This window comes from Pinus tabuliformis, chromosome 5_1 (assembly GCF_031772625.1).
Source record: "Pinus tabuliformis cultivar Carrire ecotype Pingquan chromosome 5_1, CPIR1, whole genome shotgun sequence".
Lineage (NCBI taxonomy): Eukaryota > Viridiplantae > Streptophyta > Pinopsida > Pinales > Pinaceae > Pinus > Pinus tabuliformis.
Window position 1 is genome coordinate 530311220 of NC_142305.1, and position 72089 is coordinate 530383308.

Consider the following 72089-nt stretch of genomic DNA (forward strand, 5'->3'; position numbering starts at 1 on the left):
CTGTTCATTTCAGCCGAATCAATAGGCCAGGCTAAAGAATTCACTAGAATGAAATATAATGATGAAGGGTTGACTGAGTTTAATAAACTTAGAGAACAGAGGTTGCAAACTCTGCCTCTAGATTTACTAGCAACAACCCCGGCGACATCATCAAGCGAGCCTGGTCGGCAACAGTCGAAGGAACCTCTGGTTATAACAAAGGATCAAAAGAAGGAACAGGAGGAAAGGCAGAGAAAAGAAAAAGAAGAAAGGCAGAAGAGAACACAGGAGGAAAAACAGAGGAAAGAGAAAGAGGAACAGCAGATGAAAGAGCAGGAGGAAAGACAAAAGAAGGAACAAGAGGAGCAACAGAAGAAAGAGCAGGAGCAAGTGCGGAAGGAGTCCCAAGCCGAAAAGCAAAAACAAACCACCATTGATGTCAATATAGATACTCGTATTGACCCCAAATTGCTCCAGGAATGGAAGCAATTTGACTCTATCATCAGTGGGTTGGAATGTTCCAAGGATACAGACACTTCCAAGACAAACGATACACAAGACATCACTTCACCCCAGGTTCTAAGTGGAACCAGCGGCCCACCCATTTCTAAGGATGTTGAGGTAATACCAAAATACCCCTCCGACCAAATCATTCTCCAGGTAGAAGATATTCCTCCCCTGGATGTCTTCTACAGCTCGAGGCATAAAGCAGTGGTAAAACGACAAAGGAAAAGAAGGAAGATTGATCAACCTCCCCTTTTCCCAGAACAAACTGTTACGGGCAGCGTGGTTTGGAAGGAGGAATTTGACCCCTCCGATGACCTGACAAAACTGTCACAGTATGCGAGAGCCTATTCGGCAGCAACAATCGATAAGGCATTGGAGGTAAGTCTTCTACTGAAAACCAAGGATCAAGAAATTTTCGCATTACAGGCAGAATTGGCTGAGACAAAGCAGAAGGCAGAGCAGGCAGAGCAGCAATTTTTGACACAACAGCAAATGAACAACCAACTAACTCAGCAATTGCAGGCAGAAAAGCAAAGGATCGACCAAAGCGCGATCCAGAAACAGAAGGAATTATTAGAGGCATTGGCACAATTAAGGGCAGCTAACGAGCAAATGATGAAAACAAAGGATGAGCAAATCGCTCAATTGTCATCGCAGCTCGAAATAATAAAGGGCGCTCCACAAGTGGCTGAATTCAGAGCAGAAGCATTACAAATAAACACTGCATTAATATCTCAAATTAGGCTTCCGTGTCAACAAATCGCTCAGGCAGAGCCACTCTGTGAATTAACGACATCCATAAATCAGCAGGTAGAGAAGGCCAGGAATGAATTGGATCAAGCCGAAGAAATTATAGTTGCATTTCTTGACTGGCAAGATTCTGAACAAGGGAGAGCAGCAAATTTTCCCAGAATCTTAGAAACACATAAAGATATACTCTTCACAGAATGGCAGTCTCAGATGATGAAAGCAGAGAGGGCAGCTTCGAGATGTAAATCAACTTCCAACAACCTAGTTGAACTAGTTAACAACACTCTCTACTTATCAAATATGATTTCCCAATGTACACCAGGAAGGTTGACAACAACAAACACATTGGAGCAATCATGTTATCTTGATTTAGAGGAAAAGGGGAGATTAATCGCTGGGATTAACAGTTTAACCATGGAAGCATATTGGCTCTTCCTGGTAAAGCCGCATACACAGGGAGCCACCCTTAAGTGCCTAACAGATGCGATCGGGTATATAATTCCCGATATTCAGGATGCCACCTATGCCGCCCAGCTCAGTTCGCGCCTCAACAAACCTCCTGAAGTAGAGCCAATGCTTGCGATAAGTCAGCTCAGATTTAAAGGCAAGCAGCCTACTTGATGAATCATGCCGCCAATTGCCAGATCGCTGAGGAAAATAGGATCAAGATTTATTGATACCAATTTAGTAGGATTTCAGTTTAATAGATATTTAGATTAATTTAGTATTTATAGACCCTTTCATTGTTTTGGAAAGGGTCGTAAAGTTTTGTACCAGACTTAAAGACTGAAGTTTGCACTATTGTGCTTCAGTCAATATTCTTTTATGAAACTGGACCAGTTGTTCTTAATTCAACAAGGAGGCTTTTTATGCAATTGTGCACTATTGTCTTTGTTGAGAATGTTTCTGCATTGAAGGAAGAATTACAAGTAGCGATTGATATCGGAGTGTCAAAGCAGCTCATATGGTATTTCTATCTATGTCTGAATTCATTCCTGTTATGTGAATTGTTATTTGATTATCCTTGCTATTGTTGATTATATGCATGCGCTTTAATAGCAATTCTACATTCTTTCCACTATTGGATGTTTTATGATATGCTTTCCTTTTAATCATGTATATGTCGATAATATAAATGATGAGTGTGGTAATATCGCTTTAATCGCTTTGCTTAACTATTTAGGCACAGTAACCTTGAATGAATTAATATCTATGTCTGTTAGATGGAGTCATCTATATGACTGTCTATTAGACACAGACCATCAAACGCTACACTTTAAAGCTCAATAGATTCCCGGGATAGTTCATATTTATTTTTTTTGTATTCTTGTCAATAGATTTAGTTATTCGCTCATTGCTATTTCAGTCTATATATCACCCATTCATCCCGTTTATCCACTTTTGGGAAACTGGTCCCATTATCCCCAGTTGGAGCCACTATTCCAAACGGAAAAGGAGTTGTACTAAGGTCCGGACCGGGTGGTTATCCCCGATGTTGTTGCAGCGATTTTTGAGGCATCAACAGGTTATAAATTGCCCACACCGCGGATGATAGGTTCTGGGTACTACGGCAAGCACCATCAGCGAAACCAATGTGGGGAGTCGCAGACATCTACAAAGCAAGAAAAGCATAGTAAACAGGAAAGTTGTTTGAAAACTACCACACAAAACCACACTGCACAAAAATGAATGACACACTAATGTACATAAGTAACCATGCAAGATGACCTAAGCATAGTACTTCTTGAGGTAAAGCCCGTTTTGGGGCTTATCGAGAGGATTTCCTTCATAATCAATAAGCTCATAGGCTCCTTTCTGCAAAACGCAGTTCACAATGTAGGGCCCATGCCACATGGGTTCAAACTTGCCTGCCCCCAGCTTATCATTAGCTTGGTCGTATAGTAAGACCAAATCACCCTCAGAGAATGCACGAGGGGAGACCGACTGGTCGAAATGGGATTTGACCTGTTTCTTTTGTGCTTCGATGACCAAGGCAGTGAGACAGCGAGTCTCGTCTAGTCGTTCTAAATATAAGAGGCGTTCCTCTTGAGGTGACGTTTCGGGGAGGAGTTCAACAGCTAACTTGAGTGAAGGAATCTTGCATTCGATCGGCAATGTTGCTTCCAGACCATAGACCAACTGGAATGGTGTGAAACCAGTTGCGTCTTTGGTTGAGGTTTGGTAGGCCCACAGAGCTGAAAAGAGCATGAGATGCCAATTTGACTTGTGCATCCCAATAGTACGTTGAAGCATTGTGACCAAGACTTTGTTCACGGCTTCAACTTGGTCGTTGGCCTAAGGGTAATATGGGGTCGAGCCATCGTGGTGCAAGCCCAATGCAGATGTCAGCTCAACCATCATGTAATCTCTAAAATGGGAGCCATGGTCTATGACAATGGCTTGAGGTACGCCGAACCTGGAAATAACATGGTTAAAAAGGAATTGAGTCGTCATCTTACCGTCTACAGAGTATGTAGGCATCGCTTCAGCCCATTTGGTGAAATAATCCATAGTGACGATAACATAGCCATGCCCCCCGGTCGAACGAGGGTTACATGTCATATACTTGATGCCCCATTTGAAAAAAGGACCAACGGTAATGACGGGGTGTAGGTGAGCGATTTCGAACGGAGGATCCCATCCCTATTGGTAAGGATTTTGACCCCACAGTGGAGTCGCCAATTTGTGGTGATATCACAACAGGGTCAAACAGAGGGTTTGGAGGATAAATAACCAATCCAAGCTAACCGTCAGTGGTCGACCAGTCCTCAGGAGTTTGAACGGGATTGTCCAGAGTTTCCGAGCCAAGATGAGAAGATGACCCAATATCGAAAGTAGGCGAAGGACGAGATGAGAAAGGTGAATAGTCAGAACAATTCCGAGTTCAACACCTTGGTCCTTGAGTGACTCTAGTAACTCAAGAAATGGCTCCTCAGACAATATTTCAGACGGAGGAAAGGAAGAGGAACTGGGTGAACCAGATGGTTCAGCCACAATGACCTTGTCTTAGTCGATTGAAAAATTAACTTCAAGGCTTTAAAATGTTCTTTAAGGGAAACTCATGATTTTGTCTCAAAAAAGACTAACATGGTGTTTTCAGATCGTGGGCAATCAATTATTAAGACACATAAAATACTGGTGCTCTTTCATTTTTTAAGAGTCGAGAAAGAGACAAAGATGACTCTATTTCTTTCGATTGGAAATGAGCTCGAAAGCACAAGTGCTCGAATGATCTTTTAATTTTAATGAGTCAAAAAGATCAAATGACTGCTCTGGATGATCTAGGTAAACAAGATTACTAGGCAGCCGTGAACTGCAGAATACCTCCCAACGAACCGAGAAGTACAAGGAGACAATCTCCCCGAATGTTGTGTTTGGTGTATCACGTTTTCAAGGCAGCTGACTCGGCTTCCTAAGGATAAAAGATTGCAGCCTAGAGGGGTCTCCTGTTATATACTCAATGGTACGGGGAGCACAAATCCGTACTAGTGTTTTCTAATTCTGAATCTAACGAAAGCTGCTAGGTTCAAAGACGCTGGAACACGTCTCTAGCTTAGACCTTCTAGATATGATCGTTAAATGTCAAATGCACCTTAGGTTAATTGAATTCATTTTAAATTTTATCTTGAGTTATGTTTCAGTTTTTAGGTCTTAGCGATGCGACTCGAAAAAACCTTAAATGCAACTAAATGAGACAATACCCTTTCAATTCGATGAAATGTCTACACTAGAGAGGGTAGAAACTACTCAATCAAATGCAAACAAACAAGCAACTAAAAACAAAATGATCTTTCACTACCTTACTTTTCGAAAAATAAACTAATGAAAAATGCATTCCAATTCCTAATTTCCTGACAAGCACATATCTAACAGTCCTTTCGAAAGAAAAAAGAGTTCTTTTCCTTTTCCAAATGCCAATGCAATTCTAGTCTTTCAATGATGCAAGCTATCGTAGCACAATGACACAACAAACTAGAATTTCACACTTTTTCATGAAACAATGAAATAAAATTTTTGCATACAATTCTTCGATGAAAAAGTTTTCGAGACAATAAGCTCTTCAAGCAAATGAAAACATGAAAAGAGAAGCTCATTCAGATCACTAAAACATCGACTTTACCAACCACAAGACAAGAAACGTAATCCATGCCAGAAAAGAAACGTTTAGACAAGCAAACGGAAACTTTTCAAACTTGTGTAATAGAGGTCAAAGTCATAAAAGGACTGAAAACGAAAATGCAAGGAGTAAGTACACCTACAACCTGACTTACTGAGTTCACAAACAGCTGAATGGATGACAAACTAGATTCCCTAGTGTCGCTGACCACCCAATGACTCAAGCAATCAAGCAGAAGGATGATAAGCCAACAAGCAAACAAAACCAAATGAAAAGTAGCTTTCTAGTCAGGGAGAAAATGGTCTAAAAGGCTTACGGGGTCAAAATCATAAGAGCAGAACACACTGGCCAAGATTGGGGTGAAACCCTAATCTTCACTTACAGGCATTGGCGTGACTGCCTAACTGACAACAAGCGCCAAAGGCTGGTCAGTGTGAGTGTTCCTCAGCATATCGCACTATTTGGCACGACTGTTAGCGGATTAAGTACGTTGATCGAGGAAGTTAACAAAAGTTAAAAATTAAAAGCAAGGACCAGATCTGCTACTATGAATTTCAAACTCAGGCCGGTAAGCAGGAGAAAAGAAACAGAACAAAAGGGAAAAAGTGGAACTAGAAAAGTTCTCACGAAATCATGAAATCCAAGACAAACAAAAGGATTGGGTTCCCCAGTGGAGTTTCCAATTTGTGGTGAAGTAAAATTATAAGTGCGGACACAAACAAATTCCTCTAGCCCGATGATGGGTCTAGCCACAACAGATACATTCTATGGAATATTTCCTTAGGTTAGAACCAATTAAGAGGGCCTACCTCTTAGTACGCTTATCCCGTTTGATGATGTCCTTGCTTGCTTGCTCCAGCTATCTCTCGCTTCCTTCTTCAAGCACCTGAAACAAGTAAAAAATAGAAAACAACAACCATGATAATAGAAAATTTGTAATTCAACCTACTTAACAAGTCAAGAAACATTAAGCCATGAATATGTAAGATGACAAAACATGTAGGAAATCAATCGATAGTTGCATATATATTGATATCAAAGAGAGATTACAACCATTGTCTTGACGTTGCAGTTCTCCTCTGACAAGACCAGGTTCCCACACACTTCTGCTAGCATTCCATGATGGCCTCAATCAAAAATAGTTTTAAGACTCTTACCTTTAGGCTTCAATCCAAGCCAAATCACACTTCTCCCTCACACAACTAGATAGCTACAATTATGAATAGCTTGTTGTTTACTCCAAACCAAAATAGCACTAGCACACCAACATTACCACTAGCTTGTGCTTGGGAAGAAGGGAGGTTTATATAGGATGAATGGATGGGAGATGGATCCTCTTCTCATGGGAGAAGGTCTTATCCTTTGAGGTAGTTCCATCATTATAGGGAAAAGGAGCCCAAACTGACATCCCCGACCCCATCTAGCCAAACCATTTAACAGACTTCCATTACGAAGCTTCTAGAGCTGGAAGCTTCGTCTCTTAATTTAAAAAACTTTCCAATATATTGTCATCAAATCATGTCCCATCTTTGCTCGACTCTATCTGCTGAAACATTATTGAATCTAAAGAAGAAGAATCATAAGGGGGTTTCAAGTACCACCCTCCATCCATCGAAGAGCCACTTCTACCAACCATAATAGTTGTCAAAGAGGAGCCAATGTTGTTACCCGGGAATCTCTGCCAGTAGGGAGCTAATGCTACGACTCGGGAAACATTTTCCAACAAGGAGCCAATGCTATGAACTAAAACCTCTGCCAATGGGGAGCCAATGCTATGAACTGGGAAACCAATAGATAATAGGAGGGATGCCACTTAACTTATAAGGTAAGGATCACACCTATCCTACATCCTGGTGATAATAGGAGGGATAACACTTACCATAAATGGTAAGGATTGCACCTACCTATTATCTGTTGATCTTCCCAACTTGACCCTCAAGAGTAAGTGGTAGAGTGCCTACATCTCTATCTTGAGTGAGATGTCACTTACCATAAGTGGTAAGGATCATGCCTAGCCAAAATCCATTGGCTAAATGGGTAGGAAAGATAGATGCCAATTGGGTTATACTCTGTCAAATCCAGAGGTCCCTCAACTACAAGAGCTCTAAGGCTCAATTCCTCACCTTGGGAGCTCAAATAGGGGGGAAAATCATAGCTCAGTGTCTTCAATCAGCCTGAACCCTTACTCAGGAGGCTCCATCCACCAATTTGTTCTACTCTAAGTCTACAATCTATTCATCAGTTGAAGTATGGCGGAGTCTCACAATTCATGCAGTTTCTTATCTCCAAAAGTAATGCATCATACCAAGATCCTTCATCTCGAACCCAGAGAACAACTCCCTCTCACACTTGATATTCAGAGGCTCGTTACCTATCAAGAATAGATAAAAAACATATAAATCCAAAATCAAAGGCATACCTTGGACCTCCTTGAAATAGAGGTTGGAATCAATGCTGCTTCTTGTGAATGCAAGCTTCACCAGGTAACTATCAATGTGGACATCCCAGGTTTGAGGAGCTTGTTTTAAACAATATAATTCTTTCTTCAACCACGTCATATGATCATATATTCATATCCAGAAGCCTTGCTTTATTCTACAATCATCCATTGCAAATAATGATATGTGTTGGGATATCATCAAGAGTCTCTCCCTATGAATGGGAAGCCTCTTCAATCATCATAGATCAAGATATCTACCTGTCTATCATAATAATGTTATACATCAAAAAAACTTTCAGATCATAGAGTCAAACTATATCGGTATCTTAGACATATATACATCATAGTCATGATAAGTCATCATCAATTGTTTGAATATGTCATCAAACATTCATCAGAGGTTAGTGTGAACTGAAAAGTGTATCTTCATCATAATCACAACATCATTTCTTTATCACATTAATCGACCCTTTCAGATACCTAACTTCATCAATTCAAGGCATTCATTTTTTTCATGTAGTCAAATTTACTAGCTTATCAAAACCTTATCAAGATCAACAAGAAGTTAGTTAGAAAAACTTGAGAATCAATCTTACTGCCACATTATTACTATCAGGGTTACCATGCTTATCACAAGTATTGATAATAGTATCAAGTTACAATATATCAAAATCAATGTTTCTAGACAACTTTATAAAATTAGGAAATCCACCATGTCTAATTAAAATGCAAGATACTTTCCAAACACCAAGCGCACCAATATCTCACATGTACCAGAAATAAAACTTACTTTCATATGCATGCATGATTCATTTATGAAGGTGATATTCTCATCATACTAAGGTCTTACCTTGCTATCCAATATTGTAGCTAATAATGTACCATATATACCTTGTAATATTCGAATACCTTAACAACTTGTAGTACTTATTTGACATTGGCAACGTTTTCCTCTTCCGGCACCAACTCTTCTCTTCCTACACTAGTTCTCTTTTTTCCCGCAACTTAAATGATCCTAAAAAGGGATCATCTTATCACATCTCATCTCTGAGGTTAGAAGCATTAAAATACGCAAATATTTATTTAGGAAGGATAAAAAACAGTAAATCTAAACAAGAAAAGTGCCACAAAGAAATAACATAAATCTAAAAGGTACTTATCTTTAACGAGAAGTTACCATCACCCTCTTAAGCTAGCCTTCAAGATTTACGACTTTCGATTATCCATATATCAATGTTGCCTTCAATATCATACCTAATTGAGACTAGACCATCTAGGGTTTCAAGACTACATAACTCAAGCCTTTATCATATTCCAAGGTTTCTTCCAAACCCTAACCCATGTTATCCATCAAATCTTAATAACTAGATTTCCTAGGGTTTCCTTCAAACCCTAGCATTATTTTAGATCTCCTTCATCTTCTCTTGATTCCATTAAGTTTGTCTTCACAGGGGTAATCTTCAATGACTTTTCTTCAGCCCAGCTATGATACCATGTTAATTTTTCTTAGGGCTATATTGTTCTTTGCTTTAGATAATTACACTTCATCATATTCACCCCATAAAAATTAAACATATTCGCAATTACATAAAGGAACAATATCATGAAAAATGCAGCGAAAAATAAAGGAACAATAGAAGAAAAATATTCACAAATAGAGACACTAGGATTAGTTGGAGACCAAGGAAAAACCCCACAAGGGGAAAAACCCTTTGTAATTCTTCTTCTATTAGATTTTCATAAAATGTTAAACAAAGAGTACAATGAGCAATATCCATCAACAGGGTTCAAAGTCAAAGGATTTGGCTATCAACCAAGTCAACCAACCATAAATACAATATACCAATGATGAAAAGTCAAATCTAGTCAATTGTCATAAATCTGCGATACTATCCAGGTCAATAGTAGTCAAAGTATGCCCTAACCTAGTTCCACATTCGGTTCTGTACCTCAGTTCTATACCTACTTTCGCACCCAGTTTTGTACCTTCATTATGTACCTGAGTTTTATACCTAGTTTCGTACCTTCGTTTTGTACATAGTTCCGCACCTGGTTTTGTACCTCAGTTTTGTACCTAGTTCCACACCCGATTTTGTACCTTTAGCCTGTACGAGCAAAAAAAATCAAGAGGGAGAATAATAATGAGTTTATGATGATATCCAAATGAGCTTGAGGTCACTTGTATTTATATTCAACTTTGGAGGGGTAATTTGTCCTTAGGCTGACCTTGGCAATTTGTGCAATTGTGGGCTTCACTTCAAAAATACACTTTCCCATGTCCAAATCAAGTGCTTCAAAGTTCAAAATTGGTCCTCCCGGAAAGAGGATTTTAGTCCCATGATTGGATTTTTTCACTGAGCTGCCAAATTAACAAAAACCAATGCTCTTGCTCCTATGCTCTTATAGAGCATTCCCTCCACACTAAACACCACATATGCCTAGAAAACACTACTATCATTGCAAAGGAAGATCACTACTTTATCAGAAGATTTAGAGAGGCCCTGAGATATTATACATATCTAAACAACCTCAATAAAGATGGCGATCTCGAATTTATTAAGAGTTGGCTCCCTGTGCTCTCTCAACTTTAAAGATTTTTCTCTCCCTTTCGATATTAATTAATAGTCATTACTAACATTATCACTCTCATCTAATTATTAATATTAATACTATTTATCTATTAATTTTAATATTTATCCTTCTTTCCTCATTTCTATTTAATTTAATCCTATAGTTCTTAGGCCTTTATACATATTTTACATTAATTTACAATTACTTTTATTAACTTATGCATTAATTCTATTATATTAATTAAAATAATTAAATTAAAATAAATTAATCTAATTAATTTAATAATTAATTAAATTATATGTTATATGATATTCTATTAATATTCTTACTAATGAATAAGGTGGTGTATTAATTTTATACATATTTTACATTAATTTACAATTACTTTTATTAACTTATGCATCAATTCTATTATATTAATTAAAATTAATTAATTAAATTATATGTTATATGATATTCTATTAATATTCTTACTAATGAATAAGGTGGTGTATTATTATGATTATTTCTATACATGTATGTATTATTAACTTTAATTTAATTAACATTAATATTCTAATATTAATTAATTTTTGTATTCTAGGCTTTTATTAATTTTAATATATTAATTAATTAATACTACTATAATTATCAAAGAGATCTAGAACAGTTAGTGAAGGAGCGCGCTGTTAAGGCGCTTCGTATGCAAAAGGTCACTGGTTCTAGTCTCGTTGATACCATAAATCCAGCATGGTTTCCACTGGTCCAGCTCAGGCCGGGTGCGATCCCCGGGTGACTTTGACGGTTTAGATGCCCCTGAGTCGTGGCTTCTCAGCGACAGCATAAGCGTGATTTTCAGGATTCACCCACTTATCAACCCAAAAAAAAAAAACTAATACTACTATAATTAATTAACTAATAATATTATAATCAATTGATTAATATTATTATATTGATTAATTATTTCTAACTTTCTAATTAATTATCCAAATATATTAATTAATACTTTTCCTTACACCATTATACCTTGCTAATTTATTTAATTTCTATATATTAATTAATTAAATTCCTTTCAGATTTTAGGTTTTATTTTTTCAACTCCTATCGAATTATTTCTTCCTTTTTATCTATTTATACCTTTTTTTTACTTTCATCTTTCTCTCACCAACCACTCCTAAGGATGGGTCCTGGTTTGGACTTGAAATGTCGATTAAAAATGTTCACTGTAGATAAAAATCCGGAAACAAATTCTTCAAAATATGATAACCACATAAACTTGCAAACAATCTCCTTTTAATCAGTGAAGATTTACCCATTTATGTCTTGATGAATGTATTATTTAACTTGGTTTCTATGCCTGCCCAAATTTTGGAGTCGCCCTCTCATTTTGTTTTTCCCACTTGGAGATAACATCATTTAACAATTCCAGATTCTTTCGGAATTGTGTACAGGAGGATTCACTCAACTATAGGAAGAAAGGGCACCAAACCTTTTTTAGAGATTCATGTAGAGAAGGGTTTGAACCAATGGGGGTTTAATTTTAATGGACTTGGTGGATTTGAGGGAGGGGGGGAGGGGGGGGGGGGTTTCTAATTCAAGGAGGATTAAACTATGATTAGAATCACCTCACACAAATACTCATTAACGCAAATCAAGGTTTGTATCTTGGAATGCCTCAAATATGAGGAAGTAATCAAATTATTTTTCTATTTTTTATGTCCATGTTCTACTATTGCTCCAGGTGCTAGTAGTAGTTTTGGAGGTAGAATATCAATTAACCTAGCTTCGTCGAGGTTTTCATTGGAAAAATCAGAGAGAGGATCAAGGAGATTCGAATAACCCCGTGTCTCATTTTCCCCATGGTGAAGTTTAAATCCCTTCCCAATATGGTTCTTCCAGAGTCGACAAAAGGTTGTTTGAAGGTCTCGGACCAAAAGTATTCATTGTTCAAGGAAGGTCCATATATGTTAATGCAAATAAAAGACTTGTTAAATCCTTGGAAAGTATATCTAGAGCAAGACATAATTGGATTTCCTATGCTACATTTAGCCACATACTATGTTCATGCCATCCATATATAAGCCCTCTCAATATTCCAGTTTTTTAAAGGAGTTAGTCAGTCCCCCACAAATTAAAGACATAATTTTCTTTAAAAAAATTGTCGAGTAGTTTCTCTAAGGGACCCGAGAATGGATTTATTTATCCCATTGTGAATCTCAAAGTTCACATGTCTCTATGTTATGTAGATAAAGTATTTTTGTGTTAGAAATATTGTTTTTATTGATGTCAAAGAAAGGGGGAGACTATATATGTCCAAGATAAATATTACAAGATGAATATTATTGGAAATATTGGTTGGATACCTAATTTTTTTTATGCCTAGTTTGGATACCCTATCTTTGACGGTCTATTCTACTTTAAATACCTAAATCAAATGGGATCATAAATATATGATTGAAAATATTATCCCAATATCTTTCCAATGATATATGGCACTCCCTCTACTCCATAAGAATGAGGAGATATGAAAGATTCTATCGACTAAACCTAGCCAGGATGTACAAGTTAGCCCAACCAATTTTACAAGTTTCCCCCGTAAGTGAATATAGAAACACAATAAAGAAAGGATAAATGAGTTCATTTTAAGATCATCTAAGCAATAATATATGTGATTTGTGTGACATAAGTTGAGGAATACTCTCGTGGTCTTAAAGATGGAGCAAAAATGTGATTTGTGGAGTGAATGAATCATCTTGGAATTTTCATTGTAGCTTTTCTTCTTGGATGTTTCAAACCATGAGATTTGAGGATATGGAGTCAAGATATTTATGTACATGTGGTAAAAATTTTAGGCATTGGTTCACTATAATTTTAGAGATATTCCCTGTGGAAGTTAGCTTTTCTAAGTGCTCCTGAAATTTGCTTCAAATAGGTTAGTTGGAATTTTTTTTATAACGTATTTTCTAACATGTTTTAGAATGTGAAATCTTGAGACAAAGATGATATCTCTAGGTACTTGTGGTAGAAATTTTAAACTTTGGTTTGCTATAACTTTAAATATATTCCCTATGGAAGTTAGGGTTTATGAATAGTCCTAAAATTAGTTTCAAACGATTCATTTTGGAATTTTAGTTATAAGTTATTTTTGAAATGCTTCAGATTGTGAAATATTAAAGATATAGAGGCAAGATATCTAGGTACGTATGAAAAATTTTCAGACTTTGGTTCAATATTCTTTTGGGGATATGCCTTGTGGAAGTTAGGGTCTATAAATGATCCTGAAATCAATTTCAAACATGTCATCTTGGAATTTCTGTCGTAACTTATTTTCTAGGAATTTTCATACTACGAAATTTCTAGAGATCTAAGGAGAGATATAAAATACCTCAAGCAAAAATTTTGGAGTCATATTTGCAAAATTGAATATGTGGCATGTTGTACAAGTTTTCTCTTAGGAAGAAGTAAAAAACAAAAAGTTTTAAGAGAAGCAGACCTGGTGAAAGTAGAAGCAAGAAGAAAATATGGTGAAGGTAGAAGCAATTAGAAAACTTAGTGAATTCGGAAGTAGTAAGCAGAATTAATGAAATAAGTTGGTGTCTATGAATATTTTCAATAGTGGGGATTGGTGCCTACAAATATTTGTAGTAGTGGGGATTGGTGCCTCTAGTAGGTTGATTCTACAAATATATGTAGCAGTAGGTTGGTGCTTAAAAATAATTATAAAAATATTATGACTGTAGATTAATCTGATAATGAAATATAACTAAAGCAAAATACTTTAATCTACTTCTACAATCAATTAGCGAAAGCTTAAAAGATTTGAGCAAGATCAAGCGGAACACATATAACCAGAAGAAGAATCAATGCACATGAAACACAGAAGAATACTCAGGGGAAAGCCTCAGCTAAAAACCCCACTATCTGTATTATCATACAAGTTGGAAATATCTCAGAATTACACCAAGCCTTAGCTCTCATAGCTAGCCAGCTCTCAGTACAATCCTCACAAATGCTCACAAGCAAAATAGACTTCTCTTAAGCCTTCTCCTATGCCCTCCAAGCTCCTATTTCCTTGCGTTGTTTCTCCTAGGTGATCCTCCTGTTACCAAGTGGAACACTGATCACTCACACTGATCTCACACCCTGTAAAACTGCGCAATACTCAAGGAATGAATTCCTTCTACATGCATGAGTTTTGTTTATAGGAAAACACATGCAACTGATAGTACATTGTCCCTATCTTTAATCTCAACTGGGTCTTTCTCAGAATAGACATGCATGAGTTACTGATGAGAGAATATTCAGTTATCTGGAGTACACTAGTTGAGTGCATGCATGCATCAACTGACTGATAACTCACAATTAGTTCCTCAAACAGTTTGGAACTAATTTAATTGGACTTAACTCAATAAACTGAGCTAACTAATTACAACTCAAATATAACTCAATCTTATCTCCTTAATTAAGGGATAAACTCCTTAATTTAAGGGATAACTGTTGCATGACTTCAGAAAGACTTCTAACTTGAATTTCTCCAAATAATTAACTCAAGATGAATTAATTAATTATTTTTAAAGCAGCTGGTGAGACTAAATTCGAATTTTAATTCACAATTTTAATTCAAGGACAAATTAAAATTGGAATATGCTTGTTGCCACAATTCAACAATAAAAATATTTTTTGTGGTTTTCTCTCAAAATGGTTTCCACATAAACCTTGTGTTTCATGTTTTGTAGTTGATAAATCTCATATGTTATTGTTTTCTTATGGTTCATGAATTTTGAATAAGTAAAAGTGCCTTATAATGATTCACCCCCTCCGCCCCTCGTCCCCCAAGTAAGTATGTGCTCAAAAATTGGTATCAGAGCAGGTTCGTTAGAAACAAATTTAACCGCTTGAAGGTAGATTTTGAGAGCACACATAGTGATCCATAAAATGTTGTGGATATTCCATTCGACATTTTGTCACAATAGATCTGATAAAATTATACTTAAAAATATGAAATCTACAGTGAGGCTTTATTTCTATTTATATTTATGGATCAGTAAATTACTATTTATTATTTATACATGAAAATTATAATTATGTAAAAATTGGAGAACAATAAAATAAAAAATCACGAACCATGATTGACACAAGATATAACGTGGGAAACCCTTTCGGGAGAAAACCAACTAGAAGTTGAGATCACTATGCTCTCTTTATTTGAATAAAAAATGGTTGAGTACAAAGAAGGAAGGCATGGGGCATGTGGGCTATTACATTGCACAAATACTCTTTGTGTACTCTCTCTCTATCCCTCTTAGCTACTTTGCTCATCTATGGAATGAAATTCACTTGGAAATAATGGAACCCCTTTTCCTCCTAGTGGCTCGGTTATAACATAGCCTAATAGCCCACTAGTGGTTAGGTTTGATTACTTCAACTCTTAACTAGAGTTATAATACGGACTCTTCTAGAGTATTATTTATCATGATCCATTGGATAGCCCCTTTTCCATGAGTAATGGGGGTTGACACGACATCCTCTCGAAATATGACAGTCAATTTCAATAGGTCAACTTTTGGGAGGCACAACATTCTCATACGAACTCTAATTGAGGAAATTATTGCGTCTTTGGAAAGGTATCAATGTGTATATTAGGGAATATAGGTCCACAGTAAGGTTAGGACCAAAAAGAGTGTTCACTTTAAGTCTCAAAATGGATCCTAAATTTTTTTAATTGAAATTTTCTAAATTGGGACCGTTGATAAAAATGCTCTTGTGAGCTAATTCCTCCACTTTTCCACTTTGAAACCATCAATATGGATGGAAAATAATACAATGATCCAATCAAGATGACATGTTCAGTCAAGAAGGTTTCTCCACAAATAAATACCCATTGATTGACAAAAAATTATGCATTCTCTAGTATAACGTTGTAAATTTATCCATTGTTATTAGGTTTGATATTTGGCAATCAGTCGTGACTAGTTATACAACCCCAAAAAATTCCTATAATAGACATAGCTTGAAAGAATGCTAATGAACATAATGCAAAATCCATGAATGTTATATTTTGTGGTATATCAAAATAAAAATAAAAATAAAAAATTCAAGGTAATGCGGTGTGAACTAGAAAAATAAATTTGACACAAACTTTAAAATATCTATGAAGGTGATGACAAGGTGAAGACAAGAAAGCTCCAAACTCATACAAGATAGTTCGAGAGTTTGAAAATGAAAGAAAAATAAAATTTTGCAGTCTATGACCTCCATGTAGATGAAATTGTCAACATCATTATAGTACTTAGTGATAAAAGTGAAGAATAAATAATTATACAAAAAGGTGCTAAGGTCACTCTCATTAAGATTTGATTCCAAGGTGATATGGGGGCATTCGTAATTCTCATTGATTGAGAGGTCAAAAATCACTTACTAAAGGAGTTGGTTCCTCATTGAGTGGGTTGTTAGGCTAGGATTTGTTTTAATTTTCTATGTAATTCTATAAATTAGATCATTTGTTGCAGTGGTTGTAGTTTTTTTTTATTTTCCCCAATTTGGTTCTCAAATCCTACCTTTAAGGAATTGAACTGAATCGATATAATTTTAAATATATCTTTGATTAATGAGAAAAAACAGTCAAAGTGAGTGAAAGTGGAAATTGTCTATGAAGAGCTCCGTATTCAAACACCGATCATTTTGTGATTTTTATTTTAATTTTACACAGTCCTGTGATAGCCCTGTGTTTAATAAGTGCATCTAAGATCTTCAACGCCCAATATTAGTATCAGATTAGTTGCAGAAGGGCAGAAAAGGGAGAGGAGTCACCATACAAAGGTCGAAAAACTAAGAGGAGAGGCCCAAAGAACACAGAGAGTCGGGAGGAGTCGGAGGGTTGAACCCGAGAATAAGCCTAGGAAGGCCAACACTTAGTTATTTTGTTTTTGCCTTTGGGAATATCTTGTCAGTTGACGAAGTCGAGAAAGTTTATTGATGGAATCTCATAACAAAATTTTAGCCTAGAAATCCCGGAGTCGATAACTTTATTTTAACTAGCGTCGGGACCCTGGATCATCACGAGACAATGTTAAAAACTTCATTGTGTTTCTTGGATTTGTCAAGTGCCAAAGGAGTTACCCAAAGGTGGTTTAGCCCGAAAAGCCCAGAAATCCTGGCGTCTCATAAGTTAATTTAATTAAGCATCGGGGACCAGAGACTGTCAAGTGTTAGTGACAGAAATACTTTTTATTCCCCAGATTCGTTAAGTGATGGGGTTGTGGCGTCTGTAAGGGAGTAAGCGCGATTATCAAGGTTTTCCTTTGTTAAAGGTAAGCGGTCCATACTAGAAGGTCAAAATCTCGTAAGGGATTTTAATTTCATTTTTGAATAATTATGGGGACCCAAGGTCACAGGGTTGTATGGTCAGTCTGGAGCATTTTTTCACTACTTCTTCTTTGTAATTCTCCCACTGTATTTGAGCTTCATGAGATGGATTTTAACAAGGATTTGATTAGGTGGGTTGAAGGAAGCACCGAATTAAAGGAACCAACTCCTAGAGGGACCAATTTATGAAAATATTCACTAAGATTTTCATTAAGTGGTATCAAAGTAGACCCTGTGTCTGCTTTAGGAACATGAAAAGGAATCATACCACCCAAAGTTAGCATAGGAATTGGACGAGGTGCAAGAGGACAAGGACCAAGGCTAGTTGCTAACAAAGAGGTATTGCGAGCAATACAGTGGCTGGAGGAGAGAATGGTAGAAATGGAGATTTGTCGACATAGAGAACCAAAAGCTGGATATGAGAGTTCTCAGGAGGAAGAAACTACAAAAGAAGAAGTAACAGAAGAACCAACAAAGGCTAAGGTTCTAAGGGTAGTTTTGGGTTCTATCATGAAACCAAAACTAGATCTATCTTCTTACACAGGTAGTATGAATTTGGAGGAGTTGATTGATTAGATCACAAAGATGGACAAGTTCTTTGAATATGAGGAAATGGATAAAGAGAAGAAGGTCAAGTTTGAAGTGACAATATTGAAGGGACATGCAACTCTCTAGCGAGATAGTGTGTAGACAGAGAGAAGAAGAAAGAATAAGCAAAATATCAAGAGCTAGGACAGGATGGTAGCAAAAATTAGAGGTATTTTTCTACCCAAAGATTACCAGCTGACTTTGTTTAGAAGTATACAAAACCTTAGACATAGAGGAATTCCAGTCAAGGAATACACATAGGAGTTCTAGAAAGTGAACATTAGAGTTGGATATGTGGAAGAGCCTACAGAGAAGACATCAAGGTACATTAATGGGCTCAGATTGGACATTCAAGATGAAATAAGTGTATTTTCACCAAGGATAGTAGAGGAGGCATACCAATTGGACTGAAAGCAGAAGATAAGCTTGCAAGGAAACAAGCAGGTAGAGGAAAACGTGTTGCTAGAAGCATAGGACAACAACAAAGAAAAGGGAGGTTTATTGCACCTAAAGGTGTGGCTAGTAGCTCTAATCCACAATGACAATAGGAAGGTGATTACAAAGGCCTAAGATCTTCTTCCAGAGGACAAGGAAGAGGCAAGAGAGAGCTTAATTGCTACAAGTGTGGTAAGATTTGACACATGGCATATGATTTACCAAAGAATAGAGAACCATTCCAAAGGAATGTTGTTGCAACTCTAGTAGAAGAGGTGGAGGAAGATGTGCATGAAGAAAAGAATGTTCCAGACACAGGAGAAACCCTGATGATAAAAAATGTGCTACTCAAGAAGGAGAAGGAAGATGTTGAGCCAGATTAGAGGAGAGCCTTGTTTTGGACTATTTGCAAGGTCCAAGGTAAGTGTTGTAAAGTTGTGATTGATAGTGGTAGTACAGACAACCTAGTGTCCACAGAGGTTGTAGAGAAGTTGAAATTGAAGAAACAGAAGCACCCAACACCCTACAAGGTGTCTTGGCTATAGAAGGGACATCAAATTTTGGTCAATGAACAGTGTGAGGTTTAGCTACATAATTGTAGCTACAAAGACAATATTTTGTGAGATGTGATGTTGATGGATGTGTGTCACATTCTTCTTAGAATACCATGGCATTTTGACAAAAGTGTGGTGCATGATGGTAAGAGGAACTCTAATAAGTTCCAGAATGATGGTATCAAGCATACTTTGTTGCCATTACAGGAAGAAGGGACTTATGGAAGCAGTGATTCAAAGGCAGTTTTGATGAGTAGCAAGGAATTTCTACAATAGATGAAGCCAGAAGAGGTAAAATTTTCTATTGTTTATAAGCCTAGAGTAATTCTTACTTCTAGTACTATTTTTTATTTGGATGTAGAAATTCAAGAGATGTTGGAGGAGTATCATGATATTGTGGTGGATGATTTTCCAAGTGAGTTTCCACCAATAAGGAGTATCAGCCATCACATTGACTTGATACCAGGAGCTATTTTGCCTAATAAATATGCCTATAATTTGACACCTAAAGGGAATGAGGAGATCAGAGAGAAAGTGCAGGAGATTTTGGATAAAGGACTAATTAGAGAGAGTCTTATTCCATGTGTTGTACCCATAATGTTGACTCCAAATAAGGATGGAGTATGGCGCATGTGTATAGACTCCAGATCCCTGAACAAAATTACAATCAAGTATCATTTTCCCCTGCCACAAATTGATGATTTTTTGGATTCTTTCAATGGTTCCTGTTGGTTTTCTAAAATTGATTTAAACAGTGGATACCATCAAATTAGAATCAGAGAGGGAGATGAGTGGAAGACTGCATTTAAAACTAGTGAAGGTTTATATGAATGGATGGTCATGCCATTTGGACTATCTAATGCACCCAGTACATTCATGAGGTTGATGAATGAAGTACTAAAAGAATTCATAGGGAAGTTTGTGATTGTTTACCTGGATTACATTTTAGTATATAGTAAAACAAAGGAGGAGCATTTGAGGAATTTGAGATATGCGTTAGAAAAGTTGCAGGAAGAGAAGTTGCTTATAAATTTGAAGAAATGTTCCTTTTTTAAGTCGGAGTTGGTATATATGGGATTTGTGATTTCCACAGAAGGATTGAAGAAGGATCTAGCTAAGGTGAAAGTTATAATTGAATGGCCCTCTCATAAAATTTCCTTTGAAGTTAGAAGTGTCCATGGTTTGGCGAGTTTTTACAGGAAGTCTATTAGAAATTTTAGCAAGATGAGCACACCAATTGTAGAGACAATGAAGAACAATCAAGAACTATTTAGGTGGACTGATGAATCTGAAAAAGGGTTCCAAATGTTGAAGAGGAAGATCATAGAGCAGTCAATGCTTTCTCTCCCATATTTTTTACAAGCCTTTTCAAGTGAAGGCTGATGCCAACAATTACACAATTGGAGAAGTACTTAGCTAGGAGTACAAACCCATAGCCTATTATAGTGAGAAGTTGAATGAGGCTAGGAGAAAGTACACAGCCTATGACAAAGAGTTTTGTGTAGTGGTTCGGGCTCTTAAGAAATGGAGGCATTACTTGTTATCTAGAGAATTTATTTTATACACTGATAATCATGCGAGAAAAGCGGTTTTCTCGTGCTACGTGTCGCGCAGTTAGGCTAATCGCGTGAAATTTTAAAATCCAGCTTATAGCCTTGAGGGCACACGAGAAACTACTTACCGCCTTAGAAACCCACTCCATCATTTCCACACATTCCCTTTTCACGTGATACGATCTTCGTCGTCCATCTCTTGACTTCACCTACGCGATAAGATCTCAGTCATTCATCGCTCCTATTAACCTCGTTCGTCCATCTCTTGACTTAATCTCTGCGATTAGATCTCGGCCATTCATCTCATGTTAACCTCGTTCGTCCATCCACTCACTTAATCCCTCGCAATATGATCTCCACCATTCATCTACTTTGTTACCTTGTTCATCCATCCATTCACTTAATCCCTCGCGATATGATCTTCGTCGTTCATCCTGTTCATTAACCCCATTCATCCATTTATTCGCTTAAGCCCCACGATAAGATCTCCACCATCCATCTTCTGTTCGTTGATCGATCCAACGGTCCCTATGTGCTACTGCATCCTTATGTCCTCCTTTCATTAATTTCGACCTCTTATTGCTCTTCCGCTTGAAAACCGATTTAGCTTAGTTTCCTTTACTTACACCTTAGTCTGGTTTTGATGCTCTTTGCCATTAAAACTTAGATAGTAGCATTAGATTAGTGTTAATTTAGCAATTCTGCTTAGCATAGTTGTTTGGATGGTTAGTTAGGTTATCGTATGGTTTAGCATTTCATGTTGCTTTCTTCAATACTGCAATAGAAGTAGCTCTAACTTAGGATAGATTTTCTCTTCTTCCATCAAAGAGTTAAGCTTCTTCTGACCCTATAGAAGTCTGGCTTGGAACCCCTGTGGTCTTTTACCAGATGAACAGTGACAACAGGCAATACCTTCACTTTTACTTGTGCATATAGCATTGTCACCTCCAAGTTTGTACGAACCCCAGGTTTATAAGTAAAACTAGTAGCCTTGGGAGTTGCAGCATTCTTGTTGCAATACCTAGGCTCATCAGCGAGTGTGGGTACACTTTGGGATCCCATAGTCCATTGTCTCAGATCGGAATAGAAAATTACTAAATGCATTTTGGTCAAGTCTCTGGTCGATGTTGGATACCAAACTTATTAAGTCCACGACTTTCCACCACCAAATTGATGGCCAAATAGAGGTCGTCAATAGGATGATCGTACACATTCTGCACATGTACAACTTGAATCATCCATGCACATGGGATGAAAACCTCCCCTATGTCTAGCACAGCTGCAACAAAGCTCTCCATAGCTCAATGGGCCATATCCCCTTTTAGGTATGGTTGGGATTTAAGCCATTATGTCCCATTGATGTGGCCATATGATTTGTAGCCACTTAGGCACATTCGGCTCACATCCAATCCGAAGATGACAAGGCTAATAGCTTCATTGAGCGCATTCAACACATCTGCCATTAATTCCATGATATATTGGACAGAACCAATGCTAAGTACAAGCAGTGTTGTGATCAGCATAGGGTGTTACACAAGTTCCAGGTGGGTGACAAAGTTTGGCTACATTTGCAGAAGGAGCGCCTTGCTCGACCCCATCTCTAGCTTCGCCCGCTCCAATATGGGCCAAACACCATCACTAAGGCTATAGGGGACAATGCCTTCGATCTCATCACTCCACCATTCATTAGTCTACACCCATTTTTCAATTTAGACTGCCTTCGGCCATACTTTCCACCATTGTTGGACACATCTAACATTGCAGAACAACTCACACCAACATAGCTAAACCCACACTGCATGGAACAGGCCACAATTGATCAAATCATGGACACACAGATCAAGAACACTCGCCAATAGAGGATCCAGCTATATCGAGTTTTCAAAGCAGACAAAGTCCTTCACCAAGGCAAGTGGTTCAACAGAACTTTCCTCACCTCATGGAGGTTCTGCACGTAATGGGGACCATTGCTTTCTATGGAGGGAGGACTTATCTAGGTGGATATTGGTGGCCACCTTCCTATTATAACTAGACCTCCAATCAGTTTCATATGTTTCCTTTTTTATTGCAACATTTACTATTTTTAGTATTTTTTCAAGTCCTTAACTTCCGGAGCAGTTTTAACCCCCTAAATGACGTTTTTTTTAGGTTCGCACCATGCCATTACCTACCGAAAATCCTATAGTACTCGAAGAGATATTTCCAACAAGGTATCATACGTGCCAAATGGAGATAATATGACCAATTTACGACCCTGGGAATTTGGTTCCCCAACTAATCCCAACAGGGCCCACAAACTCTTGGTGTTCCATCTCTTGGGGTTAGGTTTTTTGTTGTTTAGGTTTTTCCCTTGTTGTTCAATAATAAATAGGCCCTTTAGCCTCATTGTAACACAGTTTAGAGACATGTATCCACCAATCTCTTCCCAGATATAAGCTACCATCGCCCAAGCTAGTTTATCTCCATTCAGTTTGTAAGCATATTTCAGTATTTGATATTAATGAAATGAAGTGTTATTTCTAATACATCTTTGTATTTATGGTTATTTTTGTAATTTTTTGCATTCATGCTTTAAGTTTGGATCAGTGGTATCACAGTTGTCTTCTCTTTCTCTGTATTTCTTTACATGTTCCCAACGAGCATGGGATATAAGGAGTTACGGCTCGAACTGGTCGAACCTTTTCAAGACTAGCCTAGAAAATCTCGACAGTCTCCCATGGCCAAAGAGAAGAAAGATTAGGGGGCAGGAGATCCTTTCAAAATCTTACTCGAAGAAGCCCTCGAGTGACAGAGAAACGCGATGATGGACAACTTTTCCCAGATCTTTCAGCAACCACCCAAAGGCGGCATATCTACTTCCAGCAGCCACTTTGGAAGCGTCACACTCTTTAAGGTAAAAGTTAACTTTGACATCACGATATTTGAAGGCCAGATAGATGCAGATGTCATAGATAAATGGTTAAATATGTTATAAGGATATTTTTATGTTCATGATTTTTCTAGTTGGGAAAAGATTACTTGTGCATTTCTCAAAGTCGCCCCCTACATCAAGGACTAGTGGGAAACCTATTGTGAGAAGGAGGATGAAAATACACCCTCACTATTTTCAATTACACCCACTAGAAATTTGTTCTGGGATGCCATCAAGGAGCAGTACTATCGTGTCGAGAGCTATGAGAATAAATACATAACGTGGACCATGCTTGCGGAAGGGAAGGGACCGAGACGTGTTGGAGTTTACAAATGTTTTTCATACCCTTCGCACAAAGTTGGGTATCAAGGATTTTTGTTAGAAAATTATATATTACAGAGCAATGGAACACATAAAATATATTGTAGAAATATAAACACATAAAATGCATAAAACAAGAGAGAGACACAGATATACGTGGTTCACCCAATTTGGGCTACGTCCACGGAGAAACAGCCAGTCCTTCCTTTTATATTATCCAACAAACTGAAGAGATACAACCTATAGCAGATCTGTTGTAATTCCCTCTTTGATATCACACAATATCCTCTCTCTTTCTCACTCGGAAAATAGATCTACATAGATGCAATACAATTCCCTCATATATAGCGAGGGGTTGCCTTCTAGGGCAAAAAACCCTAAATTAAACATAACTTCTACTATCAGATCTCCGCCTAATGAACGGCCCAGATTGACTACAAAATTACAACATTTTACAAGGCAATTTTACATATATTTTTAGCTTTGGGGGCGCTGCCCCTGATCCCCCGCTGGGGGGGGCTCCAAATAATCATCGTCGCACCCCATGGACCCCCCTGGGGGCGTACATTTTACGGGCTGCGTTGCCACCACATTACAAAATGGGGTCCAATGCAGCGATACCTATGAATAAGGAAGATAATCAGGCTCCACACCCAACAATCTCCCACTTGGAGACTGATTATAGCAACTCCACCGCTGCTTCATTTGCTAGACAATGACTCCAATTTGGACCTGGTTGTTTCTCATCTTCATCATCATACTTGAAGACCAATTGAAACTTAGTAGAATCTTAGTTTCTCCCTGTTTACAACTTTTGTTAACATATCTGCAGGACTCTGGCTCGTGTGTATCTTTTCCAGCTTCAACTATCCATCTTCCAACACTTATCATATGAAATGGTACTTGAGTTGTATATGTTTTGTCTTGGAATGAAATGCAGAGTTCTTTACAAGATGTATGGCACTTTGGCTGTCACTGTATAACCTTCCCAACTCCTGCTTCTTACCCAATTAATCCATAAACCTTTGTAACCAAATCATTTCTTTACTAGCCTCTGTAGCAGCAACATACTCTGCTTCCGTTGTTGAGAGTGCAACAACACTTTGCATTTTTGAAACCCAATTGACAGTTGTTCCACCTACAGTAAACACATACCTTGTTGTGCTCCTCCTATTATCTCTATCACCCACCATATCTACATCAACATATCCCTGTAGAGCAATGTTTGAACCACCAAATCATAATGTTTGATTTGTGGTACCTCTCAAATACCTGAGAATCCACTTCATCGCCATCCAATGTTCTTTTCCTGGATTGTTCATGTACCTGCTTACAACTCCCATTGCATGTGCAATATCAGGCCTTGTGCAGACCATTGTGTCATGCGGAAAGAGTCAATTTTGCGAACAAAACCGACCTCCCTAGAAGCTAAGGCTTTCTAGTGACAAACAAGACAAGTAAACACTACCTTTCTCTAAATATGCATTTAGAATACAAGTAATCAGGTGTTCATAACATACCTTTAGTCCAACGCTTTGTAGTAGTCCAGCCTCGCCGATCCGGATGAGCTCCTCCTTCTCTTCGAAACCTGCATTCACTAACAAGCCAAAAGATTAAATAGCACCTGATAAACTTATAAAATAACACATATTCATCATACAGACCAAGGAGTATATGAAACAAATCATGAATAACAATCTGTTGAGAAAAATGAGTTTATTTGCATTAAGTGGAAACAAAAGAAACCATTACAACCTGAGCCTTGGTGTTGTGCAGGTCCCTCCTAGGGTCCAGCAAGAGTTTTCCTTTACTTTGATCAGCTCACCCACATCCAAATAAGGCTAGGAAAGGATGGGAATCTCTCCTCTCAAGCTCTATAAGGGAGTCCTAATTCCAGCAGCATCTACCCTTAGGAATATTCAGCTTTCAACCTCCCCTCCTTCTGGCCCAGTGCCTGTATTTATAGTGTTCTAGAGGAAGTTAATCAGGTCCACCATCAATGGGATAAGCCCCTCTTTGAATGGGATAGCTCCCCTCTTGATGGGATAAGTTCCTCTTTCATAGGGATACATGAACCATCTGGAGGAGCTCAATACACGTCAAACAAGCTTCTAGAATGCTCTAGAAATGACCACAAGTAACTTTTTTGGAGTGAAACTTGTGCCTTTTGACCTTTACAGGAGTACGCACCCTCCCCTTTACAGACAGAGCGTACAAGTACGCAGGTATTGTGAACTTGGGGTGCGTACACGCAGGTAAGGCTAAGAGAAACTGCGTACCCAGAGATATATAGATTTTCAAAGACTTTCTCTCTTTCTTGGAGTTTGACATGAAGAGCAGAGGTATGAGACTTGCCAAGGAGGATAGTATGACAGTTGATGGAGCCATACTAACTGCAAATAGTCATGGTGACCAATTTTAGTGTAACAGATTCCCCCCTAAAGTGCGAAGCCTGTAGTAGATTAGGGTTTCATATCATCTAGGAAGGGTGAAGTACTTTATCATTTCAAGGATTATCTTGTGGAGAGCCCAGTCAGAACCTGCAAATATTCAACACAAAATACATATATAAGATCATATCATCGCTGAGGTAGGCATTCCCATACTCAGATTGAAAACTTTAACTATGAAACTAACTACTGCTCTGATACAGGAATGATTTTGCAGTACATCATAATCATAGACTCTTGTAGACACAGTATGGATGCAGCCATCTATTTATGATTAGTCTACTGTATAATGAATACAAAACTCCTCGCAGCCTGGATGGTGGAAACTAGATCCAGGGTCTTCATTTCTACTTCCCGAACAGGTACGATTCTATCCATACGAATAAATGAGTTGATGTCGAACATGGTAGAAACCACTTGATTACCAGTCAATGATGTAAACTGTTAACAAGTGTGAGAGAGACCACCAGTGATGTCAATGGTTCTCAAAGTACCCAGTACAATCCATGAGATGTGAATGAATGAGTTGATGTCGAACATTTCACGGAATCCTTCGATCGAAAGTCAATGATGTGAACCGTCGTCAAAGGCGAGAAACCTGCCATTGATGCATGCAGATTTCAAGGTACTGACGATTTCTAGGTCATCTTTCTAGATAATGTGCTGATGTCGATAGAAAGCGACCCGTTGCAGGCAAGCCCACAACACGAAATCATAGATCAAGTTGAAGAAATGTAGTTGTAAGGACTGACTCAGGGATGGTCGAGATGGATGACGGGTATTTTGCAGATGAATGTTTATTTGCAGTGACCTCTTGAACACATAACGACACAACAGATGGCTTGGTGACATTTGACCCAAAGTTAATACCCGGCTGAAGACTTTCAATGTGGTTTGATCAACTGTGAGGCAAAGGATGTTTCCCAACCCAAGTGAATGAAAAGTGTCGTGTTCAAGAGCGGTGATAAGGCTTCTTCTGAGACAAAGGATAACAAATAGGCTCATTTTTCTCTCTTTTCCCCCACCATTTCTGGCAAGTACCTCTTTATTTTTTACAAGCTTGAGGAGGATAACATATGCTTGATTATAAGCTCATCCTTCGGATGAGTCCAACTTAGTTTTGATTCGAACCCTAAGAAGGAGTGGTCCGTCCCTGTTTGTAATCGAACAGGTCCTTTACTGTGAAATTTTAACGAGTCCAGTATAGGAGAAACTCGGTGTTTTTCAATTTTAGAGAGTCTGAAAAAACTTAAGAAGACTCCAGGGTTGAACTTTTTCGTAAAGTTGTGTCTCCCAAGCCCGAAAAAGTATAAAATAATACTTGAGAGAACCGCTTGATCTTGCGACCAAGGAGTACTTTCATGATTAGTGTCTTTGACCTGAAAAGTAAAAAGCGATCAAGGACACGTCGTTTTATTTCCAGTATCGAATTTGAAACGACAAAAATCCGGCAATCTTTTCGTGTTTTTACGGTCAGAAAAGGGCTGTAAGAGGACCGTCTTTTAATTCCGTTTTAACGAGTGTAAAAGAAACGCTCGGCAATATTTTCATGTTTTAGGAGTCAGAAAAGGGCTTAAAAGATGACTCTGATGTTTTTGTTTGTGAAAAATGACAATTTTCCCTGAAAATCCTTTTATCCTGCACAAAAACCAACACATTACTCATACCTGTTTAAAAATAGATAAAAATACTTTGAAAAATACCTTTTCACGGTGGAAAATAAACAAATTTGACATTCATTTACTCAAAAAACCTATAAAAAGGGCTTTTACCATTTCATTTTTACCATTTTACTATTGAGGAGAGAAAAAGGGCTCTTAGCAAGAAACTTCCCGTGGACATTGCGGAGAATCCGACCGTCAAAACCGAACGCCGTCTCATCAGGTATTCTACAACATCCTCCCTTGCATTTCCATCCGTTTAGAATTTGTTTTTAAGCTTTAGTTTCATTTTTTGGAGGCCTTGGGGGTTTCAAGATCCGCTTTTCGGGGTACGCAGGTGCCCCATGGGTGACCTTCGTACCCCGACATTTTCTCAGTTGGGAAAATGTCGGGCGTACGCAGCTTGTCTTAAGAGAACCTGTGTACATACGCCCTGTCTCTAAAGGCGAGCTGCGTACACCGCGGAAAGGATTTTGAAACTCTAATTTCTCCAAAATGAACCAAAAACTTTCAATTTTATGGACTCTAACAGATGTTTTATGGTGTGTAGATTGCCCACCATGCTTGATTGGCGCGAGAGAGAACACGAAGATGTTGATTTGGCCGCAATTAATCACCAACCTTCCATTGATGCTTTGAAGGCATGCGGTCTTTACAAATACTGGGCCATACCTGGCATGAGGGCCCAGGTGCGCTTTCTAGAGTGGCTGGTTGAAAGGTGGAACGTTCAGGATCAATGCTTTTACATTGGAGGGCACCAGCTCGAGATAGAGCCCTCAGATATTTACTTTCTCACTGGTTTTCCCAAGAGGGGCGAACAATTGACTCTATCCGGGACTAGGCCAGGTGGCCAGTCCATTGCTAGTCTCCGGCTAGAGTGGTGCAATAATCAAAACCAGGATAAGGGGATAGAAATCAAAAAGATATCCCGACCTGAACTTATGGTAATTGCCTTTACAGTTACCAGACTTTGCGGGGCTGCCGCTTTGCACATTGCCACTGGATCCCAGATGCGGATGGCGATTGATTGCTATCGGGGCACCATTTTCAACTGGTGCGATGCTGTGTTGGCCAACTTAAAGGGCCAACTGACTAGGACCAAAAACGGACAGCTGAAAACTTTTAGTTATGGGCCTTTAGTTGTGAGTTTTTCCCTAGAGAGGGTTCTGATGCTGATCCCACAGCAGCTCACTGTTGAGGTTAGGCCTCCCTGAGAGCCTAAGTTGATGCGATGGGTTGCGGTGATGGCCCGTCATCCTGACGAGGGCACGGAGGTTGTCCGATTTAGACCAGAGTATTTTCACTGGTTAGAGAACCAGGTCTTCTCGATACAGGATTTTCCGTATGCCGGAGTTGATTTTCGTGGAGATCCAGACATGATTCTTCCACCGGGAGAACAGTGGGATGACACAGGTACTTCATTTTTCACAAGTTTTTAAATTATCTATTTTTTTTATTTTTTATATCGTCTCAAAACTGACAGTGACAATTTTCAAAATGCAGATGTAGGCCCACAGCGTCCGGCCAATCTCCGGCCTTTCGAGAGGAGAGTACCAGTTGCACCAGCACCGGCCCCACAGGATGCGGCCGCAGAGACCTTAGCTTATTTAGAACAAGACCTAGAGCGTCTTACGGTAGACATACCAGAGACGACTATAGATGATATTCCTATCAGACTTCAGCGCTATGTCGTCGCAGTCCCAGGACCTTTTAGGAGGTTCTTGTGTAGGGTAGCCCGTGCAGTGGTGTCGTATAGAGAGCAACACCAGTGATTGGATGGTCACTTTTGTAGACACGTGTGACATTTTGGTTTTTTGTACTTATCATTTTTGCCGATCATAAGGTGTTTTTCAACCTATGATCGAAGACGATGTATTTTTTGACACACTCCTATCTATATATATCATTATTACCGGCTTATCTTGTTAAACATGTGTGATGAAATGTTTTTAAATTTACATGTATGATTATCGTAAATGTCTGTCTAACATTCGAGAAGCAATTGCATCTGCTAATTTATTTAAAGACCTTGGAATATGCTGATATTCAATGTAATCAAATTCACGTTCCAAGAGACGCACTCTCAAAAATAACCTTAATAACACTGTATTTCTAATGGCATATACTCTATTAAGCTGTAATACAACGAGTTCAGAATCTAACCTCATTATCAAACTCCGAATCCCAAATGAAATAGATTCAGACAATAACTCAATCACTGCACTGTATTCTGCAATGTTGTTTGTTGTTTGACCGAGGCTCACCCCATGCATAGAAACTAACTCGTCAGAGGGCGAATCGATAACCCAAGCTGCGGAAGAGATATTCCGTGTACTACGACAAGCACCATCAGCGAATCCAATGTACGTTTGGAGAGGCGTCGACATCTGTAATATCAAGAGTAAAACCAAGATAAGCCAGAATAACGACAAAAAACACACTCTCTAAGCTAAGCACACTGTCTATACTAACAAACACACCAGCTAGAAAGAAAAAACTAACCTAACTAAATCTCCATACCCATCATTTAAGCATAATACCTCTTTAGGTAAAGTCCATTTCTGGGTTTACCCAAAGAGTCCCCGTCAAAATCTACCAGCTCATAGGCCCCTTTTGCTAGCTTTCGCTTGACAATGTAGGGCCCATGCCACATCGGAACGAATTTTCCAGCACCTAATTTATCGTTAGCTTGATCATATAATAGCACTAGGTCTCCTTCCGAAAAATTTCGAGGGGTCACGTTGCGATCATACTGAGCTTTCATCCGTTTTGCGTGAGTCTCGATTGCCAATGCAGCGTCACGTCGAGTCTCATCTAATTGAGCTAAGTATAATAGACGCTTCTCCTCTTCGGAAGTAGCTGGAAGTAATTCGACAGCCATTTGAACTGACGGGATTTCGCATTCAATGTGCAGCACTGCTTCCAAACCATAAACTAGTTGGAAAGGAGTGAACCCTGTTGATGTTTTCACTGAGGTTCGGTACGCCCAAAGCGCGGAAAATAACATGTTGTGCCAATTCGACCGATGAATACCAATGATTCGTCGGATCATGATAACTAAAACTTTGTTGATGGACTCAACCAGACCGTTGGCTTGTGGATAATAAGGAGTTGAGCTATCATGACGCAAACCAAGCTGGCATGTAAGTTTTGTCATCATAACGTTTCGAAAATGGCGCCCATGGTCAGTGATTATCGCTTGTGGGACACCAAACCTAGCAATAATTTGATTGAATATGAAAATTGCAGCTGTCTTGCCGTCTGCCTCGAATGTAGGCATCGCCTCGGCCCACTTAGTAAAATAATCAACCGCAAGGATGATATACGCATGCCCCCGGCCGAGTGAGGGTTACATGTAATAAAATCGATACCCCATTTAGCAAAAGGACCAACGGCAATTATAGGGTGGAGAGGAGTAGGTGGTGCGCGCATCTTGCGATCAAACACTTGACAGTTGTGGCATTTCCGAACCGCAATAATACAGTCTTTAAATAAGGACGACCAGAAATAGCCAGCGCGCAATATCTTTTGGGCTATGGCATACCCAGACATATGACCGCCACATGCTCCAGAGTGACAGTCATTCAAAACCCTTTCAGCTTCCTCATGAGTTAAGCAACGATGAAAAACCAAGTCCGCCCCACGGCGATAAAGAGTATCTCCAATAATTTTGTACTGTTGGGACTGGAATCGAATTTTTCGACGTTCCGACTTTGAAACTTCAGGCCGAAAGGATTGGGTCTGGAGATAGACAATTATATCTCCATACCATGGATCTAAAGTGCTGATGAGAAACAAAGATTCGTCCGCAATGGGTTCCTCTGCCACAGTTTCTGTGTCAGCACGCGGGAAATCACACATCAACTCTGCAAAAACTAAAGATTTCTTAGACTTAGACTTTTCAAATTCCAAGTCGAACTCCTACAGGATAACGATCCATTTAGAGTACTTGCCCCCTAGCAATTGTTTAGTCAAAATGTAGATCATAGGGTTGCAATCCGAAATGACTGTAGTTTTACGGAGAAGAATGTAGTGACGAAAACGTTGGACAGCTTGAACGGCTGCCAAGGCCAATTTCTCCACATGTGAATATTTGAGCTCAGTGGGATTTAACGTCCGACTAAGGTAATAGATCACATGTTCCGTTCCGAATTCGTCTTCCTGTACTAAGACCATTCCAATGGTGGAATGAGCGGCGGCGAGGTACAAAAAGTAATCCTGGTTGTAGTTGGGAGGATGCAGCAACGGTGCATGGGTCAACGTGTGCTTGAGTGCATCAAAAGATTTCTGAGCCATCTCATCCCAAGAGAATTGAGCGTTCTGTTTCAACAACCGAGTAAAACCCTTGGTAATCTCGGCGTAGTTAGGAATGAATCGGCGTAAAAAGTTTGCTTTCCCCTGCAAACTTTGGAGTTGGTGAAGACTCGAAGGAGGAGGCAATTTGATGATAGCTTCTACCTTCGAGGGATCGACGCGGATGCCGGCTTTTGAAACTACAAATCCCAGCAATCGTCCCACTTCTATACAAAAGACACATTTGTGTGGGTTCAACCATATACGATAATGCCTACACCTCATGAAGATTGCTCGTAAATGGACAAGGTGATCAGCTCGATGTAAGGAGTGAGCGGGAAAATCATCGAGATACGGTTGCACAATGTGTTTGATGTCATGAAACGCATAAGACATCGCCCTTTGAAAAGTGGCGCCGGCATTCTTAAGCCCAAAAGGTAATTTGCAATAAGCAAATGTCCCCCATGGACAAATGAAAGCCGTTTTTGGTTGATCGGCAGGTAGAATATTGATTTGATTGTAACCGAAAAAACCGTCCATAAAGGAAAATATTTCACTGCCAGCACAATCATCAATTATTTGATCGATATAGGGTGTTGGATAGTTGTCCTTGGGACAAGCACGATTGATATCCCTATAGTCGATACATATTCTTATTGTTCCCTGTTTTTTGTTAACCGGAACAATATTCGATACCCAATCCGTTAACGGGATCGGATAAATGAAACCTGCTTTCAACAACTTCTCAACTTCTGCTTTAATTACAGCCGCTTTTCGTGGGTGAATCTCACGCAAATGTTGTCGGACGGGTTTAGCGTCCGGGTAAGTCTTGATCTCATGGACAACAATGGCAGGATCAATTCCTGGCATTTCCTCGTAAGACCAGGAAAACACGTCGCGGAATTCTTGAAATAGGGTCTTGTATGTCTGAACTTCGTTATCTGAACACGAGGCACCTATATGAATGTGCTCAACAATTCCGGGCTTGACTGAAATGTCAATGGGAATAGTGCGAGAAATGTTTACCAAATTCAGCTCTGAATCAGGATGTTTCATTGGACTCTGAGCGTCTTTGACATATTCTGCCATAAATATTGATGAGAAATCGTTTTCAAAACGATCATCCTCAGGTAAAAACGAAGATCTATGATAGAGATCTTCCCATGGTAAATCGTCTACGCACAGGACTTCACAAAGTTGTTCGTCAGATGACACAACTTCGGGAAACGTTATTAACTCCGAGGTTGACGCGAAAAGGGATTCCTCACGGACCACATTCATTTGGTCGATTTTGGTTGAAGTCGGGTCGGAAAAAGACTGCACGGCTTCATAGGCAATTTCATATGGACTCAAAGGCATTGCATCACCAAATGAGTCTATCTCAGATTCAGAAGGAACGATCCAAGGATCGTCATAAACAATGGTGTCTGAAGTAATCATATGAATAGATGCAAATGAAGACACGGCGTTGATTGGAGGAAAAGGAAAAGTTCCCAGTAAACCGACATCTTTAACCAATCCTACACCAACATCCTTATAAGGGATAGTCGTTTTACCGACATGCTGGATACTCTCTAAAGAGGCTGGGTCAGATGAAAAGTAAGCCAGCTAGTCTATGGTTACGATCTTGCCATTATGTGGAAACTTTATTACTCTGAAGACCGATGAAACGACTATTTTCATAGCGTAAGACCAACTTCGACCCAAAAGAAGGTTGTAGTCTAGAGGGGCATCAACCACCTCCACATCTAGACTAATGGTTTTTCCTCCAACCCCTATAGGAAAATCCTGTAGAATGCCAAACGGATGGAACCCACGGCCATCAAAGGCCTTAAGAATTGTCGGGGATTGATTTAGTGAAGGAGAACCAAGCGATCTCCAACACTGTATCGACATAATACACGTGGAAGCTCCCTCATCAATTACAGTCCGATGAATAGGCCTGTTTTTTACTATCACTGGGATCTGGAAAGCCATCTGATGAGGCAAACGCGGTGTACTATTTTCTAGATCAAAGATTATTAGGTTCGGGTCCTGAACATCAACAGCTCCCAGCGGAGTCGCCATTTTGTCATGCGGAAAGAGTCAATTTTGCGGACAAAACCGACCTCCCTAGAAGCTAAGGCTTTCTAGTGACAAACAAGACAAGTAAACACTACCTTTCTCTAAATATGCATTTAGAATACAAGTAATCAGGTGTTCATAACATACCTTTAGTCCAACGCTTTGTAGTAGTCCAGCCTCGCCGATCCGGATGAGCTCCTCCTTCTCTTCGAAACCTACATTCACTAACAAGCCAAAAGATTAAATAGCACCTGATAAACTTATAAAATAACACATATTCATCATACAGACCAAGGAGTATATGAAACAAATCATGAATAACAATCTGTTGAGAAAAATGAGTTTATTTGCATTAAGTGGAAACAAAAGAAACCATTACAACCTGAGCCTTGGTGTTGTGCAGGTCCCTCCTAGGGTCCAGCAAGAGTTTTACTTTACTTTGATCAGCTCACCCACTTCCAAATAAGGCTAGGAAAGGATGGGAATCTCTCCTCTCAAGCTCTATAAGGGAGTCCTAATTCCAGCAGCATTTACCCTTAGGAATATTCAGCTTTCAACCTCCCCTCCTTCTGGCCCAGTGCCTGTATTTATAGTGTTCTAGGGGAAGTTAATCAGGTCCACCATCAATGGGATAAGCCCCTCTTTGAATGGGATAGCTCCCCTCTTGATGGGATAAGTTCCTCTTTCATAGGGATACATGAACCATCTGGAGGCGCTCAATACACGTCAAACAAGCTTCTAGAATGCTCTAGAAATGACCACAAGTAACTTTTTTGGAGTGAAACTTGCGCCTTTTGACCTTTACAGGAGTACGCACCCTCCCCTTTACAGACAGAGCGTACAAGTACGCAGGTATTGTGAACTTGGGGTGCGTACACGCAGGTAAGGCTAAGAGAAACTGCGTACCCAGAGATATATAGATTTTCAAAGACTTTCTCTCTTTCTTGGAGTTTGACATGAAGAGCAGAGGTATGAGACTTGCCAAGGAGGATAGTATGACAGTTGATGGAGCCATACTAACTGCAAATAGTCATGGTGACAAATTTTAGTGTAACACATTGCATACATTAAGCTTCCAACTACTGATGCATATGGAAATTTAGACATATAAGACATTTCTTCCTGAGTCTTGGGACACACCTCCTTACTTAGTTTGAAATGGCTAACCAAAGGTATACTAATTGGTTTTGCATTCCGCATATTAAATATTTTCAACACCTTTTCTATGTACTCACTTTGAGACAATGTTAATTTTCGATTCTTCTTGTCTCTAGTTATTCTCATACCAAGGATTTGTTTTGCAACACCCAAATCCTTCATTGCAAATGAGTTCGCCAATTTTCTTTTAAGCACATTTATTTCCCGCATGTTAGAACCTCCAACAAGCATGTCATCTACATACAATAACAATATAATATAGTTGTCGTCATTTTTCCTTTTTAGATAAACACAATGATCAGAGTGACATCTAGTATAACCTTGTTCAGACATAAACCTACCAAATTTTAGATACCACTGCCTTGGAGCCTGTTTTAAGCCATACAAGCTCTTCTTCAACCTTCACACTAGTTTCTCCTTTCCTTTTACCTCATATCCTTGTGGCTGCCGCATATATATCTCTCCTCCAAATCCCCATGGAGAAAGGATGTCTTTACATCTAACTGCTCAAGATGCAAATCTTCAACAGCTACTAGACTTAAAATAGTTATGATTGAAGTCATTTTAACAACAGGAGAAAATATCTCATCAAAGTCTATACCCTTTTTCTGTGCAAACCCCTTCACCACAAATCTAGCTTTATACCTTTTTCTACCTCCATCTGCTTCCTTCAACCTGTAAAACCATTTATTCTGCAAATTTTGTTTTACCTACAGGAAACCTAACTAAGTCCCAAGTCTGGTTATGTGCTAAGGAGTCCATCTCTTCTTTCATTTCTTGCTCCCACTTCTTCCTAGTTTCTATTTGCACTTCTTCTTCATAACATTCTGGTTTACCAGAATCAATCAACAATACATAATATAACAAAGGAGAGTATCGTTTAGGGGATCTACTTATCCTGGTAGATCTTCTAACACCACTTTCAAGCATTTCAGGTGCTTTTTGCTGATCTGAAATGTTCATAAGTTAAAACTGATGTAGAATTTATTAGCCATTAATGAATAGAATGTTAACTGAAAATGTGGAAACCGAGAGAGATGCTTGACAAGAAAGACTTTACGACAGCTGATAAAACATAAGTAAGATGCATAACAGAAGTGAAAACAGCAAAAACACAATGATACCAGATAGAAAAATTGATGACGAAGTTCGTCCATGATGGACTACGTCTCCGGGTCCGCTTTCAAGATGGGCAACCGCTTTATTAGGATTGAAACAGAAGAGGTAAATTACATAGATATTTTACCAAAATGAATGTGCATGCAGGCACTTCTGATCACTATCAAAGGATAGCTCTCTGAACCAGCTTTCCAATGCCTGTCACGGTTCCCAATTCCGACTCTGGATGCTCCTGTTACACTGAAAACAAAAACGACTATGACCTCTAGAACCTGCATACAAAATCCAAAACCACTCTCTCCCACTTCAATGAACAAAACTACCTTTTAAAACCCACCAGGTGCATTCGAACTTCCTCCACCGAGTTTAGGAATGCATTTGATCTAATTTGGGTTACAAAAAGTCTCGGTCTAGTCATGATTTTCCACCTAGGGATAAGGTATATGGTGGTTGAATTAGTTTTAAATATAAAACTTAACAAAACCCACAAATAGACTTTGTATTAAATCTTAACTCCTGGTGGCTTGTTGACCAAGCGGGATTGGTTAACTGTTTTGTGTGACCAGCTGCGGTCTAACCGCAGGCTGCCACCTAGTTGTTATCCTCCGGCGGTTCTGACGTAGACATCGCTCCGACAGTTAACTCTGTCACATGTCCGCTGACTCCCTGTGCAGTTAAGGCTCTGATACGGTTAACCCCAACAATTAATCCATTTTCGCTCACATGTTGTTGTGTTACTCCGCTGCGGTGAGGAACCCGGTTAAGAGCAAACGGTTATCCGCTACGGTCAAGGCTGCGGCTTCACCAACTACCCCAATCTGACTGCTCACATGGCACGGTTCTGATGCGGCTATCTGCTGCGGTTAGGGACCTGTCATATGTTTTTTGCAATTGATTTGTATTGTTTTAATGTATTACATAGGCCGAGAGGTATAACTTAGGGTTATATGTATGTTTTAATACATAGTTTGCAATGCAATGAGGTCTGATAGGTATAGGGCTTAGGGTTTAGGTCTTTTAGCATAGGTTTAATGTATTTATACATGGTTTTGATAGGTTAGATTCTTAGGACTTAGGTAATGTTATTTAGTGTATGAATTTAGGTTTTAGGATTAGGTTTTTAGAATTTACATCAAAACCCATTTACAATCATTTGTCACATAGTGACATTCACCCACACACATGTTCTACAACAAGCTGCATTTGTGATCACATGACGACAAATCCACGTCGACGCCAATTCCTGCGAGGTGAATGGTCAACCCATATTGATGACCCAAATCCTGCGAGGTGGACGACAAACACATGTCGACAACCAAATCCTGGCGGGACTGACGACAACCACATGTCAACAGCCAGGTACAAAACCACATCAATTGAACACCATGAAATACCATAGACATCACCTGAACAACATGAACCATAAACAACACTGTCTAAATTGAATGACACCGGACTGAATTACTGACGACGACATTGAACCTGTGTAACTGATCTGATGAGATCCTCCTGGATCAATCCTCTCCACTTGAAAGCTTTTGGACCACAAAAGTTTGACTAAACAAATAGTCGATGAGGGTAGAGCTCCCTCACTTTCCACCTTGCCCTGATGATGTACCAATACATTTGATCAATCACCTGAAAGTGATGACCCTAATGATGCTAACCATGGCACATTTTGGATCGGTGACCTGTTCCATCCATCTGCAAGATGTACAACTTGCGATGATGGTCAAACAACCTGTTATGAACATGGAAATTGATTTCTTTCCACGAAATACCATGAGTTAGTGATTCATAATCATCTTTGAAAATAGTCTCTACAGGATATTGTTCAATACCATTGACATGTATTAACAATCTATTTTGCGGAATGACAGAGACAATCAAAGATACTTTTGACATCAAACCAACTACTTGACTTGACATACTTTCCTGATTCATGATTACTAAGTGAACTTGCTGCAATGAACCCATCAAACTGTTATATGGAAACTACTGCAACTTAGTTTGATTCTGAAAGTATTGAATTAGTTGTTGATTTGTTTGAATCACTTTTTCCTTATTCATTAAATGATGTTTCCATTGATTAGCACTTTCCCCTGATGCATTAGTTTCCATTAGATACTTTGACACTGCTTTAGAAAAGGCTTTGATATGAAAACAAATAGGCTTCCTCTCCACTTGAAAAGAGGCTTCCAAACTGTTCGAAACATGAAATGGTGACACAATACAAGAGAAATGTAACACTGACTTTTCCCAATACTGACCTACATCCCTGTGACTATTAACTTCCAAACTTGGACTGAATTGATTCATTCTGACATTAGGAAGAGGAGTTTTAGACACAAACTGTAATTCATGTTGTATTCCCTACTTATGAGTAAGATGTTTGGTTTTACATAGAACTGGAATAGTTTCTATCTCTTTGATCAAACTATCTTTAAGCTGAGTCTCATAACCTGAACAAACATCATGTTGTTTCTTATGTTGTTCCTTTACACACATGATTACAAATATTTTATTTGAACTTATTAATCGCTTCATCTGATTAGCAACAATATTCAAGTGATTTTTGTTTTGATGTGCCCTGACAATAAATTCAACCCCATCTTTCTTAAGGTGATATTTATGTTCTCTCCTGTAAAATACTACATCACGATCATAAATATAAGGACTTCCTAAGACAACTCCACATATGTCTACTGGAACCACATCTAATTCCACTTCATCAATGTAATTAGCTGTAATGGCAAATCTTAATCGACACTGTTTGGTGACTTTTATCTGAGTTGATTTATTTAGCCATCCTAATGGGTAAGGTCTTGGATGATTCCGTGTTTCCAAACCCAAACTCTTAACTAAATATTCAGATATTAGATTGGCCTGTGATCCACTGTCAAACATTGTATCTATCTTTGTGTGCTTAGAATTTATCCTTATGTTAAACAATTCAACTCTTTTATCCTCATTTGAAGGATTTATGTTTGATGAAGATGCAATAGTATTCGAACTTGAACCAGTGTCAGAAGTTTTACCTGTCGTAACCATAGCAGTTATCCTCCTTTCATCACCTGAATCTGAACCTAGATCTTGCTGGACTACTGCAATTTCCTTCTTTTCATCCTTCTCCTTAAGGAACTTTTTGGGCTTAAGTTCTGGATGAAGTTTCCAACACTTAGATTCATCATGACCGATTCTCTAGCAATGAGAACAAGTAGGTCTTTCCTTCTGAGCTATCGTTGATTTACTGTCATTGGAATCTTTGATTTCCAACTCTTTGGATGTTTGCAATGAAAACTTGAATGGTCTGCCACCTGATTCAATATGTATGGCCTGAACACACACTTCATCAAAATCATCAGGATTAAACATCAATAATGTATGCTGCAAATATGAATGTAAATTGTTGATGTATTTTAATAAAGTTTCACATGTATCCAATGAAATACCAAGTGCCAATGCTTTCTTTCTAAATTCCTGAGTAAACTCCTGAACACTCTGCCCTTTACCTTGCCTCAGATGCTACCAATCAATAACAGCTTGCTACATGTATCCTAAAGGATATAATTGTTTCCTAAGAGCTTTTAAAAACTTATACCATGAAGAGATGACTTTTCCTTTTTGCTTTACATCTATCTGAGTTTTACTTTCCCACCAGATTAAAGTTTTTCCCCCATTCTAAGTGTAGCTAACTAAATTTTCATTTTATCGTTAGAGATGTTTTGAATACGACAATACACTTCTAACTGCTTAATCTAGTTATCTAACTTTTCAAGATTCATTTCACCATCATAAATAGGTAACTCAAATTTTACATCAAGTTTCAAAAGAGATGTTTTCTTAGGTTTCTTTTATGTTTCAGATTCTGCACTGGAAGAAGAAGAAGAAGAGGATGATGGAGATGATGGAGGTGAAGGTGGTTTATCAGCCTTGCCTTTACCTTTTTCCTTCTTCGATGTCTTTGAAGAAGAAGCTGCATCTCTCGCCTTCTTGTCTTCGTACAATTCTCCCAACATCTGCTGCATAGTCAAGAATGCTTGCTGAAACTGTTCATCACTCATCTTAGTTTCAGTGTTTTCACCTGCATCAGATCTTGTCATGGTCGACTTATGAACGACTCGTTGCTTTCCAATCTCTGGATCAATCTGCTCAAGGATTCCTTCTCCACGTTGCGACTTTGACCTAGTTAACATTCAATGGAAAATTCTACAAACGCAACCTGCTCTGATACCAAATTATATGATCTGAAATGATCATAAGTTAAAATTGATGTAGAATTGATTAGCCATTAATGAATAGAATGTTAACTGAAAGTGCGGAAACCGAGAGAGTTGCTTGAGAAGAAAGACTTTACGACAGCTGATAAAACATAAGTAAGATGCATAACAAAAGTGAAAATAGCAAAAACACAGTGATACCAGATAGCAAATTTGATTATGCAGTCTGTCCCTGATGGACTATGCCTCCGAGTCCGCTTTCAAGATGGGCGACCGCTTTATTAGGATTGAAACAGAAGAGGTCGATTACACAGAGATTTGACCAAACTGAATGTGCATGTAGGCACTTCTGGTCACTGTCAAAGGATATCTCTCTGAACCAGCTTTCCAATGCCTGTCACAGTTCCCAATTCTGACTTCGGATGCTCCTTTTACACTAAAAACAAAAACAACTGACCTCCAGAACCTGCATACAAAATCCAAAACCACTCTCTCCCACTTCAATGAACAAAACTTCCTTTTAAAACCCACCAGGTGCATTTGAACTTCCTCCACCGAGTTTAGGAATGCAATTGATCTAATTTGGGTTACAAAAAGTCTCGGTCTAGTCATGCTTTGCCACCTAGGGATAAGGTATATGGTGGTTGAATTAGTTTTAAATATCAAACTTAACAAAACCCACAAATAGACTTTGTATTAAATCTTAACTATTGGCGGCTTGCTAACCGGGCAGGATTGGTTAACTGTTTCGTGTGACCAACCGCAGTCTAACTGCAGGCTACCACCTAGTGGTTATCCTCCGGCGGTTTCGGCGTAGACATCACTCCGACAGTTAACTCTGTCACATGTCTGCTGACTCCCCGCACGGTTAAGGATCTGATACGGTTAACCCCGACAGTTAATCCATTTCCGCTCACATGTTGTTGTGTTACTCTGCTGCGGTGAGGAACTGGGTTAAGAGCAAACGGTTATCCACTGCGGTCAAGGCTGCAGCTTCACCAACCGCCCCACTCTGACTTCTCACATGGCACGGTTCCGACGCGGCTATCTGCTGCGGTTAGGGACCTGTCATATGTTTTTTGCAATTGATTTGTATTGTTTTAATGTATTACATAGGCCAAGAGGTATAAGTTAGGGTTATATGTACGTTTTAATACATATTTTGCAATGAAATGAGGTCCGATAGGTATAGGGCTTAGGGTTTAGGTCTTTTAGCATAGGTTTAATGTATTTATACATGGTTTTGATAGGTTAGATTATTAGGACTTAGGTAATGTTATTTAGTGTATGAATTTAGGTTTTAAAATTAGGTTTTTAGACTTTACATCAAAACCCATTTACAATCATTTGTCACAAAGTGACATTCACCCACACAAATGTTCTACAACAAGCTACATTTGCGATCACATGACGACAAATCCACGTCGACACGAATTCCTGTGAGGTGAATGGTCAACCCATATTGACGACCCAAATCCTGCGAGGCAGATGACAAACACATGTCGATGACCAAATCCTAGCGAGACTAACAACAACCACATGTCGACAGCTAGGTACAAAACCACATTAACTAATCACCATGAAATACCATAGACATCACCTAAACAACCTAAACCATAAACAACACTGTCGAAACTGAACGACACCGGACTAAATTGCTGACGACGACACTGAACCTGTGTAACTGATCTAACGAGATCCTCCTAGATCAGTTGTTGTTGTGGTTTTTGTTGTTGTTCTGGTTGTTGATCATTATGATTTTCAGGCACCTTCACTTTTTTTGTGATCTCATCAAGCACTGTGTATTCTTTGTTTTCTTTTTCCTGTTTCTTTTCCTGCATTTGATCCTTATACAAAACCTTTTCATTGAATATGACATCTCTGCTCCTAATTATTTTGTGTTTTTCTTAATCATAAAAGCGATAACCAAAATCATTAACACCATATCCAATAAAGGTACATTTCTTTGATTTTTCCTCGAGCTTTGTTATATTTTCTTTATTAATGTGGACAAAGGCTTCACAACCAAAAGTCTTTAAAAATTAGTAGTTTACCTTTTTACCTGTCCATGCCTCCTCTGGAATACCACCATCCAAGGAACTTGAAGGCCCTCTATTTATTAGATAAACAATAGTATCTACAGCATCTTCCCAAAATTGTAAAGGAAATCCTGCATGTAATCTCATGCACCTTGCACGCCACATGATTGTCTTGTTCATCCTTTCTGACACACCATTTTCTTGTGGTGTTCCTGGAACTGTCTTCTCTCTGTGAATTCCATTCTCTGAACAGTACCTATCAAACTCTTTGTTGCAATATTCACCTCCATTGTCTTATCTGAGACACTTTAACCTTTTTCCTGTCTCATTTTCAACCAAAACTTTCCATTTCTTGAAAGTATCAAATACATCAGATTTATTTCGAATACAATAAATCCAGGTTTTTCTAGTTGCATCATTAATAAAAGTAACATAATAACGAGAGCCACCGAGAGATGATACCTGAACAGGTCCTTATACATCTATATGCACAAGCTCTAATTTTTCGCTCTTCTTTTCTTTCCCAACTCCGAGGAATCTGACTCTCTTATGTTTTCCATAAATACAATTCTCACAGAATTTTAAATCAACATGTTTCAAACCTGGAAACAAATTTCTGGAGTGAAGAATCTGCATCCCCTTCTCACTCATGTGCCTGAGCCTATGATGCCACAATGTCGTATCTTCCCCTGTAGAGGTTAAAGCATTAACAGAATTAGAAATACCATTGCATAAATACAATGTACCAACCTTTTCTCCTTTTGCTATTACCAGGGCTCCTTTAGTGACCTTCCAGGTTTTATCTGTAAAAGTAGTCACATAGCCTTCACCTCCCAACTGCCCTATTGAAATAAGATTTTTCTTCAGATCTGGAACATGCCTTACCTCCTTCAATAGCCATTGATTTCCATTATGTTGTTTTATGAAAACTGTACCCATTCCAATGATTTTACAGGGTTTATCATCACCCAATCGAACCTGTCCAAAATCTCCTTGAACATAATCATGAAAATGTTTCCTATCAGGTGTGGCATGGAATGAGGCCCCTGAATCTACCACCCAGGCATCAATAATATTTTCTAATGAAAGAATCAAAGCATCTTGCAACACATTTCCTGTCACATTCACTTCATGATTGTTTTCTTGCTGCGCATCTCCTTCTTTTCACTTCTGAGACTTGCAGTCTTTCTTCAGGTGTCCTTTCTTCCCACATTTCCAGCACATTATCCCCTATCTTGATCCGGATTTAAACAGGAACGCAATAAAATACAGAGATAACCATAAAGACAAATATGCAGCGGAAATAATACTTCATTTCATTAATGGAAAATACTGAAATATGCTTACAACCAGAAATGGAAATAAACCAGCTAGGGCGATGGTAGCTTATCTCTGAGAAGAGATGTGTGGCTACATGCCTCTGAACTGTTCTCCAAAAACTGTGTTGCAATGAGGCTCGAGGGCCTATTTATTGTTGAGAAACAATGGAAAACCCTTCACATTCCAAAACCTAACCCTAGAAGATGAAACGCCAAATTGTGGGCCCCGTTTTTGGGTAAGTTGGTACATCAACTTCCCGGGGTCGCGAATTGGTCATACTATCTCCGTTTACACGCATGATATCCCGTTGGAAAGATCTCTCCGAGGACTACGACGGAAAAGACGATTTTTAGATAGAAAAATCACCGCGGTGGATTTCCCAAAAAATGTCGTTTAGGGCCTCAAAACGGCTCCGAGAGTTTAGGACCCGAAAAACTGCTAAAAATAGTAAATTGTGCTATAATTAAGGAAACAGAAAAACTGAAAGAGATAGTTGTGGGGGTCCAAATGGGATAGGTGGGTGGCCACCAACATCCACCTGGATCATTCCTCCCCCCTTAGGAAGCAATGGTCCCCATTGCGGTGAGTTCCTCCCTGAGATGAGGAAGCTTCTGCTGAGCTAGGTCTCTGGTGAGCTGTTCTGCAATCTCTGATGTGTCCAAAAATGGTGGGGAGCATGGTCGGCGATGGTCCACATTGAACACTCGGTGCAAGCGAAGGAATGGAGGAATGTTTTGCTTCAAAGCATTGTTTCCCGTAGCCTTGTTACTGGTGTAAGGACCATGTCGAAGTGGTATGAGTTTCTGATGGGTTCTGGTAAGGCGCTCCCTCTGCAAATGTAACCAAACTTTGTCGCCCACCTGAAACTTGTGTGGTACCCCTCCGGGTAAGGAGAAGTTGTTCCTGTGTTCTGTCACGACTGTATCCCTCTGTTGTTGCTGTTGTGTGGAGGAACCCTTCGCGGGGGTCATGGATGTAGCAACGATCTTCCCCTTACTTTGGGAGCGAACCAGACAAAAAATAAATTTCCTAGTCTATGAGATGAGCTTGTTGCCTTTCTTAGCAGTGATCAAAGAGGTGGCGGTAGGTGGGGCTACCTCTGTATCCTGTATAATGAATTATCCAAAGAAATGATGGCAGCATGAGGCCTTGACTCATACACAGCATGTCGCCTCCACAAGTATGGCTGGCCTAATAGTACATCACAAACATTCAGAGGTGTAACATCACACAATACCTCATCTGTGAAGGGCTTGATGCTGTAGGGAAGGCGGCACTGCTAACGAACTTTGAGATCTCGTCCTTCGTGAAGCCAACCGATACTATACGGCTCTGGGTGTGGTGTAGTTGGTAGGCCCAACCGCTTCACGACCTCTGCTGAAATGAGGTTCTTTTGGCTGCCACTGTCGACAATGAATTGCAGCAGCGAACCCTTCACCCACATCTGTGAGTGGAAAAGATGTTCCCCCTCCTCTGGATCTTCGGGCTCATTTTTCTGGATCTTGGCAGTAGCAACAGTGGCGCTGGGATCCGCATCAATGATCTTCTTCCCTTTGTCATTCCCCTTGTCGGGTTCTAACTCAGAGTTGGAACATGCATCTAATTCGGAAGCCTTCAACTCGGCCACCAGCGACTGCTTGGTCTGACACTCACTTGTGTTATGAGTGGGACTCTCGTGGAACTCACACCACTTTCTTGTGTCCTTCTTCGGCTTCGTGGTGTTGTTCTTTTCTTACAGCTTCGACGAGTTGTCTTGGGTCACCCCACCTTGGCTTTGTCCTTTGGGCTTTGGATTTGCAGATCCAAAGTCTCGCTTCTTCTGTTTGAACTTTTCCTCGATTTTGACAGCGTATCGGTATGCTGTGCCGAGTGAGGAGATGTTCAAGAACTCCATCTCTTCCTGGATGTATCTGTGTAGGCAGCCGCGGTATTTGAGTACCAGATGCAGCTCAAAATCTTTGATACCCAATTGTGTGCGAAGGGTATGAAAAATGTTTGTGAACTCTGGCACATCTTGGTCTCGTCCCTGCCGCAGTGTGGTCCATTTGATGTATTTGTCCTCATAGCTTTTGACAGGGTAGTACTGCTCCTTGATGGCATCCCGGAAGTCATTCCAAGTGGGTGCGGCTAAAAACAGTGAGCCTTTACTTTCATCCTTCTGTTCGCAGTAGGTTTCCCACCAGTCCTTGACGTGGGGGGCTGCTTTGAGAAGAGCGGAAACAATCTTTTCCCGACTTGAAAATTCATGAATAGAAAAATATCCATCGAGCAGATTTAACCATTTATCTACGGCATCTGCGTCTATTTGACCCTTGAAGATGGGGATTTCAAAATTAACTTGTACCTTAAACGGTGTGGCATTTCCAGAGTAACTATTGGAAGCCGATGCGTCGCCTCTAGGTAGCCGCTGAAGGATTTGGGCAAAGTTGTCCATCATCGCGTTCCTTTGTCGCTCGAGGGCTTCTTCGAGCAAGATTTTGATAGGATCTCCTGCCCCCTCGTTTTTCTTCTCATCTGCCATGGGAGGTCGTCGAGATTTGCGAGGCTAGTCTTGCAAAGGTTCGACCAGTTCCAGACCTAACTCCTTATATCCCGACCTCGTTGGGGACATGCAAAGAAAAACAGAGAAAAAGCAGACCGCTCTGATACCACTGATCCAGATTTAAACAGGAACGCAATAAAATACAGAGATAACCATAAAGACAAATATGCAGCGGAAATAATACTTCATTTCATTAATGGAAAATACTGAAATATGCTTACAACCAGAAATGGAAATAAACCAGCTAGGGCGATGGTAGCTTATCTCTGAGAAGAGATGTGTGGCTACATGCCTCTGAACTGTTCTCCAAAAACTGTGTTGCAATGAGGCTCGAGGGCCTATTTATTGTTGAGAAACAATGGAAAACCCTTCACATTCCAAAACCTAACCCTAGAAGATGAAACGCCAAATTGTGGGCCCCATTTTTTGGTAAGTTGGTACATCAACTTCCCGGGGTCGCGAATTGGTCGTACTATCTCCGTTTGACAAGCATGATAGCCCGTTGGAAAGATATCTCCAAGGACGATGACGAAAAAGACGATTTTTAGATAGAAAAATCACTGCGGTGGATTTCCAAAAAAAACGTCGTTTAGGGCCTCAAAACGGCTCCGGAAGTTTAGGACCCAAAAAACTGCTAAAAATAGTAAATTGTGCTATAATTAAGGAAACAGAAAAACTGAAAGAGACAGTTGTGGGGGTCCAAATGGGATAGGTGGGTGGCCACCAACATCCACCTGGATCATATCTGGACTTGGATCTACCTTTCCTTGACTTACTACAATATCCTGGGCTCTTTCCTCTTTCCATTTTTCTTCCCCTAGTCTCTGCAGTCAAAGCATTAACTGATGTCTCATCGGAGCTTTTCCGTCGCATTTCCTCGCTAAGGATTGCACCGACAACATCATCAAACTTTAAAGTACTAGATCCAGAGACATCGTTACTAATGGCCATAACCAAACCATTCCAACTTTCTGGCAATGAGCACAGAAATAACAGAGCCCTAACTTCATCATCAAAAGTTACCCCTACAGAACTTAACTGACTGGTAACTGTATTAAATTCATTTAAATGATCAGCAACAGATCCACCTTCTGACATCTTCATATTAAATAAACACTTCATAAGAAATACCTTATTTGAGGACAAGGGTTTTTCATATAGTTTGGCCAATGCCGACATTAAACCCTTTGTTATCGTTTCCTTTGAAATATTAAAGGCTACCGACACTGCTAGGCACAACCGTATTGTTCCAAGTGCCTTTATGTCGAGAATATCCCATTCTATGTTTGTCATACTCATTGGCTTCTTTGTCTTTCCGCTCAATGGTAGGTATAGATCTTTCTGATACAAATAGTCTTCCATATGCATCTTCCACAGCGGGAAGTTTTGGCCGTTAAATTTTTCAACCCTAAACCTACCATCTTCCACCATTGCTCCCAATCAAACTAGGAACCCTTCTCTCCTGTGAGTTTATCAGCCAAATAGACCTTCGGCTCTGATACCAATTGTTAGAAAATTATATATTACAGAGCAATGGAACACATAGAATATATTGCAGAAATATAAACACAGAAAATGCATAAAACAAGAGAGAGACACAGATATACGTGGTTCACCCAATTTGGGCTACGTCCACGGAGAAACAACCAGTCCTTCCTTTTATATTATCCAACAAACTGAAGAGATACAACCTACAACAAATCTGTTGTAATTCCCTCTTTGCTCTCACACAATCTCCTCTCTCTTTCTCACTCAAAATACAGATCTACATAGATGCAATACAATTCCCTCATATATAGCGAGGGGTTGCCTTCTAGGGAAAAAACCCTAAATTAAACATAACTTCTACCGTAAGATCTCTGCCTAATGAATGGCCCAGATTGACTACTAAATTACAACATTTTACAAGGCAATTTTACATCTATTTTTAGCTTCCGGGGCGCTGCCCCCGATCCCCCACCATTGGGGGGCTCCAAATAATCATTGTCGCCCCCTTGGTTGCATACATTTTATGGGCGGCGTTGCCACCACATTACGAAACGGGGTCCAATGCGGCAATACCTATGAATAAGGAATATAATCAGGCTCCACACCCAACAATTTTGAGCGACATTTAGTACTCAAGTACCATATTTACCTACACAGGTACATCTAGGACAAGATGGAGTTCTTGGACATCTTCTCCCTCGGAGTGACGTACCGATACATTGTCAAGATTGAGTAGAAGTTTAAACATAAGAAGCGAGACTTTGGATCTACAAATCTGAAGAAAGGGAAATGCGCCCCCAAACCGTAGAGAAAAGGACAAATCCAAGGTGGGGCGACCCAGGACAACCCACAGAAGCCACAAGAAAATAACAACACCATGAAGATAAAGAAGGACATGGGAAATGGTGTGAGTTCCATAAGAGCTCCACTCACAACACAAGCGAGTGTCGGGCCAAGCAGCCACTGGTGGCGGAGATGAAGGCTTTCGAATTAGACGCATCTTCTGACTCTGATTCAGAACCCGACAAAGGGAATGACAAAGGGAATCATATCATTGATGCAGAGCCCAGTGACATCATAGCCAAAACAAATATCTAGAAGAATGATCCTGAATATCCACAAGAGGGGGAACGCCTCTTCCACTCACAGATGTGGGTGAAGGTTTCTCTTATGTAGTTCATTGTTGATAGCGGGAGCCAAAAGAACCTCATTTATGCAGAGTTCATGAAGCGGTTGGGCCTACCGAATAGAACACATCTGCAATCGTACACCATTGGGTGGCTTTACCAAGGATGAGAACTTCGAGTCAGCCAGCAGTTCCGCCTTCCCTAAAGCATCAAGCCCTTCACGGATGAGGTACTATGTGATGTTGTTCCTCTTGAAGTTTATGATGTATTATTAAGGAAACCATACTTGTGGACGTGACATGTGGTATATGAGTCTAGACCTCGCTCTGTGATTATTACTTTGGGAAATAAGTTGTACAGGATATCGGAGGTAGCCCCGCCTACCGCCATCTCTTTGATCTCTGCAAAGCAATGCAGTAAGATTATTTCACATACCAACAAATTTGTTTTCCTTATGATTCTCCCTCAGGGAAAGCAGAAGATTGTGGCCACAGCTTCCATTTAGGGCTCATCTGCACAGTGGCAGCAGATGGAAAAAGTTCATGGAGGAGTACAGAAACATTTTTACCTCACCTACAGGGATACATCTGCACTATCAAGTCAAGCATTCCATCAATCTTTACTCAGGTTCACTGCTACCCAATGGACTGATCTATCGACGCTCTGTTCTGGAGAATGATGAGATTAAGAGGTAAATTTAGAAGTTGTTGTAGAAAGGGCACATCAAACCCGTATCATCACCCTGTGGGAGCCCGATTGTATAGATACATAAGAAGGATGGGACCTAGAGACTCGGTATTGACTCTCGGGCGCTAAACAAGATCATTGTCCGGAATAGGTACCCAATCCCAAGGATTGATGACCTTTTGGACCAGCTCAAGGGGGCAAATTTTTTTAGTAATATTGACTTGAAGTTCGGTTCTCACGAGGTGCCTATCGAACCCTATGATGTGTGGAAGACCGCCTTCAAATCCAAGGAGGGCCTTTTTGAATGGTTGGTCATGCCTTTCAGGTTAACGAATGACCTTGCAACCTTCACGAGATTGATGGACGACATCTTGTGACCCTTCACCAATGCATTCGTGGTGGTGTATTTAGATGACATCCTTATCTTCAGCTAGAATTGGGAAGAGCACCTCCACCATATTCGACAGGTCCTCCAAACCCTGTGACAACACAAGTTGTGTGCCAATTTGAAGAAATGCACTTTTGGCATGACCCGGGTTCAATATTTGGGGTACATCATTGATGAGAAGGGTGTGCATGTGGACCCATACAAGATACAAGTCATTCGAGATTAGCCAGCCCCAACCACTCTAACAGATCTCCATCGCTTTCTGAGTCTTGCCAATTTCTACCGCAGGTTCGTATTGGGGTTCTCTCATATCATTTGGCCTTCAAGTCGAGTAACCAAGGGAGGAAAAAAAGAAAAGTTATTTTGATTTGAAACCCAACAGAAGGTGTTTGTTGAGTTGAATAATTGCCTCTAATCTTCACCAGTATTCACATTACCATACCTATAACAACCATTTGAGATTGAGATAGATGCCTCTATGTTATTGGTGCAGTTCTTACTCAGCAGGGACCTCCAGCGGCTTACCACAGTGAGACACTTTCAAAAATAGTCTGAAAGTATCCCACCTATGACAAAGAAATGTATTCCATTGTGTAGGCTTGTCATCAATGGAAGCATTACATTCTAGGGAATGAAACGATCATCCACACAGACCACCAACCCCTACAGTTCATACAAACACAAGGGAAGTTACAGAACAATCGCCATCAGAAATTGTCCACATACCTGCAACAGTTCCATTTGAACATTAAGTACAAGAAGGGAAGCACCAATAATGTTGCAGACTACCTTAGCCGACCACTAGTCATGGCATTGATCACTATGCTTATATCCTGTGGGCACGAGACTTCGGGGTGGCCGCATCTTTACAAGAGCGATCCAGAATGCAGCAAGACATACTAAACACTCCTAGAAGGTAAGCAAGTTTGAAATTTTCACCTCTAGGATGCACTTTTATGCCACCTGGGACACATTTGTGTTCCTTCAAGCGAGTGTGCCAAGATGATATGGGAGGTGCACTACGATCGGGTCACTAGACATTTCAGAGTAGAGAAAGCAGTGGCAGTACTGCAGAAGTATTTTTATTGGCCAAACCTTCTTCAGGATGTTGGGAAGTAAATTATATCCTGCACTCCTTAAATCATTTCCAAACCAACTATCAATAAGCAAGGCTTATATACTCCTGTGCCTACTCCTAGTTGACCTTGGGAATCCATCTTCATGGATTATATGTCGGGCCTCCCTTCTACTAAGCACGAAAATGACTGTTTTTTTTGGTCGTCGACAGATTCTTAAGGATGGCCATTATGGTGGCCTACAAGAAGACTATCACAACAGAGGCCAATGATAATCTCTTCTTTGAGTGAGTGTGGGTACACTTTGGGATCCCATAGTTCATTGTCTCAAATCAGGATAATAGATTCCTAAGTGCATTTTGATCAAGTCTTTGGTTGATGTTGGATACCAAATTTACTAAGTCCATGACTTTCCACCCCCGAACTAATGGCCAAATAGAGGTTGTAAACAGGATGATCGTACACATTATGTGCATGTAAAATTCAAAGCATCCACGCACATGGGATGAAAGCCTCCCTATGTCCAACACAACTACAACAAAGCTCTCCATAGCTCAAAGGGCCATAGCGCCTTTCAGGTAGGGCTGGGATTTAAGCCATTATGTCCCTTTCATGTGGTCATATCATTTGTAGCCACTCATATGGATTTAGATCACGTCCATTTCGAAGCCGACAGGGCTAACAACTTCATTGAGCACATTCAACACATCCACCAGTAGGTTCGTGATATATTGGACAAATCCAATGCTAAGTAAAAGCAACGCCATGATCAGCATTGAGTGTTGCACAAGTTCCACGTGGGCGACAAAGTTTGGCTACATTTGCAGAAGGAGCGCCTCGCTAGGCCCCATCGCTACCTTCACCCGCTCCGATATGGGACATACACCATGACCAAGGCTATAGGGGACAATGCCTTCGAGCTCAACATTCAACCATTCCTTTGTTTGCACCCAGTGTTAAATGTACATTGTGATCGGCCATACTTTTCACCATTGTTGGACACATCCGACATTGCAAAACAACTCACACCAACAGAGCTAAACCTAGACTGCATGGAATAGGCCACAACTGATCAGATCATGGAGAAATAGATCAAGAAAACTCGCCAAAAAAATATCCAACTATATCGAGTTGTCAAAGGAGGCGAATTCCTTCACTAGGGCAAGTGGTTCACCAGGAACTAGGTTCAACAGAAATTTCCTCATCTCATGGAGGTTTTATGCATAATGGATACCATTGATTACTAAGGAGGGAGGATTGATCCAGGTGGATATTAGTGGCCACCCACCTATTCGGGCCCTAAACTTTCGGGGTAGTTTTAACCCCCCTAAACGACATTTTTTTTAGGTGTGCAAGAAGGATGTGCTCAAAGCCTATCCACAAGTCATGTAGTACTCAAATATATATTTCCAACAAGATATCGTACGCACTAAACAGAGATAATATGACCAAGTTACGACCTGGGGCAGTTGGCTTCCCAACTAACCCCAACGAAGCCCACAAACTCTTGGTGTTCCATCTCTTGGGGTTATGGTTTTGGTTGTTTAGGGTTTCCCTTATTGTTTAATAATAAATAAGCCCTTAAGCCTCATTGTAACATAGTTCAGAGGCATGTATCTGCCACATCTCTTCTTAGAGATAAGCTACCATCACACGAACTAGTTTATTTCCATTATGTTTGTAAGCATATTTCAGTTTTTTTAAACCAAAATGAGTATAGATTTATATTAAAAAGTCATGCTCGTTCACAAAAAAATCAGGGATTTACAACAGTTTATCCATGCTTCAACAAGCTGGTAATGATTTCTTTGTCCATCTAGGTTGTGACAGTAGATATGGCTATCCTGCCTACAAAAGTTTCCCATTCTGGGGTATTTACAACTATAACTTCGACAAAATTGAGATAAAAGGTATATACATTTACAGTTCATCATGTTGATAAAAACATAAAAATAAGACAAAGGTGATCAGATGTCCATTGGAGCTGGGAAATTTAGATCCAGGCCAAGAGAAGCATCTTCTGGGTCTTTGGAATTCTCCTGATTCGTCATGCCCTCCATGTTTTCCTCCTTGCCTTCCTCCATGGTTTCCACTTTTATCTTCATATTTTCCAGTTGTTGGGATAGTGCATCCACCTCATCCTCCAATTACCTAATGTGTTCCCATTTCTCGATCTCCCATTCCTGCATAGTCATGTTCTCATGCATTTGCTAGTGCATGCTACGTTGGAGTTTGGTCAGGGCCTCTCACAGGTCCAAATCGTTTTGTACACAAGTGAGACAAGAAGGTCCATTTCTACAACCCTTCCCCGAGAAACCGTCCATCGGCCCTCTAGACCTCGACCTGTGGCTTCCCCACATGCCCGACCAAGAATTGTCATCTATATCCTGCATGTTGGCTTCCAAAACTTCACTTTTTATCAGGCTCCAATAATTATCATTGTTTTCCACGTTCTCCTGCAGCTAGGCAACCTTGCTAATCCTCTAGAGACTGCCCTGTTCCTCGGCTAGTATGCGCCTCCCAACCTCACTCAAGCTCCAATTCTCCTCCCACTTCAGGAGAGAATTAAGAACCCACCCAGTGTCCCAAATCCAAAATGCCTACAAACACTTAGACCTTCCAACACCCAGACCTTCCAGTGCCAGCGACCCCTCAATTATACTCAGAATTTCATTGATTTCCCTTAAAACCTTAGACGGATAGACCTTCAGTCCCTCATGCTAACTTTTAACAACATAAAGCCCTACCTCCATGACAAAGGAACTGATAATCAATAGCTTCGGCTCTAGCCACTAGGATTTTGCAGAGGCCACCATCCCACACTCAAACCTTAAAACATACAAATTACAATACCATTTTGTCTTTTATAACTGCTTCCTGGCTGAGAGATGATGCAGAGATGAGCAAGGAGATTGTTGTAATAGAGATCCCATGAGTACTCCATCATACCTCTATCATCCTCCATTAGTTTCCCACCAAGCTCCTGATCACTATCAGTCATCCCCACTATTCTCCCATGGGCGAGCCTGACTTCACTAAGAACCTGAATTAATTTATGCTCCATAATTCTCAAATCTCTACAGACGCCTGAGGTGATGCACCACCCAATTCTCTAAGAACCAGGGTAAGAAAAATGAAGTTGCACTATGTGACTTAAGCTTGGAATAGGTGTGGTACTAAAATTCCATATGACACCACGTCTCATTTGAGTGAGATTGTCCGGCTTGCCACGAGTTTTCATGACTGGCTAGAACTTGCAGAGGATGATGCAATAGGGGGAGGAGGATACCGAGGTGGTGAATATTTCACGGAGGGGCATAGGAGAAGGGGCCACAGGGGGGGAAGGGGAGTGCAATGTGGAAGGGGAGGGGGAATGGGAAATAAAGGAAGGGAGGTGAGGGGGAGGGGAAGGAGAGGGGGAAGGAAGCGGCAAGGGGAGAGTGAGGGGGAGGATGGAGGGGCATCATATGTTTATGATATGATAAATCTATCGTTTCAACTTTCTTAGCATTCCTTCAAGACTTTAACAGCAGCCTACAAATGTCTCTCTTCATTTTCTTAAGTAATATTTGTCGTGCCCACGACATCGTTGATTACACTCTTTTCCTCCTCCAGATGGCATGCCTTATTAGCCTGTCTATCAACTTCTTGATTTTTCCCCTCAAGACATGGGAGAAGAACACCGATTTGAAAACAGGGAGCAATCTCTAGGCTCTCTTAATAATTTGGTTCAAGTTAGTCATCTTAGCCTTTGAAGTGTTAATCATGTGCCTTATAATGATCATGGAATCTCCGAACACTTGAATCTTTTTTATCCCATTTCTTTGTGCCAGGATTAGTCCCAGGAGCATACCATACGCTTCTCCTTGGTTATTTGTCTTTCGGCCAAGCCCCCAAGCATATTCATTCAATGATTCCTTCGGATTAATGAGAATCCCTCCCACTCCTGCCACCCTAAGCATATTTTAGTATTTGATATTAATGAAATGAAGTGTTATTTATGTTGCATCATTGTATTTATGGTTATTTCTATAATTTGTTGCATTCCTGTTTAAGTTCAAATCAGTAGTATTAGAGCGGTCTTCTCTTTCTCTGTTTTTCTTTACATGTCACCAACGAGTCGGGATATAAGGATTCAGGGCTTGAACTGGTCGAACCTTTGCAAGACCAGCCTCGCAAATCCCAATGGCCTCCCATGGTAGAAGAGAAGAAAGATGGGGGGGTGGGAGATCCTTTCAAAATATTGCTTGAATAAGCCCTCGAGCGATAGAGGAACGCAATGATGGACAACTTTTCCCAATTCCTTCAGCGACTGCCCAAAGGCGACACATCTACTTCCAGCAGCCACTCTGGAAGCTTCGCACCCTTTAAGGTACAAGTTAACTTTGACGTCCCCATATTTAAAGGACATATATATGTGAACGTCGTAGATAAATGGTTAAATTTGCTAGAAGGATATTTTTATGTTCATGATTTTTCCATCCGGGAAAAGCTTACTTTTTCACTTATCAAAGTTTCCCCCCACGTTAAGGACTGGTGGGAAACCTACTGTGAGAAGAAGGACGAAACTACACCCTCACTATTTTTAGTCACAGCCACTTGGAATTCATTTTGGGACTCCATCAATGAGTAGTACTATCCTGTCGAGAGCTATGAGCATAAATACATTAAGTGGACCACACTGTAGCAAGGAAGGGACCAAGACATGTCGGAGTTTAAAAATGTTTTTCATACTCTTTGCATAAATTTGGCTATCAAGGATTCTGAGCGGCATTTAGTACTCAAGTACCGCAGCTACCTACACAGGTACATCTAGGATGAAATGGAATTCCTGGACATCTCCTCGCTCGGCATGGCATACCGATACGCTATTAAGATTGAGTAGAAGTTTAAACAGAAGAAGTGATAATTTGGATCTATGAATCCGAAGCAAGGGAAATGCGCCCCCAAACTGTAGAGCAAAGGACAAAGCCAAGGCGAGGTGACCCAGGACAACTCGTCGAAGCCACAAGCAAAGAACAACACCACGAAGACAAAGAAGGACACGGGAAAATGTTGTTACCTCCATAAGAGGTCCACTCACAACACAAATGAGTGTTCGGCTAAGTAGTCATTAGTGTCTGAGTTCAAGGCTTCCGAATCATACGCATATTCTAACTTTGATTCAGAACCTGACAAGGGGAATGACAAAGGGAAGTAGATCATTGACGCGGAGTGTAGTTCCATTGCGACCACCACAAAGATCCTGAAGATCCAAAGGAGGGGGAACACCTCTTCCACTCACATATGTGGGTAAAGGGTTCTCCGTTGTAGTTCATTGTCGATAGTGGGAGCCAAAAGAACCTTATTTCAGTAGAGGTTTTGAAGCGGCTAGGACTACCGACTATAGCACATCTGCAGTGGTACACCATCGGCTGGCTTCACTTAGGACGAGATATCTGCGCCAACCAGTAGTGTCGCCTTCCCTACAGCATCAAGCCCTTCACGAATGAGGTATTGTGTGATGTTTCTCCTCTTGAAGTTTGTGATGTATTATTAGAGCAAACATACTTGTGGAAACGACATGCGATATATGAATCTAGACCTTGCTACATGATTATTACTTTGGGAAATAAGTTGTATAGAATAACGGAGGTAGCCCCACCTACCACCATCTCTATGATCTCTACAAAGTAATGCAGTAAGATCATTTTTCCATACGTACGGGGGTACCTCGACAATTTCAGGTCAAGCATTCCATCGATCTGACCTTGGGCGCACCACTACTCAATGGACCGAACTACCGACGCTCTGTTCTAGAGAACGATGAGATCAAGAGGCAGATGCAGGAGTTGTTGCAGAAAGAGCACATCATACCCATTTCATTACCCTCTGGGAGACCGATTGCATTGGTATAGAAGAAGGACGGGACCTAGAGACTCTGTATTGACTATTGAGAGTTGAAAAAGATCATTGTCTAGAATAGGTACCCAATCCCATGGATTGATGACCTTATCGAACAGCTCAAGAGGGCCAAATATTTTAGTAAGATTGACTTGAAGTCTGGTTATCACCAAGTGCCTATCGAACCCTATGATGTGTGGAAGACCGCATTTAAATCCAAGTAGAGACTTTTAGAATGGTTGGCCATGCCTTTCGGGTTGACGAATGCCCCTACAACCTTCATGAGATTGATGGACAACATTTTGCAACTCTTTACCAATGTATTCATGGTGGTGTATTTAGATGACATCTTCATCTTCAGCTAGAGTTGGGAAGATCACCTCCACCATATTCGTCAGGTCCTCCAAACCCTGTGACAACACAAGTTGTGTGCCAATTTGGAGAAATACACTTATGGCATGACCCAGGTTCAATATCTGGGGCACATCATTGATGGGTAGGGTGTGCATGTGGACCCAGCCAAGATACAAGTCATTCAAGATTGGCCAGGCCCAACCACTCTAACAGAGCTCTGCAGCTTTCTGGGTCTTGCCTATTTCTATTACAGGTTTGTATTGGGGTTCTTTCATATCACTTGGCCTTTAAGTCAAGCCACCAAGGGTAGAGAAAAAGAAAAGTTCTTTTGGTCCAAAACCCAACAGAAGGCGTTTTTCAAGTTGAAGCATTACCTCTGCTCTGCACCAGTACTCACATTACCAGGCCTGTAACAACCATTAGAGATTGACACAGATGCCTCTGACTATGCTATTGGTGCAGTTCTTACTCAACAGGGGAATCTAGTGGCTTACCACAGTGAGACACTTCCAAACACAGTCTAAAAGTATCCCACTTATGACAAAGAAATGTATTCCATTATGTAGGTCTGTTGTCAATGGAAGTGTTACATTATGGGGAAGGAAACGATCATCCACACAGATCACCAACCCCTGCAGTTCATACAAACACACGGGAAGTTGCAAAATGATCAACATTAGAAATGGTCCACATACCTGCAACAGTTCCATTTGAACAATAAGTAAAAGAAGGGTAGCACCAATAATGTTGTAGACTACCTCAGTCGACCACCAGTCATGGCGTTGATCACTATGCTCGACTCTTGTGGGCACGAGACTTTGGAGTGGCCGCATCTTTACAAGAGCTATCCAGAATTTGGAAGCACATACTAGACACATGTGAGACATTTGTGTTCCATCAAGCTGGCATGCCAAGATGATTTGGGAGGCACACTATAGTCGGATCACTAGACATTTCAGAGGAGAGAAAACAGTGGTAGTACTGCACAAGTACTTTTATTTGCCGAACCTTCTTCAGGGTGTTGGGAAGTACTTTAGATCCTGCGCTGCCTGTGCCATTGCAAAGCCAACCATCAAGAAGAAAGGCCTACATACTCCTCTGCCTACTCACAGTCGATTTTGGGAATCCATCTCCATGGATTATATGTTGGCCTCCCTTCTATTAAGCATGGCAATTATTGCATTTTCGTGGTCATTGACAAATTCTCAAAGATGGCCATTATGGAGGCCTGAAAGAAGAGTATCACAACAGAGGCCATTACTAAGCTTTTCTTTGAGTGAGTGTGGGTACAATTTGGGATCCCATAGTCCATTGTCTCAGGTCGGAATATCAAATTCCTAAGTGAATTTTGGTCAAGTTTTTGATCGATGTTGGATACCAAACTTACTAAGTCCACGACTTTCCACCCCCAAACTGGTGGCTAAACAGAGGTCGTCAACAGGATGATCGTACGAATTTTGTGCATGTACAAATCGAAGCATCCACACACATGGGATGAAAGCCTCCCCTATGTCCAACACAGTTACAACAAAGCTCTCCATAGCTCAATGGGCCACAACCCCTTTCATGTAGGATTGGGATTTTAGCCATTATATCCCATTAATGTGGCCATACCATTTGCAGCCACTCAGGCAGATTCCTCTCATGGCCAGTTCGGAGTAAACAGGGCTAATAGATTCATTTAGTGCATTCAACACATCTGCCATCAGGTCCATGATATATTGTATAGATCCAACTCTAAGTCGAAGCAGCACCACGATCAGCATCGAGTGCCGCACAAGTTCCAGGTGGGTGACAAAGTTTGGCTACATTTCCAGAAGGAGCACCTCACTGGACCCCATTGAAGGCTTTGCTTGATCTTATATGGGTCATACACCATCACAAAGGTTGTAGGGGATAATTCCTTCGATCTCAGATTCCACCATTCCTTGGTCTACACCCAATGTTCAATGTAGACTGCCTTCGACCATACTTTACACCATTGTTGAACACATCCGACACTACAGAACAACTCACACCAACAGAGCTAAACCCAAACTACATGGAACATGCCACAACTGATCAAATCATGGACACATAGATCAATAACACTCGCCAACATAGGATCCAACTATATCGAGTTGTCAAAGAAGGCCAACTCCTTCACTAGGGCAAGTGGTTCACCAGGGACCTTGTTCAATAGAAATTTCCTCACCTCATGGAGGTTCTGCACACAATGGGGACCATTGCTTCCTAAGGAGGGAGGAATTATCCATGTGGATATTGATGGCCACCCATCTATTCCACCTAGACCTCCAGTCAATTTCATATTTTTCCTTGTTTATTGCAGCATTTACTATTTTTAGCATTTTTTCGGGTCGTGAACTTCTGGAGCAGTTTTGACCCCCTAAACGTCTTTTTTTTTAGGTCCGCGACAAGCATATGCCTCCTGTCGCAAATCCTATAATAATTGGAGAGATATTTCCAACAAGGTATCGTACGCACCAAACGAAGATAATATGACCAAGTTATGATCCTGGGAAGTTGGCTTCCCAACTAACCCCAACGGGGCCCACAAACTCTTGGTGTTCCATCTCCTGCGGTTAGGGTTTTCCCTTATTGTTCAATAATAAATAGGCCCTTTAGCCTCATTGTAACATAGTTCAGAGGCATGTAGCCACCACATCTCTTCTCAGAGATAAGCTACCATCGCTTGAGCTAGTTTATTTCCATTATGTTTGTAAGCATATTTCAGTATTTGATATTAATGAAATGAAGTGTTATTTCTGCTGCATCTCTATATTTATGGTTATTTCTATAATTTGTCGTGTTCATATTTAATTTCGGATCACAAGTTCATTATGGTTGTGGATTGAGTTACTAGTTACTGGAGGCGTTGGTTGGAACAAACGCTCTGGACCCATGGAACAACTTAGGTTGAGATACCAGTCCTAGAGCCTTGGTTGGAAAAAGTTTGGAGCTCTTGGTGGGTTGAGCTACTAGTCCTGATGCCTTGGTTGGACAAATGCTCTGGAACCCTGGAAGGTTGTGGGTTGAGTTATTAGTTCCTCTAACCGTGGTTGGTACAAATGTTCTAGAGCCCTAGACAACTTCGGTAGAGACTGATCTAGTTCGTGTTAGTGATGTCCAACCATGAGGTGGAATCACTAATTAAGGGTTGAGGTGGTTTGCCTTTGGGAGCCCTGATTTGGTTTTGTTTGGTTTATTCCATCAGATCCCATGTTCATGCTTGTAATATGGTGCGGGCGTGATTAGCTGAAAGAGAGATTTGGTTCAACCCAATCTATGGTCGGATGGTACATGGAAGTCCCATACTTGGTTGGTATTCTCTTATGTTAATAAAAGCTATTCTTCCATTATGATTCATATATATTTATTCACAATGTGTTGGCGATATTATGGTTGAGTTTCCAGGGTTTATATGTTGGTTATTTTCTGGTTATATGTTGTTCATATGATGTGTATCTTTTATGGTTCCTGTCATGAAATGTTTAGTGATTGATGAGTGTTGAATGTATGGACTAATCAGTAGTATTGCAGCTATGTGGAGAGGAAATAGGGCCTTCTTGGTGATTCTTATATGAATCTTAGATTTTCATGATCAGATATGCATTTATGACCTGTAGCTTACTTGTTTGCAATATGTTTGATGAAATGTTTGTCATGTTGTAGGGAATCTAGGTCAATTTTTGCCTTCAAACCTGTATGTATAGCATTATTGTCATGCAATTGTTTACTTTTAGAGTTTACAAGAAGTTTTGGGTCGTGGTATGGAGGTTGACCTAGAATTTAGGCTCAGAATCTGAGACCGCATGCTCATAATTGATAAATTTGGGTTGGAATTGTTGGGATGTAGGCTTATGCATGCAGTTGGAGGATCCCAACCGCATGGATGACTTGTTGTGGGAGCCGTTGAGGACCCAGGTCATATAAAAGGGTGTCTAGCTCGAGTTTTGGCCACATGTGGTGGTTACTCAACCTTTGAGTGACATGTAGCTCTTGTAGGATGTGTTGAGTTGTCGTTTTTCTTCTGTGGATGGCCCCACTTCCTTAATGGAACATAGGAGGTCGGGTCATGTCATAGTAGCTCTTCCTCTCATGTTTACCTTAGCAGCGCAGTGAAACTGGGTAAATTTGGGAGGGGTGGTTACACACTCCTCTCATCCAATCATTGTGTTTACATTTCCACATTGTGTTTACATTACATTAATTATAATTCATAATGATGTACATTTCTACATTATGTTTACGTTAAATTAATTACAATTCATAATGATAATTATAAGAGGGATTTCAAAAAGGGTTGTTACTAACCCCACCCCCTTAGAGGAACATTGTCCTTGGTGTTTTACATCCGAACACAATTTCAACCATGCTCTATATCAAGCGCAAAAATTCACTATGATATTTATATACATAGCTCCTTACATTCGTTTACAACCATATTTACATTTGATTAACCAACAAACAATAATAGCTATGACACCCTCATTTGCTTAGCCATCTCCCATGTGGCCTCATTTGGTCCAAAGTGCCTCCATTGCACCTTGACCTACCTGATTACTCGATTTTGGAGTGTGATTTGCTTCTAATCTAGATTGCAGAGTGGCTCTAGCTATAATTCTCCCCCAAATTCCACTTGTATCACATACCAATCAACAAAATGATTAGCACCATGTACATACTTTTTAAGTAAAGAGATATGAAAAACATGATGAGTCTTCACTATGAATGGTACAATCTATAGGCTACCATCCCCACTCTTTCTAAAATATAAAATGAACCACAAAATCGTGGTGCCAACTTGGTACAAGACCCAATCCTTAACAAACTTTTCCTTGGTTTGATGTGGAGATACACATGATCTCCCACTTGGAATTCCTTGTGCATCATATTTTGATCTACATAGCTCTTATGTCTATCCTTATCTATTCTCAATTGATACTTGATAGCAAGTATTTCCTACTCCATCTCCTTCATGATATCAAGCTCAATATGCACCATGTTCACTAAATCACACCAGTTAATATGAGTGTTGCATTTCCTGCCATAAAGAGCCTCGAATGGACTCATCTTTAATAGCTCATTGTACCCATTGTTATAGGCAAACTAGACCAAAATAGAAATTATTCCCATGCTTCTTTACATACATTCTTAGCATGTCTTCCAACACTATGTTTACCCTTTCAATTTGTCCATTTGTTTGAGAGTGCTATGTTGCACTGAGGGTCAACTTTGACCCAAAACCAACGAACAACAACCTCCAAAGCTTAGACGTGAACTTAACATCCCTATCAAAAATTATCTTCCTAGATACATCGATTAATCTCATTATTTCTTTTATAAAATTTGGGGCAATGTTGCTTACCTTATCAATGGATTTAATGGCTATAAAGTGAACTACCTTGCTCAACTTATCCACCACCACCATTATGGCATCATTTTGCCTAGTTGTCCTTGGCAGCTTAGTAATGAAGTCCATTGAGATGACTTCCTAATTCCTTTCTAGAATGGGGATTGGCTATAGAAATCATGTTGGGTGATTACATTAAACCTTTATTTGTTGGCACTCCAAGCATTTGGCAATGTACCCAACCAAATCGCTTTACATGCCAAGGAAATAATATGTCTTTTTCATAGTTGTTATCATTTTCTAATAACCGAGGTGACTATAATATGGTCTCTCGTTGAATTCATCGAAGATGAGCTTCTTCAAGTTTCCCATACAAGGTATATACCACCTTCCTTTGTACTTTAGAATTCCATCCTCCATGAGGGAGTAGTTCTAGCTCAATGCTCCTTCTGGCTCTTGTAGTAAGCGTTCTTTCACTTGTTAATAACACTCATATTGTTGTTCTACCTCCTTAATCCTTTCTTGAAAAGTAATTTTGCAAGAACTCACAACTGCTACATGAGCTACATGTAGCCTCCTACTAAGTGCATCAGCTACCTTGTTTTCCTTGCCCTTGTTATATTTGGTTTTGAAATATAACTCACTAATAAAGGCTAACCATCTTGCCTTCCTAGCATTCATCTTGGAAAGATAAAACAAGTGTCTCAGCCCTCCATGACTTGTCATCAATATAAATTTCCTCCCAATGAAGTAATTCCTCCACTTCTTTAATGTGTGGACTATTACTATCAGTTCTAGATGATGGTTGACATAGTTACTCTTGTGCTCATTCAACTTCCTAGATCATAGTAGACCACTTGCTCTTCTTGCATCAGGATCCCACCGAGCCCCTCTTGGAAGGAATCCATGCACACCACGAAGTATTTCTCTGGTTTTGTTATCCTCAATATCAGTGCATCTGTGAGAAAGTTCTTTAACTGCTCAGAGTCGGCTCAACATTTCAATATCCATTGGAATTTAATTCCTTTTCTTTGCAGCGTTGTGATTGGGTGTCCAATCTTTGAGAAAGTTTTGGATGAATCACTGGTAATAACGTGCTAAACCCATGAAGGACCTAACTTCCATCACATTTCAAGACGTAGCCCACTCCCTGATGGCCTTGATCTTATCAGAGTCTATTGCAACTCCTTCCTTAGAGACAATGAGCCCCAAATATTGAACTTGTGACTAGAAAAACTCACACTTGTTGATTTTAGCAAAAAGCTTGTGCTTTCTCAACACTTGCAATACCTTTTCCAGATGCTTCTCATTATCCTCCTTGGTCTTTGAATAGACCATTATATCATTGACGAAAATGAGCACTAATTTATCCAAGTAGGGACTTACAACATTGTTCATCATGAACATGAATATTACTAGGGCTTTGGCGAGCCCAAACAACACCACCAATAACGCATTCATAATGCCTATATCTAGTTCTAAATGTTGTTTTATGAATATATTCATCCTTGATGCATACCTGATAGTACCCAAATCTCAAATCAATCTTTCAAAAGACCGTTGCTCCTCTCATGGTCAAATAGATCATAAATCCTTGGTAGGGGATATATGTTCTTTATTATGACATTATTGAATGGTAGTAGTCCATACACAACCTCAACATGCCATAATTATTCTTGACAAAAAATATAGGCACTCCCCAGGGTGATACACTAGGTTTGATGTACCCCTTGTCCAACATCTCCTTCAATTGCAGTTTAAGCTCTACTAGTTCTTTTGTGCTCTTTCGATATGCGGTTTTTTATACTGGTGTTGAGCCTTGCAATAATTTGATTGAGAAGTTGATTTCTCTCCTTGGCAGCAATTTTGGGACTTCCTCAGGGAACACATCTATGAATTGTTTTAAGAGAGGATGCTCCCCCCAGTTTTTGTTGATACCCACAAAGTCATTGGTCACTTGAACAATGAACAACACACATCCCTTCCTACTGCAACGTGGTGATTTGATGGACTATCACAAGCTTTCTATTTCCTTGCAATGTCATTATTTCTCCACTATCATCGAGGCATTTAAATAACTTGTTGAAGCAATTGACTTTTATCTTGTGCCTTTCCAGTCAATCCATGTCGATTCATATGTCGTATGAACCCAATGGCGGTAGATTCAATTTGATTGATACGTGCATGCTACCCATTACAACTGGACATGACTTTACCACATGCTTGACCTACTTCTTAGTCCTGGTGACTAGATGAACTAGCCACGAGTTATCAAGTGATGTGTTATGCAATGCACACCTCTCTGCCACTAATGGACTTACATAACTTAAATTGGAACTAGGGTCAATTAAAATAGAAACAAGTTGGTTGTTGATCGTACCTTCCATCTCAATCACTAAGCAATAGTGATTGGCCTACCTATTGTCCAATGTTACATAGATGTGCAACATGCTTCGAGCCACATCATTTATTGTGTCTGCTTCTGCTTCATAAGCATTGTACAGCCTTGGGCCACTATTTTGTCACCGAGGACAGTGTCTCTTCCTATGGTTCTCTCCACATGTCCAAAAATTCAAAGGCTCTCCTCCATAACCCTTGGCTTCCTCTCCCATAGGGTAAGAGAACCAATCTTTACCAACAATAGTGGATTGTTGCTAAAAATTTCCCCTGTTAGGAATGGTAGAACTCACATTCTTTCCCCAGGTTGTTGTCTTGAAGCTTTCTGCCCCTTTCCTCTAAAGTTAGGTTTTCCCTTTGCCTTTTGATCAATTTGAGATTCTATCTTATGCTTAGACCATTCATAACAATTCTTCATCTTCTTAATGGCATCTTCCAATGTTTTAGGCTCATCAAATTTTATTATATCCCTAAATGCATGTGGCAACCCACTGAGATGCCTTTCAATATTCATCTCCTCATCCTTAATCCAAGGCACATACCTTAGCAATTCCAAAAATCTTATTGTGTATTCATCAATTGTTAGCTTCCCCAACTTGTGCTCATAAAATTCCTTGCCCTTGTTATTATAGTACCCTTCATATAGGTACTTATCTTGGAAATTTCTCTTGAAATTTCTCTAAAACAACTCCTCCTTAAGATATTTGACATTATTTAGGTCTTCCCACTAGATATTAACTTTTCCCTTCAAGCTGAAGATGCCTACTCTTAATTTCATACTCTCGGAGTAGTCATGCACTCTGAAATGTTTCTTCATTCCTAGCAACCATGCCTTTGCTTCTTTGGTCTTCCTCATCTATCCATTGAATCTAGGAGTATTTGCCTTCCTAAATTCCTCTGACATAAAATATTTTCCTCCTGGTTTATGCTAACAATGCCTTTTAGTGGTTACACTGGATTGTTTCTAATGACTGTTTGTTTTTCTCTCAAGAGTACTAGGTGGAGTTACACCTCTCACGGTATCCTCACTTGTATGTTTATCTTTCTTCATAGACCTTTATCCTTTGGATTTTTCCTACCTTTATCCTTTCTTAGGCGGTTATCACCTAGATCATGCTACCTCTACCTTTGCAAGTTTGAAAGGCTTTGTAGTATGATGGCATTTACTTCTGCTTGCTTCTCCTGAGCCATGATAAGCCTTTCATTGTCATCCTTATAGCTTCTTAGCTTGGCTCTTATACTTATAATGGTTTTCATCCACTCAGGGGAGTTTTCCTCCTTCCCCTTTGCCACTGAATCTTCTTCTTACCACTACTAAAAGTTATCAGTGTTGTGCTACACCATTTTGAAGTTCTCTAATCTCTTATTATGTGCATTTACACACACATAATTGTTAACCAATAAATAATACAAATAGAACATGATTATTATCACCTTGTCACACCTACCATAACCATATGGCTATGAGGCTATCTGAAACACTAGATTTCAAGTTAGTATGCATTTCATAAGCAATTGACACAAACGACGCACACTACACACAACAAGAAAGTATGCTATGAGGAGTACACTTTGTAACAAATCTCCAATTTTAATCATCTTTGAGCCCATTTCCAATGTTGAACCATGATTTGTTACCACTTTGTAATGCTCCCTCCTAGCCCCTTGGAATTTCCCCAAGGCTAGGGAAGGTGTTACTTTAAATTAGCCTAAATTACATAGTTACCTCATGGAAATGGGGTTATAAAATTCCTCCTTTCCTAAACTTAGTGGAATTAACTATGGACAAACCCATCACATTTAGCTCATTGAAAGCTTTCTAACGATATAAATTTTCCCTCAATTCTATCTTCAAATCAAAAATTATGCCAATTTGAAGTTTATACCTTAATTCCCTACCACATCAGCAAGGAACTTCCATGTGGCATTATCACCTCACTTGAGGTCCCACACGGCAACTACCACATTATAGTGCCACCACACCTTCACAGCACATCCTCTACTAGGAGCATCCCACTCCTAGACTTTCACGACATGACATAACTTTTCACGTCAAGTGACAAGGTCATTTCCTATCCCACGCCCTTCATCAATTCGTGGCCACACCACCAATGTACATAGTCCTAAACCCAACGGTGCAATATACATTTACTTGTCAAGTGACTCAAACAATTGCATCTAGCGACTTCTATTAGTTTCCACCCCTCCTTCAAACTTACTGTAATTCTATTAAGGGGCCCACGATTTAGGGTGATGTGGCTCCAACCATGTCAGCTTCCCCCTCCATGCCATATATTGCCCCCTATTCCAAGTGGCACCACCAAACACCTCCATGTGTCCTCCTGGCAACACGCCAATCCTGGTGTCCATGTCATCACCCCTTCCAATCTTGGTGATGTCACTCTGACATGTCATGTAACCACATAACAGAAATATAACCTTCCCAACCTACATATCTTCTACTAGCTCAGCCTACCTGAGGGTCCCAATAGCTCCCGGTCTTTGTGCCAACCCATGATTTCTTATTATACAGTTTATAGTCTCAATCGACTAATTCATGTTACTTAACACATGGTCATTTTCCTTAGATCATGCCTCCCTATGTCTCCCAAGATAGAAATTTCTCTATTTTCCCAACGAGAAAACTTCTCGTTGTGCCCTGTGTCTTCTAGCAGTAGTGCCATCCACCACAGCCGGTGGACCCTTACACCTTCACTGTACAATAAGGATTTTGATAGTGAATGACAAGAAATTCCCTATCTTGCACCTTTTGTCTACCTTTCCCTCTTTACTACTTCCACTCAGCCATTCTGGCTCAATGCAAAATAAATGTTTCATGGCATTAGACAAAATTTTCCATCCCGCACTCTAATTTCACTCTGCATCCTTAGCCATTTAACGATTTCTCCAACTCTCTCATTGGAGTTCAAGTTTGTTTCCTTAGACTTAGAATTTCAAACTTCTAGGGACAATTCTCAAGCTCCATTGAGGACCAATGCTGCTCAAAACATTGCCTTCCTAGTGAAGCTTATAGCCATGCCCCTTTATCAGGAATTTAGACAAGCCTACAATGGCTGATGTTGCCCTGGTCACTAGGCACAAAAATAGAAAATCACATCCCATAATGGGTGTGTCCCAATATCATCAAATTCGATGACGACACTTGCAATCCAACATAAAAGTAGTCGAGGAATTCGAGCTAATCAATATTCATGACCATATCAACTAAAAATTAAACACAATATAGCTCTGTGCCTAATCAGGCAAGCACACAAGACTGTGTAATTAACCCTATACTCAGGAATACATTAACAAACTATAAGGATATGAAAATCCCTTCAACCCAAGAAAACAAACACATTCATCTCATTAATAACATAGAGAAATAACACCATTCCCATGCAACTGTGTTGATGCACACATTGTTATAATTTATAACAACATCATTACCATTCATAATATACCATAACCATATACATGTGAACATACATAATACTTATTTGATAATGTTAATGACTGACAACTGAGGAAGGGACTTCCACTCTCCACCCAACCATATTGCATTATTTCTTGTAGTTGACCACCCTCGAGCTAGATTCAGAGTCTAAGGAGAAATGCTTAAGGGAAATCAAATGATGTCAATCAGTTAATTGTTGGACATTGGATAAACCAATGCTCCCCATGTGTTTCACAAATTGAATTAACTACCTCTCGTAGACCCTTATCTCTGGAGATGCAATAAATGACAAACACCTATGAGTTTTGATCTAATGGAAATTGCGATTCCCAACAAGTGCACTACAAGGAAAACACTTTCTAGAAAAGGTTTTTGTAGAAGCCCCTATAAAAATAGAGAAAAAATTCGTTTGTAGCAAAGGTCACTAGTGGAGGTGGGCAAGCGGATGTTTTAACGGATGTTTTTTTTACGGTGTGTCTATAATATACAAACACACTCGTGCTTTATTATACATATAAGCATTGATGTCGAATAGAACATGGTGCACCATGACAGATTTATTTATTTTTTAATTTAAAATAATAATAATAATAATAAATAATAAATAAAAATAAAAAATGTCGGTGCATATACTACTCGATAACACTGGAAAAGGCCCCAGATGCTGGTGTTAATTAAGGTGATTATGATGATGAGACGGGGCGACGGCGGGCGGGGCGGCCACATGGCCCTCTGCAACCATCCCAAGATCAACTTGACTGATATTCATGGCACCTCGCAAGTGGCATGTAATGCCTGCTCCAGTCGAGGTAAGGCCATTACTTGCATAACCATGGAGCCAGAGAACATTTTAGTCATTCTGCCCCTATTTCATTGCGCTTGCCCTCTACAGGCGGGAGAGCCAACTGAACGAACCATTACTGGGGGAAGATGCTAGATTGTGTGTTGTCTTGACTCAGGTAATGGCTTCCACCACTCCCAAACAAACCTCTGCAATTCGACTCTTGTCCCCCAGAACTCTGTAACCTCTGCGCAAATTTCTTCTGTCAATTCTTTTTCCGCCCCCCTGACTCTTTAACTGCTCCTATTTCCACCATGGTCCGCCACCGTATGCGTAGCCGACGCGGTGGCACGCGAGGCGGAAGCTCTCGCTCCCCTGCTATGCATAGCCATAATTCAGCTTCCCCTGCCTCCTCTGCTGAAAATCCCCGCCAGTATAGTCTTGCAGGTCAATATCCGAATACCAGAAGTGGCAGAGGCAGAGCCTGCCTCCACTGCTCAAGACGCGAAGAAGCGGCGGTACGCACTGCAACCTCTCCTCTGCCTCCGCATCAGGTTCCTCACACGACGCAGTTTTGGTTCCGTAGCTCTTTGAATTGCCCGGTAATTGTTGCTACCGTCTCCATCTCCATTACTGAAGAGCCTGAGCAGCACATCCCCATGACCATTTCCATGGAGGAGACGCACGGTGCTGGCCCAAGTCGGAACAGGGGCAACAATGATGAGCAGGAAGGTAATGGCAGTCGAAACAGAAGGCATGGGAAAGCCATTGCTGGCAGCTCGCATGATGACTTGGGCATTCAAAGTGACACGCGGGCCGTGGAAAGCCGTCTGGAGGACACGTCGAGCCCGCCGGTTGAGGCCGGAAGCAGGGAGGGAGGACATCAGGCAGTGGGACGTGGCGAGGCAGAAAACCCAAATGACTGGGTGTGTCCAATTGTGGAGGAACCTGCTCTGGATGACCTTGTGACGCGTGTCACATCTACCAGGTGGCATTTCTTTTAGTTCTTGGTCTTGTTCTGTCTTGCTTATGTGTCCTCAGGGTAACTTGCTGGTTGGTTGGTCCAGTCAGGACAAACTGTTGCTTTCTGGGTGGTTTTGATGTTGGTTTTGATGGTGGTTTTGGATGTTGCTTTCTGGGTGGTCTCATTAGGAAAACTATGGGTTAAATCTGGTTGTATTTTGGACATTTCTCATTTGGACTGGTTTCCCCTTTGTTGGGGCAGTCTCAGACAATTTTCATGGTTGTGTGCTGATTATGGTTGAGTCCCTCTGTGGCCAGGAAACTTTGTAACTACTTTTTGTATTATACCAATAGATTAACCTTACTTAGAAAAAAAAAAGATAACACTAGAAAAGGGTTAAATTTACAAAAATGTTAGTTGTAAAATTCATTTTGCCCAAGCCCGTGCTATATTGTGACAATGACCCAGTGCTAAACCAGTACTATAACACCCCAGTGCATGCACATTATATGATGCACTGATGCTTGCATAATCGATAACACCTGATAAAGGTTAAATTTTAAAAATTGTTGGTACTATATACACCCGCAGCACTGATGCCCTTCTTGTATTAAAATGCCTCAGTGCATACACAAAAGGAGCACCGCTATAGTTTTTAATTTTAAAAAAAGTAGTTTTATATTCCAACAAAGCACCGGTGTTTTTCATGTATTAAAATGTCATGGTGCATCTTCGAAAGAGCACCGCTAGGTAGTTTTTAATTTTAAAATAATGTGGTGCTATAGTCAACAAAGCATTGGTGCAGTACATTTATTCGAACACCACTAGACGTCTTAACAAAAGCACCAATAAGGTTAAAAAAAATGGTGCTCTTGAATATATGATGCGTCGGTGCGATTATAATAACGCAACGAAAGAGGGTTAAAAAAAAATATTGCCCATAAATTTCATTTTTACCATCTATATTGTTGTAGATCTCTGAAGCACCAGTGCCACTCTTGCCTCCTGCAAGAACCCTGATGTCAATGCTTCTCTTACTCACCATCCTTCCGTACCTTGCTCAGTGTGTGGCTTTCCAATTTTCTCAAACGGTCGTCAAATTTGTTTTCCCAATTACATGTCAACAACACCTCACCGATGACCAATTATCCAGATAATGTATATGTTTCTCTCTAAATTAACTTTTTAGTGGATTAGA